Here is a 72,089-nt window from a genome sequence, read left to right as displayed (position 1 = left end):
TGAGTCGACAAATACGTATTTAGTTTTCTTCTATAAATCATCCTCAGTATTTTGTTAGAAATATCTAACATAAAACGAAAAGTATCTTCAACTATTCTATCCTATTTGTGAAAATGTAACCAGATATGAATCAGTTCACTATAACTTTGTCAAAGATGGAAAGTCGTGTCGTGGTCCGTGGATTCCAAGGGCCCTTTTGAAGTCCGAAGCAAGTGAATAACTTTTGTTTTATCCAGAGTAGATTACACCCAGTTTTTTTTATACACGGTTGGTTTTTACTCGATTACGACCTTTAGCGTCAATAAAACTATGAGTTAACCCCATGAAAAAATTCAGAAAAAAATAAAGAAAATTCAGGTGAAATTAGGTTTTAAACGAAATTTGAAACGCAAGATTTGGGAGCACACGCTCCACGATGTATTGCTTTCAAAGCGGCACAAATGCTGGGGTATTGCCTTATTGGCAATGGTATATAAACGGGAATGAGGCGATTTATCACAGACTACTGCTTCTCTTATTATAACTTTATTTATCGCAAAACAGTTATTTAACTTTGAAAAGTGAAATCGAAATTCCATACATAATATAAAACCAATTTAATAAAAATTCCGCGGAAAAAAATTAAATTTCGTTTCGTTTCGAAAAATTTCGAATTATATGTATCCTGATTTCGTATCGTTTCGAAGACTCGAAAGTAAATCTATATTTCGTTTCGTTTCGTTTCGAATCATTATAGACATTTTAAATTTCGTTTCGTTTCGTTTCGTTAGGAAAAAGTGTGTTATCGCATACCCTTACAATTATCAGCAAAAAGTTTAGAAATCGGTTAACCAACCAATCAGCAGTCTCAATGGAAAACTATCGCATCGGTGGTGATTGCTGATTGCTGATCACTCAAACTCAACGATGGCAGCAATAGCGTGGGTGTACCAATTGTCGACATATATAAAAGACAGGAACACCGGCTTCTACCTGAGGTCGTACAGAATGAACACTTAACACCTAGACAACGGTCAGGACATATAACACCCAGTGGACCGGTAGAGAATTCTTCGATCACGAAAAGTTTCCTCCTTACCGGGGCGGGAATCAAGAAGAACTATTTTTTTTAAATAAGTAAAAGGCATGTGGGTGAACTTTATATATCAAGCGAAAGGTTTTGCTTCCTGCTCCTTAGAACTGCTGTGAAAATTTGTTATCATCATCAAAATTGATTAATCCATAATAAGCACGCGAGTAGCAGTTGTGGCACTATTCCTAATTTTGGTTCCTTATTTGGAAAATCCCATCGTTTTCTTATGGGATTGGTCAAATAGGGACCACTAGTGCGACAACTGGTGCAAAGGACGTCAAGAATTAAGCAAAATCAATTTTTACAATTATGCTTTGCTTGTGTTGGAGGATAACAAATGTTTATCGTATCATATGAATATGCTTTATCGATATGAGCTTGGTTTGCGGTGATTTGATTGGCTATTTGGCATATAAAGCACTAATGTGACAACTGGTGGTGGCTATAGCATCTGGTACATCTAGCCTAGCTCTTTGGTCAGCAGCAGTGGCGAGTGGCCGTCGCCATCATCTGTCACAACGATGACGCTAGTAGCAGAGATTCCAGCAGAAAGTTAACTATTGAATGGCCGTCACTAGAGTTGTCCTACACAGTTGGCAACAAATTTGCTCTTTTATTTTTCATTATTTTCAACAAATAAATAAAATTGAGTTTTCTAGTCGGAAGCCACGCGGAAAAGCTGCTTTCTGGTATCCGATACAGTAAGTCTTTTAGCCCCGCCCCTTCGTTAACGCATAACATGATAATAATATTTGCTGCCATAATGATTAATTAAGGGGCGGGGATATTGGGCGTATGTACCTTATTGAATACAAGAAAGATGCTTTCTGCAAGAGCAATTTTCTTTGGGGAGCTAGTTAATGAGTGCTATCAGATTGGACAAATCGACGTTGGAATCTTTGTTTACAAAATTACATACGTCCTTTTGAATAAGTACCCGAGATTTGTAGGGTGGTTCAAAAAACGACCCAGCACCACCACGCTTCGACGTCCCATGCTCCGAGTGTCCTCCCAAAACCTATTTGAACCTATTTGAAGAAGACCAATGATCATGCTAAAGATTCGCAACCTCGCTTAAAATCGACTCCCAACTATTGGAACGACCATTCTATCTGGATTGTATATGGAGCTGAAGCTCTTGAATATTTCATCCAGTCATATGGTCTCCCCCCTCGCCATCGCCCAACGGAGTGCCAGAATCAGAATAATGTTAAATTCAACCTCGTTATATCAACTGTCATACAAACCTGAAACAACCTGTACACAGTAAGCCTCTAATCAAACCAGCCCAAACCATCCGATGCATCGGATAACACCCAAATTATAAATCATAATCGACTGAGCGTGGCGGAGCAAAATTATTTTTTGAACCACCCTAGTTATTAGTTTGCTGCTGCCGGTGCCGTTGTTTACATTCGCTCCGCGATCAGTTTTTAATCGTTTTTTTTCGGGCAAAAATAGCAGTTTATATTAAGTTTTCGGTTTAAACAAGTGACTGATTTCGAAAATTGATGTTTAATTTGCATTCCATCAACATTTCGGGGTGTTCATGTGCGGAGAAGTGAGTAAAAACTTGATTTTTTCAGTGCCCTTTCAGAAGAAGTGAAGTGCAGTGAGAAACTCACCAAATCGCGAACGGCTAATAAATTGGCACGAAACTGCTGATTTATGATATTATTCGAGCCGAAATACATAGGACTCTTAGGATAAACATGTTCATTATCACGGGAAGTAAATAAATAAGCTGTGAACAGGTTAGTAATTTGAATATTAAACTTTTATTCGATGCTGTTCGAAGCATCCGAATGTTGGTGGGAGAGGAGTGCGGGAGGTGTGGGGTTGACCCATGGAAGGTCCGGTCCCATCTTGACTGCCATCGTGGTATTCTTCCAACTATGTCCTTAAATATAGAAAATATTTATAAAAAAGTTACAACTTGCCCCGGTGTACCTTAGTTTTGTTGTAGCGTATTTTTTAGTATAGATCCTCTAGACAAATGACCTCTATGTGGTAAGTTATTTTTTTGATTGACAACCTTATTTATTCTGCAGGGCGGTTTGTATGTTTTGACCTTCCTAAAGATTTTTTTATTGGCCATGCAAAATTTGAACAGCTTTTCATAACAATGACCAAAATCTTTCGTTTTTTCACAGCAACAAACCATAAATATGCTTTTTGATCTAAACTGATGAAAATGTCAACATTACATCAAAGTTTTTGGATATTTGGATTTGAAGTTATTGCCTCAATATGGGGACACTTGATCCCCCGTTAGTGAACCATACAAAAATTTGGCGAAAAAATTCAAAAAAATATAAATCTGTTCTTAGTATAATATTTTTTTGTAGATTTGACAGATTTGATGAAGGGTTGGCAAGAAAAAATATTTATTGCGTAGATCTCATAGAACGGGGATCAAGTCTCCCCAAATTTTAAAATTGCATGTGCTCTCGAATTCAATAACAAAAATCGTTCATGTATACAGCAATTCGATAATTCTGCGTATTTTGAAGGGAAAATATTTGAAAAATCTGAGGGCGCCTTTCTAATTTTATCAAAGCAAGTTTTTGGAGAGGGATCAATTTCCCCCGAATATTTCAAAAGTCGATTTTTGACAGCACTCCAAAAAATTGATTGTGTATCAATAACAACAATAATTTAAGAACTGTCATACGTCAGTAAAGTTAAATGCTATATTTCTCAGAGAGTCTGTGTGGAAATCGCGTATGTTTATTTATTTTTGGTTGTGATACATCGGAAATCAGAAAAGGGGATCAAGTCTACCCAGTCTCCCCTAAGGAAGTCAATTTTATAACAGAAATTCATTTTTTAATAGTTTTACAAGCAAACTCTTAGGACAAGTTGGATTTAACATCACACAGTCAACTCTCTACATCTCGATATCTCCCCCTATGTCGATGGTTTTCGCGGTCCCTTCAATCAACATACATTTGGACTTTCTACAACTTGATCAACCTCCCTATCTCGATCTTGATCACATCTCTTTATCTCAATGTGTTCTAGTCATATTTTGTTCAGGATTCTCTCTCCTTCAGTTGATATATTGATATTTTAGGCTACTAAACCATTTTTGACAATGACAAACACAACAAAACCAAGAGATTCCCCTTTTTTTCTGTCGTTTTTCATAGCAACGAACTTTTTTTTGATCTTGTACCCATTTCAATTTTCCTTCCAACCATCGATCTCTCCTTATCTCGACAATATCGAGATATGGAGCGGCGACTGTATTTATAGCACGACGCATCTCATGAAATGATCGAAAATGCACAATTACAAAAAAATCTTACTAAAACTTCTCTACCTCTACTGTTGGTACTATACCTCCACCAGGAGTATGTTTTTTGCCTTATTATTGCGATTTTTATGTACTAACTAGCAGACCCGACGAACTTCATTTCGCTAAAAATTGATTGATTCTCTGATAAGTTCTCGAGTTATGCAGAAAATTCTATTTCATTTGTATGGTAGCCCCCCGGTTCAGAAGGGGAAGGGGTTTCAAACCACCAGATTTGGTTCCATTTGCTTGATTAATTCTCGAGTTATGAAGAAAATGGTGTGTCATTTGTATGGGAGCCTCCGCTTTAAAAGGGGAAAAGGTCTCGAGCCATCTTAAAAACCTTCCCCGGCCCCAAAAAGTTCTGCATACAAATTTTCACGCCAATATCGGTTCAGCAGTTTCCGAGTCTTTAAGGGTCAGACAGATTAAAATTCATGTTTACGTATATAGAAGAAGATAAGTTCATCACATAGATACGATTCCATGAAAAATTGTTGGAGCTTTTACTTGGAGCTTTATAGAGTTGCATCTTGACTAGATGCCTCTGATCTGTCCTGTAACTTTGTACAGGCTTAGATCATCCTAAATCTTCTTGGCTGGCTTGAACGAATCAACGGTAGGTAGATGTTTGATGTGGCCATTATCCTGTGATGTTAATTCCGAGGACGTCCAATTAATACACGTGGATAACAGTTATAAAAGCATTACACAAATGTTTTTGGATGTCCGGTTTTATTATATTCTATTTCTATTTTTATCAACACCATTCACATTTCAACGACCACGCCTCAAGGTAATAAAACATTTTGAGTAGAAACTCATTTTGAGTGACCAACCACGAACAAACGCAAACAAAAGGGTAGATGTACTATATTTCGCCACTGTGTTATAGTTCGCCACCTTGGTAAAACAAATAGTTTTTTTAATGCTTTAGTGCAATAATTTACCTAACTGTATTAAACAATCATACAGTTCTAGTGAACATGCATACTAGGGAGGACCACACTTAAATGAAAAAAAATTTAAATCATTTTTTCGAAACGTATACCCCCTGAAAATAAAGTTGTTTGCTCCCAAAAGCTACTGTGAAAATTTCAGCCAGATTCGTCAAGTCTAAGTGGATCCCCAACGAGCATAAAGTTTATATAGGAAAAATCGACTAAATATATGGGAAAATGCATACATTCCACTTTTTTATCTCTAGGTGGCGCTGTAGTCATTCAGTCTTGCTCATTAGTGACATTTGCTATTTTTACCTTATTGCGAAGAGGCTCCCAAAAACCGCGAGTGATTTTATCAAAAAATGAGAGAAAGGCAAAACGCGGTGAAAAATTTGCATATACAACCATTTGGAACGCCATTATCTCAAAAATTAAGTGTCCCATTTCTAAATGATCTAACCTTTAGAAGGAATATTTCTCGTTCCATAAAATCCCGTTACATATCATGTGCTGCCTTTGAGATAATGGCTTAGGTGAGAATTTCTCAGCACGTTCTCATTTTCAATGCATGCAGGCTTCTTTTCCAGTCGTGTTTCTCCAGTAAGCGGATCGGCCGGTCGTCGAAATTTAGTTTTGCTTTGTGCGGAAAGCAAAACGATCGGCCGGTCACCGTTATTTTGTTCTGCTTTGCGCGGGTGAGTAAATAAATCAGAAAGTGAAAGTTTGTTTCTTTTCCAGTCGTGTTTCTCCAGTAAACGAGTTTGCAGTAGCCATCGAGCAAGTGAGTGCAGTGCGTGTTTCAGTCGTCGAGAAAATAATTCTAGGGTTTCGTTTCATACCCCATTCCCATAATGCATGCCATACATGCATACGACTGCATTATTTAATTGATATTTATGACAGGAACCAACTTTCCCTGAATTTTGTGTGCCGTGCAATACTGAAATGGGGTTCACTTCTGCTTAAAAAATAGCTATTCTTGCTAAACATCGTTTGAAAAATCTTTTATTTGATTTAAATTAACGAGGTGCAGCACTCATTTCAGTCATAGCGATTGCAAAATTTTACTCAATCTCTCAACATTTTAGTCTCATTCTCTCTCGGGACGGTAGAAAATTCTACGTAAACAAAAATATGCACGTTCTACGACAACATGATGCCATATAGTATTACAGTCCCATCCTGATTTTGGCAACACCCGTTTTTGTCTACCCCCGATTTTGGCAACACCCGTTTTTGGCAACATTTTCTTCCCGATTTTGGTAACAACCTCGAAAATATGTTTTTATTACCTTTCAGAGCTAAAACCTTTTTATTAATATGTAATATGATAAACAAAACCAAAAGTAAATGTCATTTAAGGTTTATATGCGTATTATGGGCTCTATACGAATAATGGGCACTTTCACTGAAATAATGAACCACCACCGTATTACCGCTCATTGCAAATAATTTCTATTGGAACTTTTCTACTCTTTTTATTCACTTTTTCCATGCCCTTATTCACACTATCCTAATCTAACCAGCCCACCGTAGAATGTCGTATTTTTGGCATTCGCACTGATTTTGTCATCGACAAGCTGACTCACACCGTTGTACATAGTACAACACCTATTAAACGAAGCCCGCTGTTTACATCACAATGCAACCGATACTGCATGAGTGATCCAGGACCAAGTACACTGACCCCACAATCATGGGTCACACACTAATATGGGTCATTTCCATTTGATCAACATGCAAAATTGAGTGACTAATAGTTGTTACAAAGTGACCCATATATGGGATCAGTGTAAGCCCCAGTAGGTTTAATTGCTTATTAGTGTCTTACCGACATTTCTCACCAACACAAACGCACGGTTCGTGATTGCAAACAATCCCATTTGATTTTGCCGTGACAGCAGCTCGTGGTTGCAAACAAACTAAGTAAAAGTGTGAGTGAAATGTGCGTGTGAGTACACGCTCGCAGAAAGGCTAATGATTAGCAAATTCAATTTTCTAAACACGCTATACAGCCATCAGGTCGTTTTGCTCATTATGCGCCTCTTTTCTGATATCAGCCGAGAACTATCGTTTTTTAAATTTTTTCCTTCTTTCTGTTGCATTCCCGTATAGATAATAAGAAAAATTTTATTTCAAAGAGTCTTATTATATTTAAAATTGACGCAAATTTATCTAGCGATTATTATCAGAACAATGTTGGCTTTTCCAGTTTCCTGATATGCCAATTGCATAACGAGCTTTTTTATTTCAGCTTGTTTTCCAACAGTTCAACAGTAATGGTAAGAGTTTGGTAACATATAACCGTAAGGCTCTCGCAGGCATTGAAAAAAATCAGATCATGAGAAAAAATCAGGTTAATCTTAGCCAACTTGATGCTTTGCCGCGGGGCAAGTTATGAGCTTCCTAAAATCTTTGAAATTGAATGTTCGATGATTCACCGTTTAATGATCTTCAACGCTCACCAATGGAAGCCTTTTGAGTAACGCGAATCACTTGGTAACACAACAATGAACGTCGTTACGGTGCGCTGATAGAAGAAGCCATTCAAGCATTCTAGAAATGAAGACTTCTATGAGTCTGGAACTCTAGCACACTGAATGGGAGGCGTTGATACTTTCTCTTTTTCACACGTCCAATGCCGTTTCCATCCCAAGAAACATTTTGGGTTTTACAGGGGTCATGAAAACCAATATTTGCTTTACAAAGCTTCTATAAAACTATTATAAAACTTGTATGTTACTGGGGCATGAGCGCGTTGGTCCTCCACAAGCATTGTCCACATCTCGTGTCCAAGGAGGACTACCGCCACCGGTTTAATGAGGGAGTCTGTTTAGTACGGCGGCGAACTCTATTCGATCGGAGTGTTTTTTGGAGTCCAAAGTATGTACGCTTTCCTGTCACGTTGCGTCTCCGAATTTGTCTGCTGGTATCGTTATCGGAGGTCAAGTGAGCCCAAGTACACAAATTCTTCAACCACCTTGATTTTGTCGCCATTGATACAAGTTCGTGGTAAATGGCCGTTGTCTTCTCTTAAGCCTACTTCGTCTTCAACGTGTTAATGACTAGTCAGATCTGCTTCCCTTGCTTGCTTCCCTATTCAGTCTGATGTAGGATTCATCCATCTTTTCAATGTTAAAATAATGAAGGTAGTGCATGGAGAACTGGAGTGCGATGACCTGCAGCGAGCACCAGTTTGTCCGTAGGTTGACTGTTGTCGAGTGTCAGAGGTGGCATGCCGCAAATAGTCTTCCAGATTCCACTTGGCCACACTGTCACTCGTAGTGCGAGGTGCACATTGTGCTCATGGATCAATCATTGCCGTCTGAAATATTCCTGGGTTGAGTGCTAGGAGACCGACTAGTGCAAAGGGATTTGGTTTTAGTGAGTCGAGTAACTACACCCATACTCACACTACATTGGATACGTTTGACCAATGCACAGAATGGATATTTCCGTTACCATTTTCTAAAACATCAAAATCCATTATATAAGAATTCGAAATTTGTAGCACATTAAGTCATCTTGTATCCGTAAAAAAAAGTATTTTTGGTTGACTAAAATTTATATGAGATGTCAGATTGAAGTCAGCACTTCAATGGACTACAATAGAAACGTTTTTTTATCACCACAAATTGTTGTAAGGACGTGGCCGAGGCTATTGTTAATTTCAAATATTATTTATTATTAAATGTGTATTGTGAAATTGGCTAATTAGTTACATTATCGTTTGATTACCATTATAGAGTTTGATTCAATTTTGTTTGAACTATAATCTCCGAGTTATGAATAATATCGCAAAAATGTCAATTATGATGCACGTGCATCACTTAAACACACTCTACATACTTTGTAGTATATATTCTAAGTATTTAGCTTCAAACATGCAAACCAAAAATAATTGAAATTTTGTATGAAATTTTTTTCCCGTTTTTGGCAACATCCCCATTTTGGCAACATTAAAATCCGGTCGTGTTGCCAAAATCGGGAAGGCACTGTATTCATAATCATTTTAAATTGGTTGAAAAGATATATTCACTCATCCAAATTCTTTCCAAACACTTATATATATACAGCTAACAATATATTTAAAAAAGCTTACATTTCTTGTATTAAAACCTTGCAGAATATGCCATGATTCTATACAATAATGGTTAGATTTGTTTTTTGGGTACAGAAATGCCCACGACTCTACAAGTTCTTTGCATATTTTGCAAATACATAGTTAAAAATTACTTGAAATAAAATCTCAAAAATGGTTAGGGGCTATAATCTACATTCCGTTGAATATTGACCGTTATTCAAAACACTGTGAAATTGAAATATTTCTCTAAATGAGAAATAATGTATATTTTGATTTCCTTAGTAGAAAAGGGGTGCACACCAATGGAATTTTGCCAAGGGCGCAGATAATCCACGATACCATTTTTTATTGCTCATAAATATTTGAATCTATATTAGCTAAAGTTGGGAACGAAAATACAATTCTTCACGGACATGAATGGGTAATACTTTCTAAAAGGATAGCAAATACCAAGGTGTGCAAATACATAACTCAGAATTTATTTCCATTTGTCGTTTCGCATTAGGTATGTGTCCATCCATCCCGATACGAGTTGGAAAACGACCGACGTAAATGCTCTATTATTCTGATTAGGGTTTAGCATTTGTTCCACTCTGCTTTGCGGCATTATTGGACGAGCGTGCTCGTGCACTGCAAAGGCACCCGGCCAGACAGTTCAACTCCGAGTTAGGTACCTACCCAACCACTACCGCCTATACCTACTTCACAGTGCTTCGCCCATTCGCTGCACTGAGACGTCCCCTGGCCGGATACTCGTTCGTCCGCACCATCGAACCCTTCTGGGATTCCTAAGCGCAATTTTCGAAGCTATAAAATGTCTAATCTACGAAATTATAAATAAATAAAGCTGCATGGATGCCAGCCAGCCAGCCAACAAAACGCCAACAATGATGGGAGTTGGCTGGCCGGGAAACGTCGACGCTGAATTGCTGTTTGGATAGCAAATAATAAACATCGTAAAAAGAAGCAGTTATTGGAGGAAAATTCGAAAAATACCGACTCGAATCGAACGCCCCGGGTATTGCGGCGGTGTATGCGAGATATGCGATAAAAACCGGGCTCATATAAAATACTGTCGCTTCAGAGTAGCTAATACGGCAGCAGTGCACTAGTAAAGCACGTAGTGGAATGTGTATCCTAGGGTGCCAATAAATGTAGCAATTGTTATCGGATCACGGGTCAACTGTTTATACTTAGTAATACATTGCGTGGCAGTTGATGTTCGAAGTTTTCTAAAATGTTTCAAATACAAAATAGTTTGCATAAACATAAAATTTATATTCGATGCATATAAAACATAATAATTATATTCTATGGCTTTTAAATTGTGCACTGATTGAGTAAACTCACAATGCTTTTTTTGCCAAAACAAACACTCTGCCGACACCCTAGTGTATCCTTCCGATAACAACAACGACGAAAAAGGATTTCTTCGAACTCGTTCGCAATTTATTTTATTTTATTTTAGGAGATCACCCATTGGGCTATAAAAAGACCCATTCGGATGCAAAAATAGCAAATCGCTTTCGAAATTGCCCCCATTTGGGTTTCTCGTTGAGAAGGAATGGCTCCAGAAATATCGGAATTGTTCTTTATTTAGGGGTTACATCTGTGGGTACCATCTTGGCAACGAGTTGGTTTTGTGGCTGTTTGCGCCACTTGATTGAGATAGAATGACTGTCATCATCATCTCCGCTGTCGCCGCCGCACTGTGGTCGGATATCATGAAATCATGGCATTAATAAATAACTCCTTAGGGTTGCCTTATAGAAGTTTGGTATCTTCCACAAAGTTGTTGCATGATAAGTAGGCCTTCAAATGGTGATAAAATATAGTTCGAACTCTACCGTTAGGGCGGCGCTTCAGCTAACTTTTTATATGAGCATGACAGGACAGGATGATGGTGTCTTCAGCAAAAATCAAGAATTCAGTATTTTGAGAACCTCTTGAGAAGGAACTATCTTTGGAAAGGCTTTTGATTCTGAGATACAATGCATTTTATGTAAAATTGTGAGTTTATATCCAAAATTTGATTATTTTTAGTTTAATTTTGTATCTATGTGAAATATTTATTTCCACATAATTTTTCTGCATCTCCGAGAGTTATATATAGTAGTGTCTGAGCCGATTGGACCATGAAATAACTTGCAGAACGCTTTAATTTTTGAAAAATATTCAAAAATATTGCGAAAAATCGATTTATTTTCCTACTCCCTCCACTTCCCGCTTAGATTTTATCTCGGATAGAATCTTTGGGTTATAAAGAATGTAACGGACGCGAATTCGGTTGCAGAAATTTGCCGTAAATCTTCCACAGTGCCTTAATATTTATTTAGTTCAGCATGTGTTTGACGGAAACCTTGTCACTAATTCATATTATAATGAGCACATAAACTTGCTGGGCTTCGTTTTGGCTATTTTGCAATATTATTTTAAAATATATTAGTCTGGAATTTAGCTTAGAAATCACAAAATGACGCTACAGATTTGGTTCCCTTGAAGTTAAAGTTAGTACACTCTGGACGGATTTCGAAACAAGAAGGTTTGATTTTATCTATATTCTCTGACTAGATCATATCAAAACGTAAACTAATTAACGCTGTCTGTAAATCTATGTCTAATTCGAGGAGTGTGCCAATCATAAAAAATATAAAATGTGTATTTGATAAGATTCGTCAGAAATACCATCGGGTGTCAGTATATTTTCATCTTCAAGATCTAAATCGTTGAAATTGGGCTCTCATCACCGGAAATTATGAAACAGCTCCTAGTTCTGAAAAAAGATAAGTACATTCTTCGATGATTAATGTACAAAACATTTTGTATTTATATTATGTTCTGTATAAACAGTTCGTATGCCAACGTTAAATAAATTTTAAAATATTTACAACTATTATTTAAGAAAAATATAGCACCAGCAGAAAATTTCTATTGCATGGTACTATAAATGGTAGTAATGGTAGGACTGCATCCAAGAAATTTGTGGCGTATGTTAAATTGAGCGCAAAATCATTCAGTTGAACAAATAAAAGTAGGTCGTTTGAGAGTTACGGCAAGTTTCTGCAACCAAATTCCCCTCCATTACATTCTTTACAACCCAAAGATTATATCCGAGATAAAATCTTGGTGGAATGTGGTGGAGTAGGAAAATAAACCGATTTTCTATACATTTTAAATATTTTACAATAATTAAGAAATTTTTAGGTTGTTTGTCGGATAAATCAGGTCAGACCCTACCATATATTACTCTCTGGGATACAAAAAGTTTATGCGAAAATAAATATTGTACATAGATACAAAATTAAACAAAAAAAAAATCAAATTTTGGGAATAAAAGCACATTTTTATCAAAAAGGCATTGTATCTCAGAATCAAAAGCCTTTTCAAAGATGGTTCCTTCGCAAGAGTTGCTCATAATACTAAATGCTCAAACTTTGCAGAAGACACCATCATCCTGTCATGCTCATATAAAAAGTTAGCTAAAGCGCCCCCCTAGCGGTAGAGTTCCGAACTAAATTTTTAACACCATATGAAGGCCTACTTATCAAGCAACAACTTTGTGGAAGACACCAAACTTCTATGAGGCAACCCTAAGGAGTTATTTATTAATGCCATGATTTCATGATATCCGACCACAGTGCGCCGTCCTTCGCTGTACGGTTGACCCCGCGTCAATCACATGTCACAGTCCGGTTAACCAACTAAACCGACCATACCGCCGTCGGTAGCCGCAGCTAAATGACAGCCTCTCAAACTCAAACGAAAAAAAACTTACAACCTTCTTCTGTGAGCGGTAATTAAAATTTAATAACTCATAATCATTTGCGCTCGCTATAGGGTTCCCGTTTCATTCCAGCAGCAGCAGCCGCGCGCAACCGATTTCGGCCTCTATCAAGTCAAGCGCCAGCCGTTCGGCCTCCATTTAAATCATTCATTATTTCATTCCTTCCATCCGCTCTCGGACATCTTTCCACACGCAGCGCGCGCACTTACTAACTAAGATGATGATGTAGTAGGGGAAGGGGACCAAAATGCCTCCCGAAGGCATACCACAAATCGGTATTTGCAAAATGTAATGCCAGTAATGAAAAACCCAGATCAATCCACCTAGCGTTGGTGGTGCCTTTCTCGCGCAATAAAAAAATAAGAAAAACACATAAAAGAGGTCGAAATAGCGCTTTAGGGGGATAGATTTTACTTTTTCCATCAATTCATATCCATTTACGGTCATTTGAATGCATTGCTGCAAGCCTTTAAAAAAAATCTCGTTTTTGAATTTTTTTCCCAAGTGGGGACCCTTGGCAAAAGACAATGTTTTTTTTAATAACTTTGGAACGCTTTTGCTCGCAATGCCACTGGAGGCCCCAGAGACAAAGGGAGGCATACCTATTTGTTAACAGATGTAGTAAGTAAAACCAAAAGATATTTTGGTTACCAGATAAAGATTTTCGCTGTCGTCGCTGTCCGGAACATCTTTTGCTGGCGAGGATAGGGAATCTAAATGTCAATGAAGGAAAAATACATACGATTTGACAGTTAGGTACCACACATGTTTCGGACAGCAGAACAAAGGGAACCGAAGCGACAATCTTTATCTGGTAACTAAAATCTCGCTTAACTTTTCAAAAGGTCCTAAGTAACATTTTTTTCATGAATGAATTTGAGTACTGCAATCAAAAGCTGTCATGTTTTTTTTATTGCGTTATTCAAATTAAGTCACGAAAAAAATGTTACTTAGGTCCTTTTGAAAAGTTAAGCGAGAAATATCTTTTGTAAAACCATACTAAGGTATACTATTTAGCAAGTACTTGTTCGGATAGGGCGTATTGCTCCTCTCTCCTCTACGACATGTCTGGCATGGGTATTTTTTCTTGATTTCGTCTCTTTTTTTTCTTTTTCAGTTCCAATATAATCGAAATATTTCAGCACAAAGTTTCTGGCTGGCCACGGGTTATATATTACAGTCAATCGTCTGTTGACTCAACCGAGTAAGTAGGGCACACTTGTTCGCCATTGGCAGTAATTTAGTCTAATTTTACTGTGCGACTCTATATATGAATATTGCTTTTTGCATTGACAATTTCCGTTTCCTCGTTGAAAACTTTGACGGTTGGCTTCAGCGATTGCTTCCCCTGCCTATGCAGATGTTGTTAACTCATACATAAATAATACTGTCAAAACTTGCGCTTGACAATACAAATTTCAGCCAAAAGCCCTGTTAACCCTTTAATAAGGCAGACGAATCTAAACAATAAATTAACAAAAACAACAATAGAACACAATGTTGACATGGTATTAAACTCAAATGTATGTTTGTTAAACATTAAACAGTTCAGAAGCATTGAAAAATTGGTGGCAATATACAGGTTTACCTCGATTATATGGACCCTCGATTATATGGACTTCGATTATATGGACTTTTTACCTCGATTATATGGACATTTTTTTTTCGTTCATTTTTTATTTGTATTTTGGGGTTTTAAAAAGATGTTGAATATTGTAAGTCTTATTTTACATTGATTTTATATTTATTATGGTACATTGGGGTAAATAAAGGTCCGTAAGGCATGTTGTGATGTTATATATGGAGAAGCACTCTGAGTCATATGTTCGATTGACTTGATTGATTTACCATTTTCGCGTTGGAAAATTTCATTGTATATAATGATAAATATACAATTCTTTAATCTGCAACAGCCACGGCCACGTCCTTACAAATAGGTGGTGAACAATAATGCGTATGTTTGGTGATTTGGCCATACGAAAACGTGAAGTGAATTGCCAGACTGATAGTATGCGGAGCAAGTGATAAGATGAGATTGTCATATTTAGCTGTGAGATCTTTGCTTCCAACCTTTTTCTGCTTTTGGTGCATGGAATTAAGTATAGAAGGACGGATGATGCATTAACATTTAGCAAACCGGACCCACTGAGACTGATTTTTTAGGTATATCCACGAAACTGGAAGAGTTTATTTCAATATGATACATAAAGTTCCAAATGGTTTTCAAACCTGGCATTATTTCTTATGGACGAACTTGATAATTATTTGAATGTAAAAAACTGAAAACTCTTCGAGCCGTCTTTATGTTTAAATAAATGTTGTCGAATATTCTGGTATTCACATTTGTTCAGCACAAGGCTTAAGGATTACACCGACGCTCAACGGTAGGAAAAGAAATTGAATATCTTTAGAATGTTCTTGTTAGCAGTTCTTAAATCAATTGCTGCTAAACCGTTCAGCAAAGCGTGATCCTGAAACGCTCATGCAAACTCGTTCATGCTGTGTAATGTGAGCGATGTGTTTTTCGTTAGTGTTGTACAAAATACAACAGCGCACGGTGGTGAAATTTTGAATGCAATCTCAAGTTTTGTCCGGGATTTTTATGAGGGCCCGCCACTGTGCGTCGTTTTGAATTTTAAAACCCGTTGCAAAATACAGCGAACATAGTCCAAAATAGCCATAACAATTTATCCTTTAATATTCCACTTAGCAGGTGTAGGTGCACTGTGCAATTGACCTTTCCCGTCAACAATTTTTATTCGCTCAATCGATTCTTCAATTTTTGACGTAGGACTTACGTCTCTCTTTACTATACCGGGTGTCATTCCAAAATATTCAAATCGACCGCGTTACGCTGTGTTGAAAGATTTGAAACATTAAGGCCCAAATTACCGTAATCCCGTCATTGACAAGAAAACAGCCACGTGCTTGTACCACCCCCCGGAAAAAATCCGCCCACTGAGGAGAAAATGCATTCCCCAGCTGAATCGGAGAAGCACTCTTGTTTTAAAACTACATCAGCATATAGTGGTGATTTCAATACATCCGTGGGATGCTTCATTTGGATGAATTTCGTAATATTATTTGAAGAACTGCCTTTTGCAGAAAATATTGCAAAGTTGAAAAAATATTTTTCCAGGAGGGGAAACCGTCGATTTACTCTCACGCTCTCTTATACTTTGCAGATACTCGAAAATCATCGTTCAGTGTTGCGTGTAAACATCAAGCAGTAATCTATGAAAATGATGCTTTTCATGCTATATATTGACACTAAATATTAGATGTGAGCTAGAACTGTAAGAACGCAAGCATACATAAGCAACGCAGGTTATTTATTTTTTCATAATTCAAGTGTTGATAATGTAATGTAATGCTAAAATAATAATGTAATGCTAAAACGGCATCACTTTTCATGTACACAGAGAGAAGACCGATCATATGGTCATGTAAACAATCCATTGAATCTGGACGAACATTTGAGAAGGTAGTCAACTGCATCATAATTTTACATTCATGTAAAATGCATGTAGGAAATTGTGTAATTAGGAGAAGGATGCACAACAAATCAATCTCAGATGCATGTTTGAGGTTGTTTATGCGTATCACTATAATCTGTGCGCTGTACAGGTATTGAAAAGGACGCTAATATTTTGTGGAAATATATAGAGTTTGATACCTTTTGAAATGTTTGTGTACTTTGTACAAAATCAGATCTGAGCGAATGAGTAGGCTCTCCGCAAAAAAAAGAGGCGAACAGCAAGAAAAAGAAGTCGATTTGATGTATGACATTTGAACCTTAATAGCTTTTATCCTAGTGAACAGATTTCTGCAGTTAACCCCTCAATCGACAGCTTTCAAGTATGCCTTTCATATTAATGCTTGATAATATCCGAAAACTTGTTTCAATAGGCCTAAAACTGTTTTCAAAGCAAAACATTGACTTCACGAAAACCTATAAATATGGGTACCGCATCATTCTTGCATCATTCCATTACCACGTTCTGATTGGTGCAGACGTCAACGAATGAGCTCACGCTAGGTCTGCTAAGAAGGCATAAAATAGCGCAGCGCGAGTTTTTCCTCTCAATCTGACCGAAACAGGCAAAGCAATAACAGCATAGCATCGTCGGAATTTGTGAACGGTTGCATCTTCGTCTCAGCCACGTATTCGCAAAACTAAAGCCTTTTTAAGCGTAAGGCAGAATCGTCAGCATTCTCAGGTCAGCATCATCGGCATTTTCAGCCCGGCATTGTCGAGAAGCCAACAGTAAGCGTGGCACGGCGGTGTGTGACGATAGAGTGTCGACGACAACACTACTGATCAAGTTTTCTCGGCCGATGGCAGCAGCGGTTAAGCGTTTGGTATTCCTGCAGACATCGATTCATAATGTTTTAAGCAATCATAAACTCCCAGTTGAACCGCTCAAGGGGAAATTTACATCTAACATTGTGAATGGATCTTTTCAGAACCACTAATATACTTACTAAGGGTCTGTCTCATTTGGAGAATTAAACTGAAATTAAACTTAAAAGTGACATTTCAATAATTATCAAATAACCCTGCTCACAAAGCAAGATTACTTTTGACAGATATCGAATCATTTTGCATCGATGTCTTATTGGAATTGCTGGATAGCACCAGCCATTCTTATGACCGGCAGCTTTTCTAATTTTCGAACTGTCACTTTTAAGTTTAATTCTCCAAATGAGACAGACCCTAAAGAACAATCAACTAATTAGAGAGCGTTTGCGTGACAATTTTATTAATATTCGCGTTCATGGCGATGAATTGTTACAAAATTCTGTCTTCCTCGCTCACGACAAAAGAAAATGCGTTTCTTATTCTAAGATTTCAACGAAAAATTTTGAAATTTCTCCATTAGAATTCCAAAAATTGTCACTGTTTTGAGTCTAAATATTTCAATTTAAAATTTGATTTATTCGTTGATGTGAATAGGTAAATAGCCACTAAATTTTGTGTAACTTTCAAACGTTGGTATAAAGCTTTTGAATATTCTTGGTTAACGTGATTTTGAGTTTCAGCAAGTATACTCTATTACCACTATTACCACTCTAGCTAATTTGAAGAGTTAACGCAGTAGCCTCACGGTATCACAAAAGACAAGCAACGTAGTGAAGAGACATTGCGAGGGGTGCTTAAACGTATAATTCAAAGTGCAGCATAACAGGTTGAAATGAGTATTGTCAGAGTGCAGCATAAATGAGAATGAGTATTGTCAGCCCGGACAGGGATGATGATATTGCCGTCTCTAGAAATCAAAGAATTATCTTTTTACATACTTTCATCAATGACAAAAAAAATCAACATTAGATGAAAAATCGATTGATAGCTTTCCATTTTGATATTTTTTCTCTAGATCAGCGGTTCTCAACCTTTTTCTTGAGAAGTACCCCTTCGCACTTTTGAATTAATTGAGGTACCCCCTATTTTTTGCTGTAAATGAAAATAAGTGTAACTCATAAGATATATGAAAAATGGAACTGAAAATAAACGGAATATATGACTCTCCATAAAGTTGGCTGAAATTTTCATTACTCCGAGTTCTTGAAGAGAGGTTTCCGAGCCTCTTGAAAGACGACTTTCGAGCCACTTAAAAGAAGGCTTCTGAGGCTTTGGTCCGATTTGCGAATTAAAATCAAATTAAACTTAAAAATGACAGTTCAATAATTTTCAAATAACCCTGCTCGCAGAGCAAGATTACTTTTGACAGACGTTGAATCATTTTTGATAGATGTTTTGTTGGTCTTGCTGGGTAGCACCAGCCATTCTTATCAGCTGGGTTCTTGATTTCATAATTACCGAACTGTCACTTTTAAGTTTAATTTGATTTTAATTCGCGAATCGGACCGAAGCTTAAGCATCTTGAAATTACGCCTCTAAGCCTCTTGAACGTAAGCTTCCAAGCCCCTAGAAAGATAAATTCCAAGCCCCTTGAAGAGAGACTTCCGAGCATATCGAATGGAAGCTTCTGGGCCTCTTGAAAGGAGGCTTCTAGGCCGCTTGAAAGAAGGCTTCCGGGCATCTTGAAAGGAGGCTTTCAGGCCTCTTGAAAGGAGGCTTTCGGGTCTTTTGAAAGGAGGCTTTCGGTCCTCTTAAAAGGAGGCTTAAGGGCCTTCCTTAGCCGTGCGGTAAGACGCGCGGCTACAAAGCAAGACCATGCTGAGGGTGGCTGGGTTCAATTCCCGGTGCCGGTCTAGACGATTTTCGGATTGGAAATTGTTTCGACTTCCCTGGGCATACAAGTATCATCGTGTTAGCCTCATGATATACGAATGCAAAAATGGTAACTTGGCTTAGAAACCTCAAAGTTAATAACTGTGGAAGTGCCGAATGAACACTAAGCTGCAATGCTTCTCTGTCCCAGTGTGGGGATGTAATGCCAATAAGAAGAAGAAGATGGGCCTTTTGAAAGAAGCCTTCTGGAGCTCTTGGAAGGAGTCTTACAGGCCTCTTGAAAGGAGTCTGCCAAGTCTCTTAACAGGAGTCTTCCGGGCCTCTTGAAAGGAGGCTTCCAGGCCTCTTGAAAGGAGGCTTCCGGGCCTCTTGAAAGGAGGCTTCCGGGCCTCTTGAAAAGAGGCTTTCGGGCCTCTTGAAAGGAGGCTTCTGGGCCTCTTGAAAGGAGGCTTCTGGGCCTCTTGAAAGGAGGCTTCTGGGCCTCTTGAAAGGAGGCTTCTGGGCCTCTTGAAAGGAGGCTTCTGGGCCTCTTGAAAGGAGGCTTCTGGGCCTCTTGAAAGGAGGCTTCTGGGCCTCTTGAAAGGAGGCTTCCAGACCTCTTGAAAGGAAACTTCCGGGCCTCTTGAAAGGAGGCTTCCGAGCCTCTTGAAAGGAGGCTTCCGGGCCTCTTGAAAGGAGGCTTCCGGGCCTCTTGAAAGGAGGCTTCCGGGCCTCTTGAAAGGAGGCTTCCGGGCCTCTTGAAAGGAGGCTTCCGGGCCTCTTGAAAGGAGGCTTCCGGGCCTCTTGAAAGGAGGCTTCCGGGCCTCTTGAAAGGAGGCTTCTGGCCTCTTGAAAGGAGGCTTCCGGGCCTCTTGAAAGGAGGCCTGGGCCTCTTGAAAGGAGGCTTCCGGGCCTCTTGAAAGGAGGCTTCCTGGCCTCTTGAAAAGAGGTTACTGGGCCTCTTGAAAGGAGGCTTCCGGGCCTCTTGAAAGGAGGCTTCCGGGCCTCTTGAAAGGAGGCTTCCGGGCCTCTTGAAAGGAGGCTTCCGGGCCTCTTGAAAGGAGGCTTCCGATTCTCTTGAAAAGAGGCTTCCGGGCCTCTTGAAAGGAGGCTTCCGGGCCTCTTGAAAGGAGGCTTCCGGGCCTCGTGAAAGGAGGCTTCCGGGCCTCTTGAAAGGAGGCTTCTGGGCCTCTTGAAAAGAGGCTTTCGGGCCTCTTGAAAGGAGGCTTCTGGGCCTCTTGAAAGGAGGCTTCTGGGCCTCTTGAAAGGAGGCTTCTGGGCCTCTTGAAAGGAGGCTTCTGGGCCTCTTGAAAGGAGGCTTCTGGGCCTCTTGAAAGGAGGCTTCCAGGCCTCTTGAAAGGAAACTTCCGGTCCTCTTGAAAGGAGGCTTCCGGGCCTCTTGAAAGCCTCTTGAAAGGAGGCTTCCGGGCCTCTTGAAAGGAGGCTTCCGGGCCTCTTGAAAGCCTCTTGAAAGGAGGCTTCCGGGCCTCTTGAAAGGAGGCTTCCGGGCCTCTTGAAAGGAGGCCTCCGGGCCTCTTGAAAGGAGGCTTCCGGGCCTCTTGAAAGGAGGCTTCCGGGCCTCTTGAAAGGAGGCTTCCGGGCTTCTTGAAAGGAGGCTTCCAGGCTTCTAGAAAGGAGGCTTCCAGGCTTCTTGAAATGAGGCCTCTAAACCTCTTGAAAGTATGTTTCCGAACCTTTTGAAAGAAGGCTTTCAATCCCGGAGACAAGCTGAAAATCTAAAGACAATAAAAAAGGCTTCAAATCATCTTGAAAGGAGTACTCTGAGGTGCTTAGAAGGTGGCGGTGGCTTTCGAGAAACGTTGAAAGATGCTTCCAATACTCTTGCATTGAAGCAACCGAGCTTTTCAGAAAAAAAAACTGTATGTCTCAAATGGAGGGTTCCGAATGTGTAGACTCCAGATTATAGTTCAGAAGCATATTCTTAACATATGATTCAACATTTTGTTTCAAATAGGTAGATTACATAGAAGATTTTTAAAATTTGTTCATTCGTCGTCCTGTTCTTTTGATCTTTTGTTCGACAACCCTGCATCCACTGTGCTGGGTGTGGAGGGCAGGATTCGATAGTCTCTGAATTACTGATTGCCTGACAAGACAAAATTCTGAAATAAAAAAAATACATATATCAAAACTTCATCAATAAGTTTTGATTCAAATTGTAATAAATCCGCCATTATGAATTTTTGTCCGAGGTACCCCCTGGGCCTGGTGAAGGTACCCCCAGGGGTACATGTACCCCAGGTTGAGAACCGCTGCTCTAGATTGGTAGCGAAACGTGTAATAATGCTTATGAATAATGCTGAGCAAAAGATGTATTTTTACATGCATGGCCAAGCCAAGTCCTACGTCCACTTCCGGTTATGTCACAGACATTACCCACTGTTAGTTTTTGAGGACAACTTTCACAAAGAACCCATACTATTTGACGCTATACTTTTTGACGAATAGTGCTGGTTTCCAAGCTTGACCTAACATTCGCCCGATTTTGAATTAAAATAAGGCCAATTCCAATTTTTCAAACGTGCGGCACTTCTCCGATTTTTTTTTCTAAAATATGAATTCTGTGAAAAAGTTGAACTTAAATAAGTCAAAGAATTGACTGAGACAATAAAACGAGATACATTTTTTGGCGGGAAATGTCAATTGGTTCTTGTAAAAATGATACTGATACGTGGATAGAGCCCCTTATTTACATTAATTTAAATTCTTTTTAAGAATATCAATCAAATGCAACTTAAAGATAAGTGTCAGAAAAGTGAGACTGTTTCTACGCGATTTTTGCATAAACAAATGCATTTTGGCCATATCTTCTGAGCCCATAGTCCAATCCGTCCAATTTCCAATAGGAGACAATAGGACAAAATTTTCCATCGGTTTCAATTTGCTGCGATCAAATAAAAAGAGGACAAGTGTCAGTCCTTCTATATAAAGCCAATTTTTGAATCTAACATATACCTCTCTCGACCACTCAGTGTTTGCTTTGTTGCTGAAACAGGAAGGCACTGTAGTTAGAATTCGTGAATAAGTATATTAGTGTGCTACATTGAGCTGGGCGAAGTCTTCATTACTAATGTAATCTTAGAAACAAGCGGCTGGAAAAAATGTTACGTTCTTATAGAAAATCATAATCTACTGAGTTATCATAAAATGAGCCCAAACATGCGGATTAGACTGTGAGGCAATATATGGATATTTTCTTTCAACTTTCAAGACTTATTTCATCGTGTAACACAAATTTCGAGAAAAAAAATGTGCTTCAATTATATGGAAAATTCGATTATATGGACTTTTTTGCATCGAAAAAGTCCATATAATCGAGGTATGCCTGTAGTTGCCACTGCTGGCCAAGCGGTAAAACATTGGTGGCAATAAAGTTGCCACTGCCCGGGAAGCGGGACAACATTGGTGGCAATATAGTTGCCACTGCCCGGCAAGCAACAACAAAAATATAAAAAGATTTTAAAAAATTTGGTTTTACGTAGAACCAGTCAAATCAAGGTACGTTACATTTTTTGGTGAAGAGTCCTAGTCAGAAAACGCATTATAAGTGAAAAAAAATTTTTTTCGCTGTTTTTCTTCCAAGGGGGGACCCTTGGGAAAAAACACAATTTCGTCAAAAATCCAAAAACCAAATATACAGAAAGGCAAAGCTTTTTTCACGCTAATCACGTAATAATCTAACACAGGAGATTCAAAATAATTAATACCAACGGGAAAAATATATCTTTGTCGTTTTTTAACGAATTATAACTGAAAATCCTTCTTCCACTCGAAACTTACGATCTGTTCGTAAAAAAAACTGTTCTCAAATTGACATTTAAATTTTTTGATGGCTTAAATTCATCTGGGGTGTTACTAGGAAGCAAATAAAGTCACTACATGTGAAATAATAAGTAGAGCTTTTGTTAATAAATAGAAAAACATATTATTTGTTGGTGGCAATATAGTTGCCACTGCCTTATAAAGGGTTAAAAGCCATATTTTTCAGGGGTCTGCAAAGCGGCCGCGTTTTTGATGCCAGCACCAAAATCATCGATTAATTTATTATTAATTCAGTAGAAAACCGAAATGGGTGGGTAAATTCAAAGGTCAAAGGTAATCTAAGAAAATTTAGTAATCTAGAAAATTTCGTTTAGGAATTCCATCAGAAATTCTTTTAGAAATTCCTTTGAGGATTCCTGTAGGAATTCGTTTGAAATTAAAATTAAAATTCGGATATTCCTTCAGGAATTGTTGAAATTGTTTTAGGAATACCTTCGAAAATTACTTTAGAAGAAATCCTTCCGAAATTTCATTAGAAAATTCTTTAGGAATTTTTTTCAGAAATTGATTTAGGATTATTCTACGGCATATGTTTTGGAAAATCCTTCAAAAATTCTTTCAAAAACTCCCCCAATGGATTACGCCAGGAATTCCTTTTGACATTTCTCCAGGAAATTCTCTGGGAAAACCTTTGAAAATTTATCCGGAAATTCCTTGTAAACATCCTCCAAGAAATCTTGCGGAAATCATGTTAGTAAAACCATACGAAATTTCTTCCAAAAGTCCCGCAGGAATTATTCCAGAAATTTAGTTGTAAATTTTTCGAAAATTTATTGAAGAATGAAATAGGAAATACTAATAAAAATTTCCAGAGTTTCTAATGGAAATTTAAAAGGAATGTTCAGATGAAATTTCGGAAAGAATTCTTAAAGAAATTTCCAAATGATTGCTAAAAAATTCGTAAGTGATTTCCGCAAAAAAAAAGAAGGAATATCCGAGGGTCTCAAGGAATATCTAATTAAATTCACGGAGGAATGTCCAAGGGGATTCCTGAATGAAGATTAGAAGGAATTCTGAAGGATTTCCAAGAATTCTATCACCTTCCTAGAGAGATCTCTAAAGGAATTACTGGAAGAATTTCATTAAGAAATTCCTAAAATAATTGCTAGAACAATTTCTAAAAGAACGTTCGAACGAACTCCTAATCCAATTTCCGCAAGAATTTCAAAAGCTGAATTTCCTGGGGGAATTTCAGAAGGTTTCCCTGATACAATTTGCTATTTTATTTCCGTACAATTTCCGTTGGAATTCCGACCAAATTTCCAAAGGAGCTTTCAAAGCAATTCTTTTAAAAAAATCGTTATGAAAATTTCGAAGGAATCTATTGAGAAATTTTCAAGATGCAAGTGTTCTTTAGAGATTAAAAATAAAGATTTTCTTAAAGAAATTTTCGAAGGAATTCTTTAGGGAAAATATGAAGGAATTCCTAGAATTCCTTCTTTGAATTTTCGAAAAAATGTCTTGATACGTACCAATATAATTTCTGTATCTATCGCCAAAGTAATTTCCTGAGAATTTTCTGGAAGAATCCCTGAAATCCCTGAGGGAATTTACAGAGGAATTAAAAAAATCAAGTTCCTTTGAAAATTTCTTTAGGAATGTGTTTGATAATTCCTGAAAGTAATTCCGCGGAAGAAATTTTTGAAAGAATTACTGAAGGAATTTCAGAAGGTGTTTCTAGATTTATGTACTGAGGATTTTTGAAGACTTTGTGGAATTTAGTAATGAATCACTGGAGGAATTCCCGATGGATTACTTAGAGTAATTTACGATGGATTTCCTGGAGGAATTTTTGAAGGTATGCATGAAAGATCTTCTGGATCGAAATGATTCCCGGGGGTATCTTTTTACGAAAAAAAAACATCTGGATTATATTCCAAACGAACTTTTGGATAAATTCAAGAAATTATCTTCTTCTTCTTCTTCTTATTGGCATTACATCCCCACACTGGGACAGAGCCGCCTCGCAGCTTAGTGTTCATTAAGCACTTCCACAGTTATTAACGGCGAGGTTTCTAAGCCAGGTTACCATTTTTGCATTCGTATATCATGAGGCTAGCACGATGATACTTTTATGCCCAGGGAAGTCGAGACAATTTCCAATCCGAAAATTGTCTAGACCGGCACCGGGAATCGAACCCAGCCAGCCTCAGCATGGTCTTGCTTTGTAGCCGCGCGTCTTACCGCCCCAAATTCAGAGCCTCCAAATTCAAGAAATATCACCTGAGTGATTATCCAAGAATTTTTTTGAGAAACTTCCGAAGCAACTCCTGAAGAGTATTCCTAAGAAATTATTGAGAATCTGAGGAAGTATGATGTTGGATCGACTGTAATCCCGATATTTTGGGTTTTTTTTGTATATTAAGTCTTATTTCCAGATTCAAAACAGGGTTTTGTTTTACTACTGTCCGGATTTTCGCAAGAATTTCCGAAGGAATTCCTTCAGATGTCCCTGACGGAATTCTTGTGAAAGTTTCTGAAGTAATTTGCGAATGAATTCCTGTATTAATCTAGAAGTTTATATAAAAATTCCAGTAGGTATTCCATTGGAAGTTTTTTCTTGGATGCCTTCAAAAGTTCTTTGTAAATTTATTCAAGAATACATTTTGAAAATCGTCCTGAAATACATTTGGAAACTCCTGCCGGAATTTCTTCAAAAATTTCTCCAGAAAATCCTTCAGAAATTCTTTCGGGTACTCCTCCAGGAATAATTCATAAAATTCCCGCAGTAGTTCATTTGATTATTCCTCCAAGGATTCTTCCGTAGAACCTCCCGAAAGGCCTTTATATGTTTCTTCAGAAATTCCTTTGGTAAAACAATGTAATATTTCTTTCAAAATTCCTGCAGGAATTATTCCGGAAAATTTGTTGAAAGAATTCTTCCGGAAAATTATTGAAGAATGAAATAGAAATTTCTAAATGAGATTTCGTAGAGGTTTCTAAAGGAAATTCGAAAGGATTCTCTAAGTAATTCCCAAAAAAATTTGAAAAATTAAATTTCCCAAGTAATGCTCAAAGGAAATTCCGAAGGAATTTCAAAATGAATCTCCAAAAATCTAGAATAACCGATGGAATTCCTATAAGAATTTTCTAAAGAATTCGTGGAGATCTGGAGAAATTCCTGAAGGAAATTTCGAAGGTATTCTAAGAATTGCTTCCTAGAGTTTCCGATGGGATTTATTGTGAACGTACCAGCAGAATTCCTAAAATATATTCCGAAGAAATTCCTTAATCGATTTCTGAAGAATATCCTAAAGAAATTTCCAAAGGCATTCCCAAAGAAACATCGGAAGGAATAGAAGAATTTTCGAAGGTATCCCTAAAACAAATTGCGTAGGTATTCTTGAAGGAACATCAGGAAGGATTTTCCAAAAGAATTTATGAAGTGATTCCTAAAAGAGTTTGTAAAAGAATTTCAGAATGACCATCCATTTTTTTTTAAATTCCTTCTTAGAGTTTTAAAAGAATTTCCGAAGGAATCTTCCAATTTTTTTTCGGGAATTCCTTCAGAAAATTCTTTTTCTCTAGGAATTTCTTCGGAAATTCATTTAGAAATTCCTTCGAAAAATACTTTAGGAATAAAATTATCCAATAAAAAAATAGATCGATTAGATTTTTTTGAATTCCTACGGAAAACCCTTCAGAAATTCCTTTAAGAATGTCTATGGAAATGGTTTCAGGAAAACCTTCCGGAACTTTTTAAGAAGAATTCTTTTTATGAGTTCCGTTATGAATTTCTTTGTTAAGGAAATCCGTCAAAGTTTTTAAAGAAATTGCATAAACAATTTTTGAACGCAAACAAATGCTTCCAGTAATTCCTCAGAAAATCCCTTCTGAAACTCTTGTAAGAATTTCTTGGAATTCCTTGAAATTTCACTTAGGAATTCCTTCAGAAATTCCTTTAGGAATCCTTCTGAAATTATTTAAAAGAGCTCCTTAAAAAATTTCATCTGGAGATTCCTTGGAAATGTCTAAGGGTATGCGATAACACATTTTTTTCATGACGAAACGAAACGATATTATAAATGCTATTGTTAGTTCGAAACGAAACGAAACGAAATTCAGATTTACTTCCGATACTTCGAAACGAAATTGAGGTCCATTTGATTCGAAATTTTACGAAACGTAACGAAATTATTTTTTTCCGCGGAATTTTTATTGAATGGTTTTTTTGCATTACATACATAATGCAAAAAAAAAATAAAAAAATACGAATAAAAGAAAATTAATTTTGTTTAATATTTTTAAAGTAAGATATTGTTACCCAAATGTCATAGGGAGTTGCTAGCTTAACCTTAGTAAGATGTTGGGGTCAATATGACCCAAAACGAAACTTCAAAGTAGAATAACTTTTCACCTGATAATCCGATCGTTCTGAAATTTCTTTACTTTCAATATTTTGTGGATATGAAGCATCTGACATGAAAAAAGTATTTTAAGGTGCAACAGGAACGACCCCACAAAAAAAGTCATATTGACCCAGAAATGTAAATGCTTATAAAACAGTCGAATTATAACCGAATTACAAAGTTTATATACCGTTCAAAAGATAAACTCATCAATTTTGTGGCTACGTGGTGATATGCTGGTTCTGGAAACAATGGCTACCGGGAAACGACTTTCACGGGGACCTTGTCGGTCATATAAGGGGAGCATAAAAATCGCTCCATATACATATGCCTTTCGATCGCTAATTCTTCAAAGATTCTCTTAAACCGGTAATGTATGGTCAATGAGAGGGCTTCCGTCAAAAGCGGCCGCTCCTGGTACATGCAAGGTGCCCCCGGGGAACCCGCAGGAGGGGGCATTTCCGTTTTAGCACCAAAATATGCCGTGAGGCGGCTCTTTCGTCATGATTTTCCACAAAATAGATGATAATGCGCTCGAAATCGATAAGTGACCACAATGGCCACTCTTGAATCCTATGAGGTGCCCCCACCCGTAAAAGGGGACATTTCCGTTTAACTCCAGAATATATCGTGCGGCGGCTCATTCGTCATGATTTTCCACAAAATATATGATCAGTTATGCATTAGGGTGGCTCAAATTAGTATGGGAAAAACTTTTTTCAATTTTTTTGATGGGCCGCCCTCTTAATCGGTTCTATTTGATGCCGTGATGCTCTGGACAAAATTTCATTGCTGAATTTGTTGGAAGTTTATATGCAAAAATTTATGCAGAAACATCCAAAAACAGTGAATTGCAGTTGGACGACACAACGTACGATGAAGAACTATGATATTCATTCAGATCATGGAGAATTTAATACAGAATGGTATGCTGAAAACCGCGAGAAGATTAGAGTTTGCCCGGCTAAGTTATTAGCATTTCTGTGAAGTGGGGTTTGAGCAAATTTCGTTTCTTTTACCTTTGAAAAGAAATAAATTCACCCCTACAACACTCCAGTAAAATGCTAATATCTTTGCCTAATAAACTCTAATCTTCTCTCGGCTTTCAGCATAACATTCTGTATTTTATTTTACAGGAACTGAATGAGTATTATGGTTCTTGATCGTAAATTGTGCCGTCCAACTGCAAATCACTGTTTTGGGATGTTTCTGCATACATTTTTCCATATAAACTTCCAACGAGTTTAGCACCGCCCAAACGTTGACCGATTTGGCTGAAATTTTGTCCAGAGCATCAGGGCATCAAATAGAACCGAATAAAAGGGCGGCATATCAAAAAATTTGAAAAAGTGTTTTTTGAGACACCCTATTATGCATGCATGCAGCTATGCATCACGTTTTATACTTGAACACTTTCAACAAAACATTGAAGAAATTTTAAGTGGAAAGCTAAATGTGTTTCTGTTGAAAATACAGAATTGTATTGCGTGGTGAGATTTAGTGAAAGAATTTGTATATGTATAAAAAACTCTATTCAAAGTTTGAATGGCTTTATTGAGCGGCGCAGCCAATTTTTTTATGATATGAAAATTGAAAATATAAAAATTCATTTCGAAATTCCGCGAAATTCCGTTTAATTTCGTTAAAAGCATGATTTTTCCGTCGAAATTTTTGAAATTAAACGGTACGAAACGGAATCAGAAAATCAAGTTTTGCCATACTAAAATTCCGCGAAATTCCGCGGAATTTCGTTTCGAATGCCCTGAAACGAAATTTTTCGAAATACCGCATATGCTTAGATATTTCCATTCAAAACCCACCCGAAACTTCCGTTAGGATCTCCTTTTTCATTCTTTAGCAAATTTCCCGAAAAAAAATCTTCAACAAAATATTCGGGATAATTCCAGCAGGAATTTCATATGATTTTACTAAAAGGAAAAGAAAGTTCGGAAGGAATTTATGGATGAATTTACCAAGGCCTTTCCAGAGGAGTTTCCGAGAGAATCCCAGGAAAATGAAAAAAAAGGTATAATATTCTTGATTGTCACTGGAGGGAATTCCTGAAGTGGAAAGAATTTCTAAAGCATTTTCAGAAGAAAATGGGGGGCCGCCTATCCGAATCAGTATTTTTCCAACTTGTATACAAGTGCGATAGTTTTGTTTTCATGGCTTGTTATGATTCGAAGAGGTTTTTATCTCTTTTATTGTTGTTCGTTATCTATCGAGAGCGATTTCGGCAAACCCATATTTTGTGTGCGTGCTTTTCGTGTAAGGTGAACAAGCTTTCACTTTCGAGGTAGTCGACGGATTCGTCTACTTTGGATACTTGCTAACGGCTGATAATAATGTTAGTCATAAAATATGAAGGCGCATCACTTGTGGGAGCCGGGTCTACTATGGGCTCCAGAAGAAACTGCGGTCAAAAAGATTCACACCCTAACGTCTCATGTACAAAAAGCTTATAAGACCGGTGATTGCGGCGAAGGATGAACCACGAGCTCGCTCAGCTCTACGGCGAACCCAGTATTCAAAAGGTCGCTTAAGCTGGAAGGAAATGATGGGCAGGGCATGTTGCAAGAATGCCGGACAGCAACCTTGCAAAGATGGTGTTCGTTTCCGATCCGACAAGTAAAAGAAGGTATGAAGCGCAGCGAGCGAGGTGGGCTGACCAGGTACAGAATGATTTAGCAATCGTGGGGCGCAATCAAAGATAGAGATTTGTGGCCTCGAACCGTGTATTGTGGCGTCAAATTGTTGATTCAGTGTTATCTGTTTAAATGTTAGCTAAATAAATTAAATGAATAACCCATTAAGCCTTCTAAGATTCAACTTTCCGATTATCACAATTTGATAGCCGTCTCAATGTCACAGATTTTGTCCTGATTTTCCTAGTAAGCATAACGAGTTTTTTTGAGCTCATTGAATAAACCAAAATTCCAGCGAATGCTCTCCAGTACCTACTTCAAATTCACACGACAAACTTTCAACTTATTAAATAAAAAGTTACGAGCCTATCGAGCGGATGATGCAAATTTAACGAGTTCAATTTGTTCGACGATGACGACGAAATTCGATCCGCTCTAATGGTTGATTTTTAATCTCTGAAAACAGGCACGGGAGAACATTAATAAAATTGATCGAGGCTTATCTTCTCAAATATGCCTGAGAGCCTACGTCGAAACTTTACGTGTCCAACACGCGCAGGAAACTGCCTCGAAGCAAACAAGCAATTTCCATTCAAATAGAGGCAAACGGCAAACCCAACTGACGCCCAAGAAGCGAGGAGGTTCACTTTTGGTGAACCCCGGGCTGCGGACGCGAACTGCCGTCAACTGCCATTTCGATGACAATTATGATAATCCGTCTAATGAATCTTGATATCGTGAAAATAAATGCCTCCGGAGTGAGCGAGGGTTCAGCAAAAAAAGAACCGGGAGAACTGAATCGCGCAAAAGGCCGTTTCGACGTCGAAGTTGGTCCGGTCGTGCTGGGAAGTTAAATTGCAACGATTCCTCTATTTGTGGAGTCATTTATTATTATTAAAATATTACGAGGAATTATAGCGCTGCCCGTTGTTGACTGGGGCGGAGTTGGAATGGCGCACCGTTTGGAAGCTCGCCATTCCTCCTGGTAGCTGTGCTGCGCTGCGCTGCGGTTGAATGCATCAAATCAAACAACATACGCGAGCTCTGATTTTGATGAATGATTCTAGCGGGATGACGGATACTGAGCTGCTGCTGCTGCTGCCGTTATATCGCTGGATGACGGCGATGATGATGATTCACAGACCTTTAATACAATTCGGATGGGTGGATGTGGAAATTTATGATACAGCGATTAGATAAGGTGCCATAATATTTTATTTGTTTTATGTTTATGTGCCTAACAACTGTGCGGAATTTTTTAGTGATATGTTTTTAGAAGAGTCTCAAGTGAATCACAAATATTCGAAGATCGCTTTGAAAGAGAATTTAAATAAGGTACACTGGGGGAAGTGGAAAAAGGGGGTAAGTGTAAAAATCGACTCGAAAAATTGGAATTGTACATACTTTACAGTTTTTACAACATCATAACATTATGCAAGAATATACTTTGATGCTCACACTAATACTATGTTGAAATTTGTATAATACATACACTAACACGGTTAACGCTAGAACTGTAATTTTAGGTTTCGCGAAAAGTTGATTTTTGCATTCATAAAATCAATTCTCATTTGCACCAATTGTTCTTTTTTCAAGTGAATTTATATCACAGGTGACCATCATAATACAATTAAACTAAACCCATTCAATTGATAGTGGTTTGTACCAAGAAAGCAAATAATTTAAAGATTTTACACTTACCCCAGGTTTCAAACACTGCGGGGGAAGTGGATAATATTCTAATTACGTAATTTTTTTCTTCCCTCCAGGGTTTATTTCGATAGCTGTGAATCTTAATATGTTCCTTCTTTGTTATCATTGTGATTCCAGTGGTGATTGGACTCATATAAATGTGAAAATGCCTGATAAATCCACCTATCGGTATTGATGCCTTTCACATGTTTTACATATGAAAAAAATGTATAAGAAAGTTAAAAATAGCACTTATAGGTAAATATATTGTATAATTCACATTAATTTTTATTCATAACAAGTTTCGCCGTTGAATGCATTTTTTTTGCGAACAAATTGGTTAAGGACAAATGCTTAAGAATAGCTGATAATTTTGTACGTGCTTTGCGCACACACATACATACAAACACGCACATACAGACATCAGCTCAATTCGTTAAACCAAGTTGATTAGTTTATGACCATGTAAGTCCCATTTTTCCTTTAAAAAGTTCATCTTTGGGGCGAACATATAGACTTTACGTACACTAAGTGATCGAGAAGGCAAAACCAGCCCTCCCCTAGCTATAACGAGAATTTTTTGAGGATCTATTCCGTTAAGGTAATGAAATTATTCCACAAAAGATACTCAGAGCAATTATCGTATTGATTTTAGTTATATGTAACTACTCATCACTATTGAAGGTCAAGGTAACATGGGTTTTCCACTTACCCCATCCCACTAGGGTAAGTGGAAAAACAACTCCTAATTTTAAAATCTATTTCTATAAATTTTAAGCGACCAAAATGGTATGAATTACCGCACAGTTGGTGCAAAATTGACTGTTTTTGATAGCCCATTTTGAATGAACGCATTTAAATCATTTAAACTGGTTTTACACTAATTCAAACATGCACTATCGATTTTTCCTTTTCCACTTCCCCCAGTGTACCTTAAATGCTTTTTTTCTGTTCATTGAAATACTGAATTTTTCTTGAAAAGTTTTTTTCCTCAACAAGCAACAAAGAGCAATTATGATGTCAACAACAAATTACATAGAATTACAAAGCCAAATGTGAATAGGAAAAAACAAGGAAGGAAAATGATTCATTTGTCTATTGGAGCTGATTAGTCTATGGCCAGTGAAAGTACATTCATATGCAACGAAGTACATGGAATTAATATCAATTCAAAGAAAATTACAGAAGATGAACCAAAATGCACCCCTCAAATCAATTCAACATGCCTGTAGATGAAAACTAATAATATCACTGTTTGGGAACTGGTTCTTTTCTCCTTCCGACGTGGACTGTATTTACGTGGTTGGGTGATAATTCCTGGTAGCTGAGGTGGACTCCTATTTTAGGTGGACTTGGACGTCGTTGATATTTATATCCGTGGGTGTTTCGGTGGGATTTACTCCAGGTATTGTCCACAACACAACATCTATTACACTTAACACAATTTATTTATACAATCATTACACGTTACATTTCTCTGCACTACAACTACACTTTATTTGACGTAAAACTACATTTATTTATTCTAACTTAGACATATATTAGGGTCAAATTCCATTTAAAACTTGGATTCAGATTCCGTCTGATCCGGTAGGTTGTTTCCAATTTTGTTAATCCTAATCAATCTGGGGTAGCCTAGTTGTCAATCGTTACCAAAAAAAATCCGTCGTAGATATCGTCACACATTTTCGCCCTTTCCTGCTTCACACGAGGGGTGCGTTGATTGATTTTACCATTCTTAGACATTCCGCCCGCCCTGAAATAACTGGGATTTCTGAAAAAGAAAAGAAAAGAAACCTCTCGTGCACCGGTGGACGGGTCGCCTGTTCCACTATTGGTTGTTGTTGTCATTCTGAGCCGATGATGGAAGGATACACAACTTCTCAATGGGTCTATCCAAAGTTCCTGTTGCTGTCCTTACTGTAGCAACTCTTACCACACCGTCCTGTCCCGGATGTACCTTTACTATTCTTCCCATTTTCCACCTGATTGCTGGCACGTTATCTTCACGAATGACAATTAGTTGGCCTATTGATATTGGGACTGCTGGACGCCAACGCTTCGTTCTGCCTTGTAATTGTGCCAAGTACTCTCGCCGCCATCTTTTCCAGAACTCCTGCAATTTTTTTTGTGTCACCTGAATCTGGGAAAGCCTATTTATTGGAACTGATGAAAAATCCCGGTCTGGTAGTTGATGCAACGAGGCTCCAATCAGGAAATGTCCTGGGGTTAAAGGTTCCAAATCGTTCGGGTCGTCTGACATTGCAGTCAACGGCCTTGAATTTAAACAAGCTTCAACTTGTACTAAAAGTGTGTTCATATCTTCAAATGTCAGCACTTGCTCTCCAAGAACTCTGAGCAAATGGAATTTCGCAGATCTCACTGCTGCCTCCCAAAGACCTCCGAAGTGTGGAGCACTCGGAGGATTGAAGTGCCACTGAATTTCATCCTTGGTGCATTCCCTAGCTACCGCCTCGTGATGTTCTCTGCTTTTTAGTAGCACAAACAATTGCTTCATCTGATTACGGGCACCGACAAAGTTGGTTCCATTATCCGAATAGAGATCAGTAACCCTTCCTCGTCTACCAATGAACCTGCGTAATGCTTGAATGAATCTTTCGGTTGACAGATCCGTTACCAACTCGAGATGCACCGCCTTGGTACACATACAGATAAATACTGCCACATACGCCTTCACAGCAGCTCTACGCGGTGTCAGCCGAACGTATACCGGACCGAAATAATCCACACCGGTGTTGGAGAATGGTCTTGATACAGTTACACGAGCCGCTGGAAGTTCTCCCATGAACTGTTCAACTGTCTTCGGTTTTACTCGGAAACATCGGATACATTGGTGCACTACTTCTCTTGCCACACTGCGGCCGCCTAGTGGCCAATATTGTAATCTAATTGCACCCAGTAGCAGCTGTGGTCCTGCATGAAGTAATTTATGATGATAGTGTTCCAAAAGCCTTTTGGTGAACGGATGCCTTGCTGGTAGGACAATCGGATGCTTGGTACCTTCACGTTCTGATGAATGTTCTAATCGACCTCCAACACGAATAAGTTTGTCCTGTGACAGCCTAGGATGAAACCAGCGTAATGGCGAGCTCCTGGCTACCGTACCACCTGCCGAAAGTACCTTCCACTCCCCATTGAACACGTTTTGTTGCATACGACGAATGACCACATATTCAGCTTCCCGTAGTTCTGATACTTGGAGCACACCGTATCGTCGCTTGGTAGGTTCAACTTTCCTCAAGATATCCATCAATCGTAGCCAGTAAGCAGTACATCTCACCAGATCCGTGAAATTTGAGAATTTCTGTACGTACCAGCTACTGAAGTCTTCCTGTTGATTTGTGCAGTGAGCTGTCGTTCGACGACCTTCTTTGGCCACTTCCTCTGATATTAGCGAGTTGCCTTGATTTGGCCAGGTATCTTTATCAGTCCAGAGCCAAGGCGGACCTTTCCACCAGAGGCTGCACCCTTTAAGTTGGTCCGGTTTAACCCCACGGGAAATTAAGTCAGCAGGGTTCAGATTTCCGGAAACGTGACGCCAGATTCGCTTCTCCGACAATCCTTGAATTTTTGCCACGCGGTTGGCCACAAAGGTTGTCCATGTTGATGGGACAGCTTTTATCCACTGCAAGACACAAGTTGAATCTGTCCAGAAAAACACTTCCACATCCATCTTAATCGCTTCCAGGATCCTTTCTGAAAGCTGCGCTGCCAATAATGCTCCGCATAGTTCCAACCTTGGAATGGATTGGCACTTTAATGGTGCCACCTTGGATTTTGACGTCAGTAACACCACCTTAACATTTCCAGACGAACTCACGCTTCTTGTGTAAGCACAAGCACCGTATGCTTGCACTGATGCATCACAAAATATATGCAGCTCTACATTTGCTGCTTTTGGCTGGATCACACAGCGATCGATAACCAGTTTGTTCAGTTGTGGCAGCTGTGCTTGGAAATTACGCCACTCGGTATCCACAACAGATGGTAATGGCTGGTCCCAATCTAATTTTCTTCCTTTCTCGTCTTCCAAGCACCATAACAGCTGCATAAATACTTTTGCTGATGTGATTACTGGTCCTATCAGACCTAACGGATCGAATAGTGTCGCAATGACTGACAGAACTCTTCGCTTTGACAAAATCTCGGTTCTGCTTGTCTCGGGAATCTTGAAACGGAATTTCAGGACATCTGCTCCTGGATGCCATACTAGCCCTAGAGTTCTTACAGCTGGGTCAGGATCTAGCTCTACTCCTTCTACCTTCACTATCGCTAAGTCTGTCTCTGGTATGCCCCGCAGCACCAATGGGCAGTTTGACGCCCATTTTCTCAAACGGAATCCACCTCTCTGTGTCATTTCGTCCAATTGAATTCGCATCTCTAATGCTTCCTCTGGGTTATCCGCGCCACTTAGAACATCGTCCATATAAACATCTTCCGTTGCCGCTTTGGCCGCCATCGGGTAGCGTGCTTGCTCATCCATCGCTAGTTGCTTCAATGTCCTAGTGGCAAGGAATGGGGCCGGTTTCTACCATACGTCACCGTAGTAAGCTCGTATGTACTAATGAATGATCTCACTAGGATCCGTTCGCCACAGAATACTTTGTAGTGGGGTGTCCTCCTTGCTAATTCGAATTTGTCGAAACATTTTTTCAACATCCGAAACCACCATGATTTGCCTTGTTCTGCTCCGCAGGATAATTGACCGAAGATCATCCTGGATGACCGGTCCCGCCAGCAGCGTATCGTTGAGCGACGTCCCTGTTATCGTTTTACACGACGCATCAAATACTACTCGGACCTTGGTTGTGGTGCTTTCCTCCTTGACTACAGGATGATGAGGTAAGTAACAACGAATCCCTTCATTGCTTCCCAGCTGCTCTTCCACCTTGCGCATGTGACCTAACTCCAGGTAGTCTTCCATAAACTTTCGATATTGAATACGCAGTTCTGGTTCCTTTAGCAGTCTACGTTCCAGACTTTGGAACCGCCGGAAGGCAATATCTCTTGATTCACCCAACCTTTCAAGTGCAGCTTTATCTTTGGGAAGGGACACAGTATATCGCCCATCGCAGTCCCTTCGAACTGATTGTATATACTGATCTTCGCAACGTGTTTCCTCCGCGGAATAATTATTTGGTGCATCCACTTCCTCACATGACCAGAATCGAGTCAGTAACTCCTCTAGACTGACTGCTATATTGCAGGATATGCGGTGGTTACTGTGCAACCCATTTACACATCCGGATACCACCCATCCGAACACCGACTCCGTGAGCGTAGGAAAACCTTCTCCAAGACTAACCTCGTTTCCGTTATTGAAGAAAGTGAAGAAGTGTTGTATTCCTAACACCAGGTCGACAGTCTTAGATGTAAAAAAGGCTGGATCTGCCAATTCTACGCCGGCTGGAACTTCCCATCCAGCCATGTCCACATTGGCTATTGGAAGATTTGCTGTCACCTTCGGTAATAATAGAAATTCCATCTTTCGCGAGAACCCTGTTACTCGCGATTTTAAGGTGGCTGTGACCTTGTGCTTCACTTTCATGTTAGCTTGCCCGATTCCGTAAACCTCGATATCTGACCGCTGTCGTTGGACTTTTAACTGCTGAGAAAAACGGTCAGTCATAAAATTGCATTCTGATCCGGAGTCTAACAATGCTCTAGCTGGAACACGGACTCCATCTTCATCTTCGACAATAACTATGGCCGTTGCAAGAAGTACCGACGACGTACGATTTCCAGAAACATTCGACGACACCTGCGTTGGCGTTCCACGGGGAGATCTTCCTCTTTCTGATTGAGAACTAGTGCCCACTGCAGAAGTTCGAGCGCTCGGTGATCCGTTTTCATATCCATTTGAAGATGGTCGGAAGCAAACCAATGTGTGGTGTTTGCCTTTGCAGTTCCGGCATAAGAATCGAGAAGGGCATTCCAGCGCTCGATGTCCACGTTTGAAGCAGTTGCGGCAAAGTGCTTGGCTTCGTAACAATCTGTCACGATCGGAAACGGACATGTCTTGGAAGGTTGGACACTGGTAAAGAAGATGGTCCTCTCGACATGCAGCACAATTTGCACCTGAACTGTGAACGATACTGTAACTTGAACGAGGATTGGGAGATCTCTTCTTGGCTTGGGAATATTCCACCTTGGAATCGGAGAGCTTGGATGGTAGGGATGCTAAAACCTTAACCCTGCGCTGCAGGAAGTCAGTCAGGTCTTTTATAGTATCGTGCTCCTTGGTGGACGAGAATTCCTCCCAGCTTCTCCGTGTCGCTGGATCCAGGCGAGCGCACAAGATATCCAGAAGCAGCAGATCCTTGTAATCGACGGGCTGAACTAACTGGTCCAATGTTTGAGTAGTTCTCTCGAATCCCTCCAGCAGGGACTGCAAATCGACTGCCGACTCCCTAGTCAGCTTTGGGAGTTTGAAAAGTGCCTGGATTTGGCGCCGCTTCAGCTGCTTGCTATCGTTGTAGCGCTTCATCAATGTATCCCAGGCGATTTGATAGTTTGCTCTTGTAATAACCAACGGATCCACAAGGGCCTTGGCCTCGCCTGCCAAGCACCCCTTAAGGTAGTGAAACTTTTCTACCTCCGGTAATTCCACCTTCCTGTGTATGAGCGATATAAACAGATCACGGAAACTCAGCCAATCATCGATGTTGCCGTCGAAGGTCTGCAACATTATTCGCGGCAGTCGCACATGCTCCCCAATTGGTTGGTGCGACGTGTCCAAGCTTCGGGTCGATTGGTTGAGAACTGCTGGTTCCTCAAACTCCTTGACCTTGTCCAACAGCAAGGACTTCAAGTCATAATACTTGCTGCCGAACGCCGATCGCTGCTTGAAACAGTCGTCCTCTTTTTCGTCGTAGTCATCGTGTATCTCGATTTCCAGAATCATCTCGTTTACCTTCTCCCATAACTCATCTAGTTTCTCCAGACGAACCGTTACCTGACTAGCACTTGTCACTTCACTTAAATTCTCCGCAAACCCACAAATGTCCTGGAACATGTTAAGCAGTGACCGCAGGGTTGTTTTCAGGGTCTTCATTGCTGGAGCCTTCTTGGAAGAGGATGCCGTCGGAGCCATCTTCACAGTTGCACTTTGACAGAGGGTACAAAGAACTTTGGTGTAATATTCTGCAGAATCCTAGCCTCGGCTAGACATACACTGTAGAGCAATTCTTATATTTACCTGAAAAAACAGGATTTTCCACCCTCTCTACAGGTACGTTTTCCGCAGATTTAAATTGGATGTCAAATGTTCTATATTCGATAGGTATCTCAGATCGTCCAAACACAGCGCAAGAAAGAGGATTTAAATATGTAATTTCCGTGGTGTCCAACTTCGGAAAGGCATATACTGTTCAACTAACCTGTGAACACAGTATCTGCAACAAATGATCCAATACAACAGTGTGCCGGAATATCACGGTTCACAAACTGTTCATCCGCAATAGTGAAAGACAATAATCGATTGAATCGTATTGATTGACCCCTCGATTATGCTCCACGAAAATCAGTTGGTTTACCACATCCACGGCAGCGAGAGAATATCATTCATGAAATAATCTGTTTATCCTTGCCCCGGCAAGACATATACGAATTGGTGTATAATACTCAGTAGCACTAACCTGTGGAAACAAGCAGTTCGCCAGCACCAATCGTCTCTCCCAATCGTACCTATATGCGCGTATGTAGTGCCGTCCGTCCGTCGGTTTGTTATATTTGCGCTCTCCACAGTTCAACTTTCATCCAGTAGTGCAGTTGTTCGTCGCGGTTACGATCGTTCGGTCCCGTTGTGTGTTTGACGTGTCGATCGAGGCTCGATGATTTTACGGTGGTGTTGTCGAAATAGAATTGGTGTAGAAAACCGAAAGAAAGTCCAGCCACGGCAGGACATATACAGTTCTTATGCGTATTTACCTGGACAAACCAGGATTGTTTCCTGATTTCCGTTCCTTCCCTTGGTGATTATACCACAAAATGTGTGTTGATGATGGCAGTTGAATAAACAGTTGGGTGTAGATTCGTTTCGGTGGTACAGTGTATTGTTTTGACGCTCGGCTTCCACGGTGATCGCCGTCTCGTAGATCGATAGTGTTGTGATGGAAAGAACAATGATGTAGTGGTCGAAATAGTCCAGCAACGGCAGGACATATACTGTCCGTATGTTTATTTACCTGGGCAAACAGGCAGAAACCCTCGGTGATGACGTCGGAAACAAACTCCAATTGGATGGCGGCTGGTAGGAATTCTAATTGGAAAGGCTTGGCAGTCAGCTGTTGAGCATATTGGTGATTCTTCTTCACAGAAACGGTGAGTGCACTTCTTATGATGGCGATAATTTCAATGGTGAGTTTAGTTCCCTGGCGGTTTGGCACTAAATCCTTCTTTGATCCGGTTCGTTGGGCCAATGTTTGGGAACTGGTCCTTTCTCCTAGCAATGTAGACTATATTTACATGGTTGGGTGATAATTCCTGGTAGCTGAGGTGGACTTGGACGCCGTCGATATTTATTTCCTTGAGTGTTTCGGTGGGATTTACTCCAGGTATTGTCACACAATTTATTTATACAGTCATTACACGTTACATTTCTCTGCACTACAACTACACTTTATTTGACGTAAAACTACATTTATTTATTCTAACTTAGACATATATTTGGGTCAAATTCCATTTAAAAACTTGGATTCAGATTCCGTCTGATCCGGTAGGTTGTTTCCAATTTTTGTTAATCCTAATCAATCTGGGGTAGCCTAGTTGTCAATCGTTACCAAAAAATCCGTCGTAGATCTCGTCACACATTTTCGCCCTTTCCTGCTTCACACGAGGGGTGCGTTGATTGGTTTTACCATTCTTAGACAATCACATTATTCACATTTATATATCACTACTCAATCAAGATGGGGTCCATTCGTATTTTAATTGTGATGAATATGAATCTGGTGCAAAATGCCGTGAGGTGCAAGAAAAATGTCACTATATCTCAGCGAGTTTGAAAAAACTTAGTTGGTCGAACATTTTAGTCTATATTGAATATTTCGATACTTGATAGGAAGTCAAGTTTGGATTATAGATGGACCATTATTCGTTCAACAATGTAAGACCAATGCTATGTATTCGGCCATTTTCGTCAGACAGATATGTATTTAAGGTAATTCTCCCCATGCGTATAACAATTTCCCAGCAGTTCCTTGCTGATGACGGTTACGTTGTCCAACCAGGCAACAATATAACGACGACTTTGACGACGACGGCGAGCGACCATATCAGGGATGACAAACATAATGGCAAAATAATGGCCATGTCATTTGCCTTTATTTGGAACGTGTTGTATTTTTAGCTTTCCGCTTAGGCTTTTCATTGTTGATCCACAATCGACAGTGCAGTGCGTTGTGTTTGATCTGAAGTCGTTTTTAGAATATTATTATTATTAATATTAATATTAGTCTTAATGGATTGTAGAGGATACGAGGGCAATGCGCATAAGCTAAAAACTACGTACTTTTTTGTTAAATATGCACATGTTTCCAAAATGGACAAAATTCTTTGAAACTCCTATCAGAAATTCTTCTGAACTTTCACGAGAAATTGTTCCAATTTGTTTAGCAACTGTGTAAACTCCGGGATTTTAACGAGAAATCCTTCAAAATTGTTTTGAAAAACTGTTATAAATGAAAACACGCTAGGTAAATGAGTCGAATCGAATGGAGCCTTTTTGTTACATCATATATGCTGAAACATTTTTATACTGAGTATGATGCTCATTTAGCTCTTGCAGAATTCAATGCTGAAGATCGCGAAAAGATCAGAGTTTATCCGGCGAAGCTATTTGCATTTCTCGGAAGTGCAGTTTGAGCAAGTTTTATTTACACTATAAAAGTAATAAATTCACTCATAAAAACGGCTTCACCCCTGTACCCCGAATGCCAGTACCCCGAAAGCCATAACCTAGAATGTCTTTTTTTTTTACAAGGGGGAATCGCGTTCGGCACTTTCGCTCTAACTAACCAATCACAAGTTAGTCATGCTTGTCGATTGTTGCTCGGCGCACCAGATTCTCTGCAAGCTGCAGGCAATCTGAGTAGTTGCAGTTCCACTTCTCCACCGCTTGACACATCCTCTGGATAAGATTATCCGAAGTTGTGTCCCGGCCGCAAACGTCTAGCATTGCTCTTCTTTCGACGTCGAAACGAGGACATACGAACAGTATGTGCTCTGCAGTTTCGTCAACACCTGGGCAGTAAGGGCAGACGGGGACCTCCGCGTGCCCAAACCTGTGGTGGTACTGTCGGAAACAGCCATGGCCTGAAAGGAATTGTGTCAGATGGAAGTGAACCTCCCCATGGGGTCTCCCCACCCAGCTTGATATGTTAGGAATCAGCCGGTGGGTCCACCTACCTTTCGAGAAGTTATCCCACTCGCGCTGCCATCTGGCAACCGAAGTCACCCTGGTACGCTCGCGGGCTCCTCTGGTGCCACGTAGGTCAAAACACTCCTCCTTCCCGGATGACCAGCCCGACTGCCATCATACTCGCTATCACGCAGGATGCGTCGTGCGATACCGTGCGATATCACCCTGAGACACATCAAGCGGTAGGTGCTCTCCAGTTTCCGCAGGTAACTGGTTACCCCCAGTGCTTTTGCCTAGGACGGGCCGCCGTACCTAAGAATAGATGCGGCAACGCCTGCCAGTAGCCTACGTCTACTGGCGCACACCTTGGAGCTGTTGGACATCATCCTCGATAATGCCGCCACAGCAGTCGAAGCCTTCTTGCACGCATATTCGACATGGCTACCGAAGGTAAGCTTGTCGTCTATGATGACCCCAAGAATCTTCAGACTCCGCTTTGAAGTGATCGCGACGTCTCCCACGTGTACAACTGCATGTTGTGCCGACTTACGGTTGCTGACGGCTCCACCCCAGTACCCCGAATGCCAGTACCCCGAATCCCATTACCCCGAAGGCCACTACCCCGAATGGGACAGTACCCCGAAAACCATTACCCCGAATGGGACACTACCCCGAAAGGACAGTACCCCTAAAACATTTCGAATCTGTAGATTTCCAGTATCATTTTTCACACTCACAGATATCGATGCATCCAAAACGACAATCTTTGCAAAGAATAAAAAATAGTTACTTAGAGTTACTTTATTACGCATTGAAGATTTAACCAACTGTTTAACCAACAATGTTGATTTTTCATCTAATTATTTTAAATTGTCATTCCAGGAAAACTACTATTCTACGAAATATAGTAAGGGGTGGTGATGTCTCTTTCAATAGGGCGTGTTTGCAGAGGAAACAATGGAATAAGACGAACAGAGGAGATGATGCCTTCTTTGAATGAATGCGTTTGCCCGGTATAAGGCGAACAGAGGAGATGATGCCTTCTTTAAATGAACGCGTTTGCTCTGCACCAGGCACACAGAGGATATAATTCCTTCTTGCGCTGGCCCGGTGTAAGGCGATCAGAGGAGATAATACCTTCTTTAAATTAATTATTTTTCCCTGTACAAGATACACAGAGGAGATTATGATTTTTTAAATGAACACGTTTGCCAGTTACACGGTACAAAGAGGAAATAATGCCTTCTTTATGCATTTGCGTTGTATGAGGCGAACGGAAGAGAGGTTGCCTTCTACAAATCAACGCTTCTTTCCGAATACAAACAGAGCTCTCTCTCACCTACACACAATATATTACTCACTCACTCACTCGGTACTGCAAACGATCGTGATTGCCATAAGACAGAGAGTGCTTTTTTCTATATCTGGCGACCAAATGAAAGAATCGTGGGTTCTTTGATCAATTTTGCACGAAAAGCTCTCATGAAAGGATTGTGCTTTGTTTTAAAATTAAAATTTCTAAATTATTCTTAATAGATATATGTAGATGCTGGGCACGGCAAATGCTGGGTAAAGCGTACCATTGGTACTTCGCGTACCTGAAGGAATAAAATAGACCCCATCTCGCGGTCCTTAGCCTCTTACCCAGCAACTCCTATCCCTACCTCCCCGCGGTGCTGGCCGGGATACGAGCAACCTTAGGGAAGATCGGGTAACCAACCCCGGTGGGAACTATGGTCGTATGCTGACAGGGAAGGGGGGGTTTGCTCCTCTTCGGATGTGCAAATATTATTGAGCGTCTATTCTCCATGTCAGGATCGGCTCACAACAGCGTATGTTCTCCATGTTAGGGGCGGCTGATCATCGTCCGAGTGCCAGCGAGGGACTCTAAGTGAAACTGTGCACCATGGTCCACCGGAAATAAGGAGGAATGGTCCTCCGGAAATATAGGGGGTTTGGTGTCAGGCCCTGCAAGCCAGCCTTTAAAAATCATAAGCAACGAACAATCAACAAGATAGTACGGGCCGGAACCATCGGCGAAGACCACTGCGACGAGAAAGGACTAGCGATTGGAAACTCGGTTCGTGGAACTGCAAATCTCTCAACGTCATCGGGAGCACACGCATACTCGTCGATGTGCTCAAGGACCGTGGATTCGGCATCGTAGCGCTGCAGGAGGTTTGTTGGAAGGGATCAATGGTGCGAACGTTTAGAGGTAATCATACCATCTACCAAAGCTGCGGCAACACACACGAGCTGGGAACAGCTTTCATAGTGATGGGCGATATGCAAAGGCGCGTGATCGGGTGGTGGCCGATCAATGAAAGAATGTGCAGGTTGAGGATCAAAGACCGGTTCTTCAACTTCAGCATAATCAACGTCCATAGCCCACACTCCGGAAGCACTGATGATGATAAGGACGCATTCTACGCGCAGCTGGAACGTGAGTACGACAGCTGCCCAAGCCACGACGTCAAAATCATCATAGGAGATTTGAACGCTCAGGTTGGCCAAGAGGAGGAGTTTAGACCGACTATTGGAAAGTTCAGCGCTCACCGGCTGACGAACGAAAACGGCCTACGACTAATTGATTTCGCCGCCTCCAAGAATATGGCCATTCGTAGCACCTACTTCCAACACAGCCTCCCGTATCGGTACACCTGGAGATCACCACTGCAGACAGAATCACAAATCGACCACGTTCTGATTGATGGACGGCACTTCTCCGACATTATCGACGTCAGGACATATCGTGGCGCTAACATCGACTCGGACCACTATCTGGTGATGGTTAAACTGCGCCCAAAACTATCCGTCATCAACAATGTTCGGTACCGACGACCGCCGCGGTACGACCTAGAGCGACTAAAGCAACCTGATGTCGCCACTGCATACGCGCAGCATCTCGAGGCAGCGTTGCCGGAAGAGGGTGAGCTCGATGGGGCCCCTCTTGAGGACTGCTGGAGTACAGTTAAAGCAGCCATTAACGACGCAGCGGAGAACAACGTCGGGTATATGGGTCGAAGTCGACGGAACGATTGGTTCGACGAAGAGTGCAGACAGATTCTGGAGGAGAAGGACGCAGCGCGGGCGGTCGCGCTGCAGCAAGGTACCCGGCAGAACGTGGAACGTTATAGACGGAAGCGGAGACAGCAGACCCGCCTTTTCAGGAGAAGAAACGCCGCCTGGAAGAAGCGGAGTGCGAGGAGATGGAACAGCTGTGCCGTTCTCAAGAAACACGCAAGTTCTATCAGAAGCTCAACGCATCCCGCAAAGGCTTCGTGCCGCGAGCCGAAATGTGCCGGGATAAGGATGGGAGCATCTTGACGGACGAACGTGTGGTGATCGAAAGGTGGAAGCAGCACTACGAGGAACATCTGAATGGCGCTGAGAGTACAGGCAGTGAAAGTCAAGGCAGCGGAGGAGATGACTACGTCAGTTCAGCGGACGATGGAAGCCAACCAGCCCCCACTTTGAGGGAAGTTAAAGATGCCATTCAACAGCTAAAGACCAATAAAGCAGCTGGTAAGGATGGTATCGGAGCTGAGCTCATCAAGATGGGCCCGGAAAAGCTGGCCACTTGCCTGCACAAGCTGATAGTCAGAATCTGGGAAACCAAACAGCTACCGGAGGAGTGGAAGGAAGGGGTTATATGCCCCATCTACAAGAAAGGCGACAAACTGGAGTGTGAGAACTTTCGAGCGATCACCATCCTTAATGCCGCCTACAAAGTGATATCCCAGATCATCTTCCGTCGTCTGTCACCATTAGTGAACGAGTTCGTGGGAAGTTATCAAGCCGGCTTCGTTGACGGCCGCTCGACAACGGACCAGATCTTTACTGCACGGTAAATCCTTCCAAAACGCCGTGAATACCAGGTCCCAATGCACCATCTGTTCATTGATTTCAAGGCGGCATACGACAGTATAGACCGCGTAGAGCTATGGGAAATTATGGACGAGAACAGCTTCCCTGCGAAGCTTACCAGACTGATCAAAGCAACGGTGGATGGTGTGCAAAACTGTGTGAAGATTTCGGGCGAACACTCCAGTTCGTTCGAATCGCGCCGGGGACTAAGACAAGGTGATGGACTTTCGTGCCTGTTGTTCAACATTGCGCTAGAAGGTGTCATGCGGAGAGCTGGGTGTAACAGCCGGGGTAAGATTTTCAACAGATCCAGTCAATTTATTTGCTTCGCGGATGACATGGACATTGTCGGCCGAACATTTGCAAAGGTGGCAGAACTGTACACCCGCCTGAAACGTGAAGCAACAAAAGTTGGACTGGTGGTGAATGCGTCAAAGACAAAGTACATGCTTGTGGGCGGAACCGAGCGCGACAGGGCCCGCCTGGGAAGCAGTGTTACGATAGACGGGGATACCTTCGAGGTGGTCGAGGAATTCGTTTACCTCGGATCCTTGCTAACGGCTGACAACAACGTTAGTCGTGAAATACGAAGGCGCATCATCTGTGGAAGTCGGGCCTACTACGGGCTCCAGAAGAAACTGCGGTCGAAAAAGATTCGCCACCGCACCAAATGTGTCATGTACAAGACGTTAATAAGACCGGTAGTCCTCTACGGACATGAAACATGGACAATGCTCGAGGAGGACTTGCAAGCACTCGGAGTATTCGAGAGACGGGTGCTTAGGACCATCTTTGGCGGTGTGCAAGAAGACGGTGTGTGGCGGCGAAGAATGAACCATGAGCTCGCCCAACTCTACGGCGAACCCAGTATCCAGAAGGTAGCTAAAGCCGGAAGGGTACGATGGGCAGGACATGTTGCAAGAATGCCGGACAGCAACCCTGCAAAGATGGTGTTCGCTTCCGATCCGGCAGGTACGAGACGGCGTGGAGCGCAGCGAGCGAGATGGGCAGACCAGGTGCAGAACGACTTGGCGAGCGTGGGGCGTATCCGAGGATGGAGAGATGCGGCCTCGAACCGTGCATTGTGGCGTCAAATTGTTGATTCAGTGTTATCTGTTTAGATGTTAACTAAGTAAATGAATGAGATATATGCAGAGAACGATAAATTACTCACTCTCTCTTATTCACTCACTCACTCTTACTCACTCATTCTCTCTTGCTTAGTCTCTCACTCTTACTCATTCGCTTATTTTTACCACTTACTTACTCTTACTCGCTCACTCACTCACTCACTTTTACTCACTCACTCACTTTTACTCATGCACTCATTCTTACTCACTTATTCACTCACTTCCACTTACTCACTCACTCACTCACTTTTACTCACAAGCTCATTCTTACTTACTCACTCACTCGCTCTTACTCATTCATGCACTCTGTTACTCACTCACTCACACAGTTTTACTCACTCTTACTCACTTACTCACTCTTACTCATTCGCTCACTCACTATTTCTCGCTCATAGCTTACCACTCACTCTTACTCACTTTTTCACTCATTCACTCAATATTACTCATTCACTCACTATTACTTATGGCTAACTCACTCTTACTCACTCACTCACTCCTACTCACTCATTCTCTCTTACCCACTCAATCAGACTAATACTCACTCTCTCATTCAATCGTAGAATCTAAGAATTGGATCACGGTGCTTTTACTATAGCGACGAAGAAGCAACTTCAACTTTGTTGCCTTTGTAGCCTTGCTGACGTGGACCGCTGTTAACCGCATTGTGTGCAGTTGGCCTTCTCAATCGTCAAATTTGAAACACATGCAAGTTGGCGGCCATTACCGCTCGCGAAAAATTGGAAACTTAGTACTATACTGCGTTGAAACAGTTCCAGGTGAAGGGCAAACTATTGTTAATTCGTATGAATTCTGAATAAACTTATTAAGCAACATTTTTTTCACCGAAATGAAGTATAAACTTGAAATGAGAACTTATTCGGGGTACTGGCTCATTCGGGGTAGTGTCCCATTCGGGGTAATGGTATTCGGGGTAGTGACTCATTCGGGGTAATGGCCTTCGGGGTAGTGGCCTTCGGGGTAATGGAATTATGGTTAGTGTCATAGAGTCGTTGCTGACGATAACCACCTCCGTCTTATGTTGAGCGAGCTCAAGGCTTCTCGCACTCATCCAGTCCACCACAGTGCTGATCGCATGTTCTGCGGTTACCTCTACTTCGGGGATTGACTCCCCGTAGACCTCTAGGGTTACATCGCCAGCAAAGCCGACTATCTTCACACCAGGAGGGAACTTTAGCTTCAGAACCCCGTCATACATCAGGTTCCATAGTACCGGGCCCAGGATTGACCCTTGCGGGACTCCTGCGGTAATAGGAACACTTTTCTGACCGGCATCGGTCTCGTATAGCAGCACACGGTTCTGGAAGTAGCTTTCCAAGATCCGGTACAGTCCCACCGGCAGGCTAAGCCGGTGTAACGAGAGCGCGATGGCATCCCAGCTTGCGCTGTTGAATGCGTTCTTCACGTCCAGTGTCACCAACGCAGAGTATCGAATTCCTCACCTTTTCCGTTGGATCGCTACCTCTGCAGTCTTGAGGACTGAATTGATAGCGTCCACCGTGGACTTACCCTTCCGAAAACCAAACTGGTTACTAAACAGGCCATCCGTACCCTCTGCGTACGGGGTGAGCCTGTTGAGGATGATCCTCTCGAGCAGTTTACCCGTCGTGTCGATCAGGCAAATTGGTCTGTACGCCGATGGGTCACCCGGAGGCTTCCCGGCCTTCGGCAGCAGTACCAACTTCTGCCTTTTCCATCTCTCAGGGAAACAACACTCATCCAGGCATCTCTGCATAGCTAGCCTGAACATGTTCGGGTTCGCTATGATCGCTGCCTTGAGTGCACAGCTTTGTTCATCGCAAGGGTGTTAGCCACTGCGAGTAACTCTTCGTTCGTCACCGGAGCCACCATTTCGGCCACACTCCCAGCGCCTTGCAGCGCAGGAGGAGGCCAGGGACTTGTGGCTCGGGACGGGAAGAGTCCTTCAATAATCCTCGCCAACCGGTCGGGTGACCGTTCGGGGGGTGAAGAGCCCCCTTTGGTCTTGGCCATCACGATCCTATAGGCGTCACCCCACGGATTCGCATTGTCACCCTCGCACAGGTTGTCGAAGCACGCTCTCTTGCTGCTCTTAATGGCCTTGTTAAGGGCCAGTCTCGCAGCTTGAAACACTTCCCGGCGGACCGCTCTTTCCTTCTCGGTGCGGGCTCGTTGCGTCCTACGTCTAGCCTTGAGGCAGGCTGAGCGTAGGGCTGCAATTTGGGCACTCCACCAGTATATCGGGCGTCTGCCATTTCTTGGCAGGGCTTTCCTCGGCATAGTAGCATCGCACGCGCGTGATAGGACAGCTACCAGCGCATCCCCGCTTAGACTGTCGGTGTTGGCCTCCAGTCCCAGGGCCGCGGTGAAAACTTCGCTGTCGAAGTGATTGGTCTTCCACCCACGGACCTGACAGGGATCACCCGCCCTCAGACGCTGCACACCATAGTTGATCTTGAAGCGAATTGCTAGGTGATCACTATGGGTGTAGCCCTCGTCTACCCTCCAGTCCAGGTCCGAGACCAGACTGGGGCTGACAAACGTTACATCTATCCATGACTCGGCCCCATTCCTACGGAATGTGCTACTGGCTCCGTCATTGACAAGCACTGCGTCGAGTTTTGCAAGTGCCTCGAGTAACGCTTGTCCCCTCTGATTGGTGCAGCGGCTGCCCCATTCCACTGCCCAAGCATTAAAGTCTCCCGCAATAACGAACGGGCTCCGACCTACTAGGTCGGCCGATAGCCTGTCGATCATCTGGTTGAACTGTTCCATTGGTCACCTTGGTGGGGCGTAGCAGCTACAATAGAACACCCCATTGATTTTGGCTATCGCGACACCCTCCGCGGAGGAGTGTACAACCTCTTGAACGGGGTACCTTCCCGTTGTGCAGATTCCTGCCGACCTAGACCCGTCCGCCACGCAGTTGCCATTGTCGGCAGGGACGTTGTACGGGTCGGACAGGAGGGCGACATCGATCCTCGACTCCGAGACCGCCTGCCACAGCAGTTGCTGGGCAGGTGCACAGTGATTCAGATTCAGCTGTGTTACTTGCACGGCTTTTTCCGATTGGCTTCTCCGAAGGGACACGCAGGCCCGCCCATAGCATGGTTCCGGGCCTGCTTCTTACTGGCGCAGATAAGGCACCTAGGTGCTTTGTCGCATTCCTGCGCCTTGTGTCACTCCTCGCCGCTGCGACGACACATCTTGCTTCGATCTGGGCCCTTGCAGTCATAAGACTTGTGCCCGGACTCAAGGCACCGGTAGCACCTGTCCACTGAAGGTGGCTGGAGCACGCTTACTGGGCATACTGACCAGCCGATCTTCAGCTTCCCTTTCTCAATGACCCTTTTGGCGTCAGCCACCGGTAGTCTGAGATAGGTTACCTGCGTACCAATGAATCCCCCTCGTAGACGTACAGAGGACCGCTCAACCTCTATGCCGCACTACTCTTTGACGGCAGATACGACGTCTTCCGCGGTCGTGACCTCGTCCAGCTGCTTACACTGGAGGGTCACTTCCGCACCCAACGACCTGACCTGAGCGCCGTCACCCAAGACCTCCTGGGCAAGCTTTTTGTAAGCCACCCCGCTGGATTGCGCGCCACGCTTCAGTACCAAGATCATTTCACCGTTCTTGGTACGTCTAACGCTGCGCACGTCCTGGCCCAGGGCCGATAGGCTATCGGCCGCTCGCAGCGATTTCAGGACATCGGCGTATTTGTCCTTGTCGGTTTTCACCAACAAGGCCTCGCCTCTGTCTCTCACCTTCTTCGTAGGTCCAGGGGTGTTTGACTTCCGCACCCTACTGACCAGTTGCCAAGGATTCGCATCCCCTTCGGCGGGTACCGATGGCTGGCTAGACCTAGAATGTCACTACCCCGAATGGAACAGTACCCCGAATGGGACACTACCCCGAAATCCATTTCGAATATGTACTTTTCCATCATTACTTTTAACACCTTCAGATACCAATGAATCGTAAAATAACAATCTTTGAAAAGAATTTATTTAGAACTAGCCGAACCTGCTCAGGTTGTTTTTTCGATCTAACTGTCAATCGTTTGGTTGATTTTAGTTTTTTAATTTTCCAACTTTTTGTATACATAAACACAAGACCTCTAGACGATTCGATTAGTGAGAAAATCTTGCAAATCGGTCCACTCGTTCGTGAGTTATATTGCATAAAAGGAAATGCAAACTAATTTTTATATATATAGATAAAAGTATATACCACTTAGCGTTACTTAGAGAAACGCAATAAAGGTTCTGTTCAACCAACATTTTTGATTTTACGACTGATTAACTTAAACTATCATTCTAAGCCATTATGGCCTGGGAAAGTTCTATTCTACGCAGAGCTTAGCATGGATCCCTGGCGAAATCTTTTTTGGGCGCCCCTCTTTAACTAAGGAAAAATTTCGCCAAATCGGCCATATAGTGCTACTTTAATGCCTATTAGCCTTTAATTAATCCATGGGAAAATCCTGATACACAGGGATTTGAGAAAATCCAGTCTGATCGGATAGGCAATGAGAAAACATGTCCAGTCTGCTTTACGATTGAAAGGAGCAAGATTCTAGACAAATCGAACTAGCTATTTGATTTTTTTTCTCAAACATGAGTTTGATAATTGCTATGGCGTTTCAGACCCTTGTTACGTAACTGATAGCATTTCAACCGGGGCCAACGAGCTCACGGTGAGACGGGTATAATCTATGGTCTATCTATGGTCTCTTCTATATATTTGGAATGCAACGTGTGTGGTGAAATGGTGAAAGGGTCATCTGAACAGCCTACCTCGAAGAACCGCCTTCGGCGTAACATGAGCTGGGCCATTTTGTGCAGTGGAGGTACCTACACTCAAGCAAAAGAGCTCTTTTCCTTCCTAAACATGCCGTTCATGTCGCGTGATGCATTCGCCAAAGATGAAATTGCTATGGACAGCGTTCTTCAAGTTGCTTTGGATGAGTCCTTAGACCGGGCCGTCGAAGCAGAAAAAGCAGCTGTATTGGAAGAAATGGCACAAAAAGGAACAACCCCTCCAACTGAAAAGTATGTTAAATCATGCGCAGCTTTAGATGGCTCGTGGGGACAGCGCAGCAACGGCCATCGATACAATTCTGCGTCTGGATGCGCTGCTATTATTGCAACACGTACTAAAAAAGTGTGTTATGTCGGATGTAAAAACAAGCGATGCATTGCTTGCAACATCAATATGACCAGGGTGAAGAACAACCAGCCTATACGAGAACACAAGTGCTACCGAAATTATAAAGGTGCTTCCGGAGGGATGGAGCCGGCCATTATTATCGATGGTTTTGAGGTTCTTAGGCATAAAGGATTGAAATTCACTACAGTAGTAACTGATGGTGATTCCACCACAGTCGCTCGCTTGAAGAACAGTTGCAAATATGGACCCGAAATACGTCATCAGTTGTGCTGCAACCACGTTATGAAGAATTTAGGGAAAAAGTTGCGAGAGGTTCGTATCATATCTATCTATCTATTTTCATATATCTTCTCTTCTTCTTCTTCAATGGCTCTACATTCCAAGTGGAACTTGGCCTAGCCTTTCAACTTAGTATTCTATTAGCATTTCCTCAGTTATTAATTGAAAGCTTTTCTATGCCTGCCATTGCATGAGTATGTATATTGTGTGGCAAGTACAATGGATACACTATGCCCAGGGTGTCGAGAAAGTTTCCAACCCGAAAACATCCTAGACCGGACCGAGAATCGAACTCGCCATCTCCGGATTGGCAATCCTACGCCTTTGCTCGCAAGGCTACTGGAGACCCCTATTTTCATATATATAAAACTCAATGCAAATATACAAGTATGTATGTAAGTTCCAGCATACATTTTCAACCATGTTTGAAACGCACATTCTTTTTCTTAAGGAGAAGACGATAGGGGAGTGGGGGAGGTCGGACGATCTACGGAAAAGAAAGACAGGGGAGGGAGAGGTATTCTTTAGGAAATGAATATTCAAGTTTAACTTTTGAATCCCTGAACCAATTTCGACCAAATTTGGAACATATATTCTGTGTTTTAAGGAGATGTTAATAATAGGGATGCCAGAGTTGATGAAAAAAAGGGAGAGATGTGGGAGGGAGGAGTACTGTTTAGCTATCCAATGACCCAATGACTGATATTTAACAAAATTGGGACAAATATTCCCTATCCGAAATAAACGATTATAGAGAGATTGGGACAGTCATTAGGAAAAATGGGGGGGGGGTAGAGTGCAAGTTTGTGCATAAATATGTGAGGCATACAAATGATAACCATTTCCACGAAATGGAAAATTATTCTTATTCTTTACTCTAAGTATACGATGGTTCATTGTCATACGAGGTTCATTGTTTAAAAGAGGGAAAGTATGGAGGAACAGGTATTCTTTTTAAAACGAACAATTAATTCTAACTTCTGAACACATGGGTCGATTTGAACCAAATTTGTAACAAACATTCTTTATCTTAAGAGACCATTCCAGACGGACTGGAAGAGTCATTGGAAAAGGGGGAGGTTGTGGGGGAGGTGCATTATTTAGAAAACAAACAATTTATTATAATTTCTGAATGCATGGTCGATTTTAATCAAAACTAGAACACATATTTTTATCTTCCGGTGAGTATTTTAGAGAGATGTGAAGGTCGTCAGAAAAAAAGGGGAGGGATATTCTATAGATATCGAACAATTTAGTTTATTTTTAATCCGTTCGTTTATTTGGTAGCCTCAGCCATATGTAACATTTTTCGAAGAGGCAACTCATAAGTGTAATATTGTACTGTTCAAGAATTAATTATTCCGTTTCGTTAAATAATAAACTATTTAATGTTTTTTTTTATATATTTTTTGTGTGTAGATTAAGTGCCCAAAGCAATTTGCGGTGGTTGTGAGCAAATGCATCGATAGAACCACCAGAGGAATTAGGGCCGCTATTAAGTATTGTGCTGAAAATACTGATGGCTTGGATGTAGAAGGTTTGCGACATGACATCCGTAATGCTCCATTCCATGCATTTGGGAGTCATCTCAACTGTCGTGATTATTTTTGCACTATCAAAGAAGGGAGAACGATGACTGTGACAACTTAATTTCAAGTTTGGATCAAGCTGGGATTTGGAATAAAATACTTGTAGTGATAGAGAAGACAGCTGCTAAGGCAGAATTCATTAATGAAAACAGAACAAGTAATTTGTAAGTACTTACATCCTCAAGTTAATAGCAAGCTATCAGCAACACTTTTTTTTTGTTCCTAGGGTTGAAAATTTATACTGTAGGTTAAGTAAGTACAATGTTGGCAAAAGGGTGGACACTATGAGCCGAGGTTCGTATCAACGAAGGGTGTTCATAACAGTGCTACAGCATAACGACGGATATACTTGGCAAGAGCAACATATGCGTGCCTTTACTGGGGATGATCCTGGATTTTTCATGCAGAAAATGATTCAAGAAAACACTATGTCTTCTCTTCGAATGAAAAGGCGAGGAATAAACCTGGTTATTGTCGTCGAAAAGTCACACAATGCATCGAAGTAGAGCATGATTATGGCGAAGAAGCAGTAACCGCTATGGAAGAGTCGGAAGATGTAACTCACGATTGTACCACGATTGAATCCAAATATAAGGTAATATATTTTGTTTGGCCAGAGACTCATACGTAACACTAATGCGTGCTAATACCTAACTTCTTAGCTCAATGCGAGATGTACGGTAATGTGCGCGCGTTGTGTGAGTATGTGCATGTAGGTGTGTGTGAAGTGTGCGTATCTGTGTATGCGTATGTGTGTGTGGTATCACAACTAACAATTTAAGCTGAATAAGCTTGTTTTTGCTGCAAAAGCGAATTTTTTGTTGAATGTGTGTGTGTGTGTGTCTGTGTGTATGTATTTGTGTGTATGTGTGTGTGTGTGTGTTTTTTGTTCTTCTAAGAAATGGAGGGGGAATCTGCTCAACAGACTTTCTGGGTCTTAAACAGACGTCAAGGAAGTGTGGGGTTAGGGACTACCTCCAACAGCAAACGAGGGAGGCAGGACTGTTTTCCCCGACCCGCAAAACCGTTTCCATTGCCGCCAAGCCCATCGTCCCTTCGGTATAACCAGAAAGTAATGCTTCAAAGGGGGGCTAGTGCACAACGCACCCTCGAGGTTAGCTGCGTGTCCTTGCAGCACCGAACATCGTGACTCGCTTTTTTAGAAGAACACCATGGTATCGTGCCAGCGCATTGCCGGCTTTCCAGGTGGCCTTACCACTCTCTATGTTCTGTGTGTGTCTGTGTGTGTGTGTGTGTGTGTGTGTGTGTGTGTGTGTGTGTGTGTGTGTGTGTGTGTGTGTGTGTGTGTGTGTGTGTGTGTGTGCCTTTTTTTTAATATATGTGGATTTCAAATATAAATCTCATTTAAAAATTTATTATTAAGGTAACGGAAGCCACAAGAGAACAATTGAGTTCCAGTACATCGATAACAGACATGGAGGAAATAACTATGGGACGGATCCTTACGAAGTTTGTTCCGGAGATCATAGGCTGTAAGGAGTCTAATAAATGGAAGAAATGCGATATGATTTTACAAGCCACGACGACATGGAATTATCTGAAAAGTAAAAGAGCTATAGTGGGACTTGTACTCCGTTCGTTGAAGGAACAGCATGGTGTAAATATGGGAGAATGCAAAATGTTTGTCGATACATGTCACCAATATCTATGTTGTGTGGCGGACGGTAATATGACATCATGCAACAAAATTCAGAAAACCTTATTTCTTCTATTTTATAGCTATTTCTGAGGATGGCACTACTGTTCTTCTGATAAAGAAACATGACACTAAGGAAACAGTTTTAAAAACGATTCAGAAGTGTTCGAATAAATTTGGATGCAGAATGAAGGATGGAAAACTAGTAATCGGGAAGAATTTGAACATTGAGGTGCAATCTTTACTACATACCGCAAAAATTAAAAAATGTTTAATTTGTTTCGTGAATGGAAGTGATCATATGGATAATATCCAAAGTATGGTTGAATATGATGACGATTTTTTTCAAAAACATGTTGTAGAAAAAATCGCAGAATTTTTCAAACTTTTTCTGAGTAAAAAAGTTGTTGAAAATGCTATAGATATTAAATGCTAATTATTATTGAGTTTTATAAGATTTTTTTAAATATATTATAACCATAAATCAAGTGAACTTATGTATTTCATATTTTTAGAACAATATCCTAGTGAAATATCGGTATATATTCACAATATGTAGCAAACCGTGGGCTGTGATGATAATGAACTAATTCGGGAATTTATACACATAAATTATTTTGTCGACCTCAGCGACATTTTTACCGAGAATCCAGGAATAGCCAAGATCTCGGTAATTTTTTCTACCGAAATTCAGCGAAATTTCATCAATATTTACCGAAACTCGGCAATTTGGTTTTTTGCCGTGGTCTCGGTAAAGTGTACCGAAATCTCGGTAATATTTCTACCGAAATTCGTTGAAATTATTGCCAATATCTCGGCTGTTGGATTCTCGGTAATCGGTAAATTTATAATTTTAAATGTATACGGGGACACCGGTACTGATGATGCATTTTAACTTGTTTTACAAAGCGTTAAAAAATATAGTCTTAAAAAGAAATTGGGTGAGAACGAACCGTTTTATTACTGTTTGTCAGTAGGGACTGCTTTCCAGATTTTGTTTTTTCGCATTTTTGGTTGCGATTGATTTGTTTTCAGAGGTTTATGCCTCTTATTTAACACCGTTCATTCTCAATCGAAAAGTGAGCATGTTCAACTATTGTCAGTGCAATTATCTGCCAAATAAAGATCAGGTTAATCTAAAGTCAACATTGACGAGCTCGGTGACTACCGCTTCTGCCTTGCAAGCAGGAGGTCGAGAGTTCAATCCCAGGCTCGCATTACTAAACAAAAAATATAGCCTGGGCTATATCACTTTCCTTGGTAGATCCTTGATTTATGCGTTCACAAAACATATTTTCCGTGTATTGTGGGCAGATGTATTCTCGATCTCTAGTAGCAATAATTACCACACACTAACATTCCCCTCCACCTCCTACTGTAAGGACTTGGTCGGCGCCGTTATTGATCTAGATTTGTAAACAGCTGAAACGTGTACTTCGATAATAGGAGGTAAATCCCAACCTCTATTCACATGAATCATAGTGTAATTTACACCATCTCTGATCAGTCACGAAGTAGCATCATCATCATCATCATCAATCACGAAGTAGCAACCATAGACATGTAGTCAGTTAAGCTGAGCTAAAATTAATCGAAAGTCAACAATCGACAATTTATCAGTTTCCATAGGTGGATCGATTTATAATCCCAAACAAAAATAATGTTTGACAGATTGACTTGCATTAGTAATAGTGAGAGATTCGGTATTCACACATACATACAAAGATACAACTGCACCAATACCAATGCATTTTCTCCAATGGCCTGTAAAGCGCTTCACCTTAAATCTAGGCAAATGTAGGTAGACCAGAATGAGATTTGTTTGTTTACGATCTCAGGCTACACTTCTGCAATTTTGATAATCAACTTGATCAAATTATAATGAATCCGATTATTTTCGCTGAATAAAATGACGGTAAGTGAGGAGTGGAATATCTTAAAATCTTTTTACAGTGATATGGAAATGCTAATATCATCTTCCAAACTTAGACGTACATGTTCATGATAGAATTAGAGGCGAAAGTATAGAATTGATAGTAATAATAATAAACACGTTTGCCCGATATAAAGCGAACAAAAGAGATAACACCTCTTCGAATAATCGCGTTTGCATCGTATAACGAAACTATACCTGTCCCTTGCTACGGGATGAATAAGCATATTCGACGAACAGAAGAGATCCTCTCATTCTTGTTGCCATGCTCTTCTTGTCACAGTAAGGTTTAATTAATAACATGCTGCTATAGCAATAGTATAAGAGACGATATTAGAGATAATATTAGCTTAATCTTCGTCAGTTTTTTTTACTATCATGCGTACCCCACAAATATCTCAAAAATATGACAAATATGACAAAGCTCCCATTCTTTATTTTCGATTGTTATTGAGTAGGGACACGTCAGGTATTTCCGTCCATCGTTGTAGGAACTGAAACCAACGAACGCAATGTCCCTTTGCAAGAACTCCACTATAGCAGAACGTGTTTCCTGAGCTTAAAAAAAGTGTCTGTTTTATTGGTTTTCGAGACTATGACGAAAATGTCTGCCTTACAACCCTAACCCTATTATGGAATTGATTGCCGAGAATGGAGATCGTTCCAAATTCCCAATCGTTCAAAACACATTTTTAAAAAGTATGTACAACTGACTGTCGCACTTCACTGGTTGTTGGAGCAAGTGTTTTCAACGTGATTCAATTCATTCTCTAAAGCAGACTTTTGATGGCAAATTTGTTTTATCTACGACGTCTGTTCCCTGTGATTCGAAGTAGATGAAAAAAGTAAACTCACTCGAACACGAAGCGAAGGACTCTACAAAGGCTCTCAAAAGTCGTCTCGTAATAGTTTGGAAGAGCCATTAAAACTTAAAATTCCAAACATTCAAATTCTGAAACCGCTCCACCGACCAATCACCGGCCGCCAGTTAAGATCATTACCATTATCTCAAGTGGCACCCGACTCCCGGCTACGAGCCCCGACCGACGACGCCAGCCGCTACCTCAACTGAGTTCTTCAAGTACGTACCACAGTCGCGGTCGTAATCGTCGTCGGTGTCGTTTTCATCGCTGCTCTACTGTGTAGAGAGCAGAGACCACTCGTTCGCATTTACATATTTCCCACACACATTCCCAGTCCCGAACTTGGATCCAAAGTGAACAAATGTGGCGTAATTACTTTTTCAGACATACTTGCACCGCACCGTCGTCATCCCGCCACGTTCGTCCGGGATGTGAAGTGGGAGGTTTGGGAGTGCGGACTGGAATCTCTCTATAGGAGGCCAACAAGAACAGTTGCTTTTTTGTACGACATCGATGTCAGTTTTTGCAGCGACTAGGTATAGGAAACCTTGGAGGAGCGCGCCTTGGAGTAACTGTAGCATTTCCTTGGCAAAAAGAAAAAAAAAAGTTGATATTTTTCAGATGACTTTATTTTCAATTAGAAATCGAAAGATAATCAGTCAAAGATATTTGTATTTCCACTAGAACCTACTTCCAAGACATTCTAGCTCTTAGTTTTGATTATGTGCTCCAAACATCTTCTCCAATGTGTGACGACTTGGAAAAGGGAACACGAAAAGTTCACTTGCGAAAGGGCAGAGACAGTTGGTGTAGGAAAACGACAATTCTAACAGTTGTTTCCGAAAAAGCGAAATTCGATTGCATCCCGTACGATTGCGGAAGGTAATGTGCCACTGAAAGTCCCTGCTCATTTATTACCTACAGAAATTATAGCTTCAATGAATCTAATTATCGCGTCTAACAAACGGCATCTGAAAGGCCTCACCGAATGGCCAGGCAATAAGTAGTCGTGAAAACCCCTCTGCCGGCAGCAAGTGTTTCCATTAAAATTTAAATAATTAGTTCACATTTCGGTCTCGTCATTCGTGCCATGGCTCGGATGTATGGCGCACAGCATGTGGTGCCACCCATGCTTTCGGACAGCGGATTCGATAGTGAAGACACCCAGCAAACTGTCGCCGAGAAGCGATGAAGAGCTGTCAACTTGTATCTGTGATTCAGTTACTTTTAGCATGGAAGCCAAAATAGGGTGGGCAAGTTTTGACTTTCGATGAAAATTTATCCACAATAATTTGGTTAAACTAATAGAGCGTGAGTGCTAGTAATGGACCCCGTGCGTATGTAACAGGACAGTAGAACTTTCGTGTGTTATTAGCGCGGTACAGTTGCTCTGTCTCTTCACGGTCTCGATCTTCCTGCTGGCGCTTTTTGCTCCGGAAAATCGAGTTTTGTCTGTTACGCGCCTGTTTATATCGTGCCTCGTTCGCCCTCGTGCGGTGTTGCAACAATCTCGCCCATGCTGCATTCTTCTCTTCAACTAACTGCTCACATTCGCCGTCATACCAGTCGTTTCTCTGATCCGGGGGCACCGTGCCAAGTGCAGCGGTTGCGGTGCTACCAATGGCGGATCGAATATCTCTCCAACCATCTTCAAGAGACGCTGCGCCTAGCTGCTCTTCCGTTGGGAGTGCCACTTCCAGCTGCTGCACGTATTCTTGGGCTAGTCTACCGTCTTGTAGCCGCCCAATGTTAAGCCGCGGCATCCGACTTCGACGCGTGTTGTACACCGTCGAGAGTTTTGAGCGCAGGCATACTGCAACGAGGTAGTGGTCGGATTCAATATTCGCACTGCTTTAAGTGCGGACGTTCGTGATGTCGGAGAAGAATTTACCGTCGATTAGAACGTGGTCGATTTGGTTTTCCGTTTCTTGCTTAGGTGATCTCTATGTGACCTTCTGGATATTTTTTGCGGGAAAAGAAGGTGCTTTGGACTACCATTCCGCGGGAGGCATCGTTGGCCGTTGCCATTCGATATGGTGTGCAGACTATCCAGTCCAATGACCGGTCTATACATTTTCTTCCCTCCAACCTGTGCGTTCATGTCACCGATGACGATTTTGACGTCTCGCAATGGGCATCCATCGTATATCTGCTCCAGCTGTGCGTAGAACGCTTCTTTCTCGTCGTCGGGTCTCCCTTCGTGTGGGCAGTTCACCTTGATGATGCTATAGTTGAAGAAACGGCTTTTTATCCTCAGCTTGCAAATCCTTGCGTAGATTGGCTGCCACCCAATCACACGTTGGCGCATCTTACCCAGCACTTTGAAGCCGATTCCCAGCTTATTGGTGGTGCCACAGCTTTGGTGGAAGGTAGCCGCTCGAGGCCCGCTTTTCCCGTTGCCCTGTCCAGCAAATCTCATGCAGCGCCAAGACGTCGAAGTTGCGGGGATGTAATTCATCATAGATTATCCTGTCGCAAACTGCGAATCCTAGCGACTTGCAGTTCCATGTTCCAAGCTTCCAACCGTGATCCTTTATTCGTCGCCTAAGTCTTTGTCGATTATATCGAGTCGTATTATCTCTTATATTGTTCGTAATTATTGATTTTCCAGTCGGCTTATTGGGCCTGCACAAACCTCCTGTCTCGTCGGAGGGCCGTCGTGTCAGGTCTGTTTTGTGTCACACCTGACACCAGGACTTGGGCTTGTGAGCTTTGAGCGGCACACGGTCACTTTGGCGGGGCCTACTTGCGGATACATGCAGCTTTCTATAGGAATTTAACAGGGCCCACTGTCAAACCCCACCACATCCTAGGCAAGCCCCACAACTCGCAGATGGCCTGGGGAAGGATCGTCAAGCCCTTGGACATAGTCGCTGCTGCCCACATGTTTGTACGAAAAACTCTGCAAATCAATGGATGCAGATCATGATTATTTTCTATATTGCCGTTTTATTGGTTACCAAATGGCAATATTATTAACCGTTTTGTTTACCGGTTTAAATTAATTTTCTTAGAAAGCCTGGATAGATTTTTTTTTGCTTGTCAATCTCAATTAGGAGAACGGCAGAAACGTCCCGCGCGCTTTTAAGACATCAGGTGAGCTTGCAGCACTCATAGTTACAGGGTAAGAAGACCAATCTGATTCAGTTCAGAGACAATTTGCAAGCAAAGGTTAAAAACTGGCAGCGCAAAGTAAGACTCGGAAATATTTCAACGGAATGGTTCGTCATCTCGTGATTTTTCAGTGAAAAAAAAACTTGAGCCAGTTTTGGTGTGGAATATACGAAGCGTATTCCATGTCAGCGTTCCAAGCTTTGAAGATTCTAATACCGTTTGCTTCTGCTTACTTATGCGAGCGTGGATATTCAACACATCTTCAGATGAAGACCAAAGCGAGAAGCAGATTGAACATTGATTACAATTTGAGATCGGCTCTATCAGACACGCAAACTCGTGTGCCGAAGCTGGTGTCACAAATGCAAGTATAAAAATCACACTGAATGAATTACTGCTGAAGAATGTCATAATAGAATTATAAAAGATATTGAAATCAAATGACTTGAAAGTATAGGCTTGTTCTTGATTTTAGCATGGCACAACCAGGGGGCCGTGGGCCACTTAGCTAATCATAAAAGGGGTCGCGATCCCGATAAGGTTGGGAACCACTACAGCATGTTCTCGACTGATGAAAAACAGAGGCCTGCACTTGATAGTGGATTCGAGCAAGTACATCTGCGACAGAGTATGAACTCCTGATTCCACTGAAATCAAAACGTTGTCGGTCTTCATGTGTGTCCTCTGTTTTCTGGTCCACTCGAAAACTTCATAAGTATGACTAAACGTGACTTATGAACGACCTCTTTCAAAAATTATGATTCAAATCAATACCAAAACGATTTATTTGCAAAAATTTCAATGTCGATTTGATGTATCTGGCTGAATTCCCACGCAAACCAACACCATCTACAGGTAGCATAAGTCGTTAGTATTTATCAAGTTACACTGTGAACATAGAAAGTTTGTAAAGAAATTACGGTTTTTTTATTACTAAATGTAACGTCTCGTAGTTTTCGCAAGACCCCCACATATCAAGCCCAACATTGAAAAATGGCTTGACAGTCAAAATATTCTTCTATGTATGTATATTGCTATATATGTGGATAATGAACGGGTATTACTAAATTTTAGCTGTTACGCCCTTTTCAAGTATTGGTCTAGATATATTTTTTCATTGTGACTATTGACATGAATTCGGCATCTTTATGACATGCATTTTTTATCTTTATGGGTCTATAGCATAAATATTTTTTTTAGGTTTTAAAAAGACAGTGGTTCAGTTATTGACATATTGACACATTAAAGTTTTTTTTTTTTTGGAAAGGCACCATAGAATCTCTATTTTTCCATGGAATACGTCCTATTTTAGTGAACAATCACTATTCAAAATATAAAAAGCACCAAAATCCGATTGTAAGACACCTTGGGATGTAATGGGTTAAAAAATATAAGCAATTTTCCGCGCTGGGGGAGGTGGTATCTGAAACTGATCAAAACCTTTCCACGTGGTATATGGACAGCCCTTATTAGAAATACCAGACTAAGAATAGGACAAGCTACCATCGAAATCCATTTGCTCTACGGTCTCAAGATAACGTGCTTTGCCTCCAGAAGCCTTGTCCCCGTTCACTCACCTGTCTTCAACGGCTGCATCCGTTTAGCCTCCGGCCTGCTTCGATCCACATCCTCTATACTGCCGCTAACCGCAAGTCAGACTTGTCTGGATATGGGGTCCATATACAGATAAGTCTGACTTGCGGTTAGCGGCAGTATAAAGCAGCATGTGTTAATGCCGGATTCATTCCTTTTCGGCACTGGGTTCTTACGGCTATCTGTCGTAAAGCTATCTCCTTTACCGCTGCTACATCTGGTGAGCATAGGATCCCTCTCATCGATGTGGCTGACCAGATCCTCAGTGCCGCGGGTCCACTGTACTGGCACGGAGCAAAAAGCTGGCTGATACCTTCCGCCAGGATCGACTAAGTATACCCCCGTTCAGAAGAGGGGATAACACAGACGAGTTAAGAAGATCCGATCTGGAACTGATCTCAACACTCATGAAATTCGGTACACTGACGGATCCGTCTGCAGGAGAGCAGTTTATGCAGGCACGCATAATATAGTGAAAAAGCTGAATGAAACTTTACCATCAGATGGTTTGGAGCGATCACTACTTTGCTCAAATCAGAAAAAAGTTATCTTTATAAAACATATTTTACTGAAACGGATCCTTGAATTTTTTTTTTGCGGGAATACTATTTCTTAGAGGTGGAGATCAACGAAACTCTGGCGGAACAAGTTGATGTCGATAATTGGAAACAGAAATGCGGAATGAGGACGCAAATTAAGTGTCTCGTATTTGTTGAGGTCGAAATACGTATCTGTCAAAGGTATAATCAAGTGGTGGAATAAATGGAAGTGTACAAGCTCGTCTTATGACAAATACAGACATTCCACTAAAAGCTAAATACAAACCTGCTTATGGATATTCAACCATGTTCTACAGTATTTGACAAATGGCCACAAGCTTTCTGCTGCAGGCAGTCGCTCTTGCAAAAACGAAACCAGGCGTCTAAGTTTCTCGATCAATTTCCGCACTATAAAAAGGAATTTGGATATCAGTTGGTGAGTACCCAAGTAACATTTTAAGTTTTATAACGCTCTTGTAGTCCATAATTTACTCTTCAAGAGTATTATAAAACCAGCATAAAACCAAAATGTTACTAGGGTAGTTTTTTAAATAATTTATTTTTGATAGTTTGAGTATTGTCTTAGTCACCATAACATATTTGCAGAACCCTGAAGCAAAACAGTTCGATCGGAAGACCGAATATATTGGACAGTGTACATCTGTTGTGCTCTAGATCACAGGTTTGGATTGTTTTAATGGCGCTTAGACAACAACCAGACCTTAGATAGTTATGTCAATGAATGGACCCTTATACCTATGGAAGTGAGTGCTAGCAATGGACCCCGTGCGTATGTAACAGGACAGTAGTTCCATACATTCATTATGGACAGGGAAGCAGCAATTTAGCAACTAATTTGCAAATGTAAATAAGGGTCCATTACTAGCACACAAGGAGAGGTCCATTGTAGGAACAAGAAACAAATGGGAATGGAACATGTAAATCAAATGGGGGGACCATAATACGTATATAAACCAACTCATCGTTGCGTATTATGGACCCTGGGGTGGCCATAATAGACATGCTAGCTACATTATTTAAAAATGCTTACTTTATTGATAAAAATTAATGTTTTGGCTAGTTTTATGAACGGTACACGATGCTGGTACCTGTTGCTTGTCATCTGGTGCAGGAAAATACAATTTGTCAAGAGGCTCGCTCTAGCGGAGCGACTGAAGTAAATTTAAGTCGAAAAGGGGTCCACTCACCCCCATAGGTATAAGGGTCCATTCATTGACAATTGACATAACTGGTTTGTTTGTCCAAACGTCATTAAAACAATCCAAACCTGTGGCCTAGAGCACAACACTATCCAATATATTCGAGTTGCTACACTGATCTCCATCGCGGTCTTCCGATCGAACTGTTCTGCTCCAGGGTTCTGCAAATATGTTATGGTGACTAAGACAATACACAAACTATTAAAAAGAAATTATTTTAAAAACTAGTCACCAACTGATATCCAAATTCCTTTTCATAGTGCGGAAATTGATCGAGAAGCTTAAACGCCTGGTTTCGTTTCGCCTTCATCCGTTGTTTAATCCGTGGGTTCCCCAGAAATAGGTTTGTATTTAGCTTTTAGTGGAATGTCCATATTTGTCATAAAATGAGCTTGTACACTTCCATTTATTCCACCACTTGATTACCCGGATAAAAAATATCATTGAAAAACAATAAATTTTATTGCTACAGCACCATTTAGTACATAATAATTACCATTGAATGTAATGGAAATTTTACAATAAAAGTGCATAAAAATTAATGGTTTTGCACGATAAATTGAATGGTAAATGGGACTTTTACAATAAAAAATAGGGGTTGTTATGTATCTTTACAATAAAAAAATCGAAAATTTTCCATACAAAATTCAGAGCAAAACAATTGATTTTACGGTTTTTCAATTGGATGATTTCTATAGACGAAACAATAGAAAACAATGTGTTTCAAATGTTTTTCCTCACTTTTTTTTATTGTTTTACTATACAAATACTATCCGCGAGCGGTAATGGCCGCCAACTTGCCTGCGAGTTAGTCTCTGATTTGACGTTTGTGGATGTCAACTGCACCCACCGTTCCGAACATTCTGACAAATGTGGCATATAAGAAGGTGCTGATGAAGTGAACTCAAGCCTTCTAATATACCACATTGATCAAATTGCTCGGAACAGTGCGGGTGCGGTTGACCTCCACAAACGTCAAACCAGAGACTAACCCGCAGGCAAGCTGGCGGTCATTACCGATCGTGGAAAACTGGATAGGATTTAGAATGAATTACACTCAAGATTACACTCCAGTACTACAATAGAAATACAATACAATTTAATGTTCTACAATAAATCTTTTTAACAGAGGAAAAATCACATTTTTTGTGAGATGCAAAAAAAAATGCTTCCATCTTTACCAAACATCATTACAATTTGTAATTGGAAACAATCACTACATTTCTTAAAAAATAAACTAAACTAGTAAAACTATTTTTTTTTCACCATTTACCTTAAATATTTGAAGATTTCATTTCAAAATAAATTATAATTAACTTATTCTAAATAAATAGAAACTCTTGCATTAGTTCTTCCTGAAGCACACGATTGGCATTTTTCATTCGTAGTGACCCTCTTCGCCCTCCTCGTCACGACGCTTGGTGGCTCTGAAGCAAGAATTCATTTCACTGTACTGTCGGTTTCTGGTGATCCATACTGTGGCGGTTTCTCGTGGTCCAACCAGCTCAACCTAGAATATAACAAAAAAAATTGTTCAGGATTTTCCTATTTGTTCCTAATGAAGAAAACTTACCAGCTAAGTTGAATCCAACACCGGAGCATATATTGCGATTCAGGATGTTGACACTATGCGATGCTGCCGGAAATACACGTCGAACATCATCAAGGAAAATGGTTGTTGCGGATGTCCGAGTTAGAATCAGAAGTTGTCAGCTGACCTGATCTGCCCTTCAAAGGTTTGGCCAGCGGCTTCCAACATTACCGCAACAGAAAACACTTTTACAAACTTGTTTCATGTTTTGGTGCGGAAGAAAACATGTCAAATCGCCAGCATACACACTCAACGGAAACTACGAAATACTCAAATAAAAGAAATTAAAAATTTTAAGTTGATTAAAAAAATCGATAATATAAAAGAATAATAAACATCTCGATAAGCATAAATTGATGTTAACAGAACATGAAAAATAATGAAAAAAAAACATTTTTGTTCAAACAATAGAGTCAATTGAAATTTTACTGTTTTTAACTGTTGTTTATCATGAAAAACATATTCGAAGAATCGTATGTTTTTTATCTATAAAAATAAATTTTATAACAATGGAATAGAATAGTTTTAACATTCTGTACATTTTTGATAAACAATACAAAACAATACAAATATAATGGAATGTATTAGTAACATTTTAATGTATTGTTCTTATAATGTGGCTACAATAAAGATTTTTTTCTATCGTCAAAAATTACAATAAAATTACAATAGATAGCACTGTGTACCATAAAATTTATAATATTTCAATAACTTATACCATACAAGTTACAGTAATTTTTTATCCGGGTATACCTTTGACAGATACGTATTTCGACCTCAACAAATACGAGACACTTTTTTTGCATCCTCATTCCGCCTATTCTGCTTCAAATTATCGACATCAATTTTTTTCGCCAGAATTTCGTTGATCTCCACCTCTGAGAAATAGTATTCCTGCAAATATGTTTTTTTTTGGGATCCGTATCAGTCATATATGTTTTATAAAGATACATGTTTTCTGATTTGAACAAAATAGTGATCGCACCAAGTCATCTGATGGTAAAGTTTCATTCAGCTTTTTGACTATATTATGCGTGCCTGCATAAACTGCTCTCCTGTAGACGGATCCGTCAGTGTACCGGATTACATGAGTGTTGAGATCAGTTCCGGATCGGATCTTCTTAGCTCGTCTGTGTTATCCCCCCCCTTCTGAACTGGGGTATAGTCGATCCTGGCGGAAGGCATCTGCCTTCCAAAGCAAGTTATCTTGAAACCGTAGAGCAAATGGATATCGATGGTAGCTTGTCCTATTCTTAGTATAGTATTGCTAATAGGGGCCATATACTACATAATAAGCAATATCTTCTTAAAACATCAAAAACCGCGTTAATAGTATAGACCCATGAAGATAAATGCATGTCAATAGTCCCAAAAAAAGAATATATTTAGACGGGCGTAACAGATAAAATTAAGTAGTACTCGTTCATTATTCACATATATAGCAGTATACATAGGAGAAGGACGGATGTGTTAATATTTTGACCGTTAAGCCCTTTGTCAATGTTGGGCTTGATATATGGGGGTCTTGGGAAAACTACGAGACGTTACATTTAGTAATATAAGAACCGTAATTTCTTTACAATCTTTCTATGTTCACAGTGCCAGTGTAACTTGGTAAATACTAGAGGAATACAACGAGTTTGCAAAGTTCGGAAATGCAAAACACGAAACCAATAATTCAATACCAAATTTTCAAAACGACTAGTCTGCTTTAGTGAACAAAGATTCAGACGTCGATTTGACGAATTTGATTGCCCTCCCACGCAAACCGAAACTATTACGTAGGTGACAACTTATGTTACCTGTAGATGGTGTTGGTTTGCGTGGAAATTTAGTCAGATTCGTCAAATCGATGTTTAAATCCTTGCAGATAAGTCGTATAGATTTGAAACATATTTTTTGGAAGGGGTCATTCATAAGTCACGTATAGTCATACTTGGGCTTGACGATCCCTCCCCAGGCCATCTGCGAGTTGTGGGGCTTGCCTAGGATGTGGTGGGATTTGACAGTGGGCCCTGTTAAACCTCTATAAAAAGCTGCATGTATCCGCAAGTAGGCCCCACCAAAGCGACCGTGTGCCGCTCAAAGCGCACAAGCCCAAGTCCTGGTGTTAGGTGGGACGCTAAACAGCCCTGACACGACGGCCCTCCGACGAGACAGGAGGTTTGCGCAGGCCCAATAAGCCGCCTGGAAAACCAATCATTACGAACAATATAAGAGATAATGCGACTCGATATAATCGGCAAAGAGCTAGGCGACGAATACAGGATCACGATTGGGAGCTTGGAACAAGGAATTGCAAGTCGCTAGGTTTCGCAGGTTGCGACAGGATGATCTACGATGAATTACATCCCCGTAACTTCGACGTCGTGGCGCTGCAGGAGATTTGCTGGACAGGACAGAAAGTGTGGAAAAGCGGGCATCGAGCGGCTACCTTCTACCAAAGCTGTGGCACCACCAACGAGCTGGGAGCCGGCTTCATAGTTCTGGGAAAGACTGGCCAACGGGTGATTGGGTGGCAGCAGATTAACGCAAGGATGTGCAAGCTGAGGATAAAAGGGCGTTTCTTCAACTATAGCATCATCAACGTGCACTGCCCACACGAAGGGAGACCCGACGACGAGAAAGAAGCGTTCTATGCACAGCTGGAGCAGACATACGATGAATGCCCTCTGCGGGACGTCAAAATCGTCATCGGTGACATGAACGCACAGGTAGGAAGGGAGGAAATGTATAGACCGGTCATCGGACCGGATAGTCTGCACACCGTATCGAATGACAACGGCCAACGATGCATAAACTTCGCAGCCTCCCGCGGAATGGTAGTCCGAAGCACCTACTTTTCCCGCAAAAATATCCACAAGGCCACATGGAGATCACCTAACCAAGAAACGGAAAACCAAATCGACCACGTTCTAATCGACGGTAAATTCTTCTCCGACATCACGAACGCCCGCACTTACCGCAATGCGATTATTGAATCCGACCACGTTTATTTGAAAGACTACATTACTCAATTTGGTACATTACAAATACGAACAATGCTTCTAAATCTAATGCTTCTGAAGATTTTTGATCATTGGCTTCTAAAATGAAATTTACATATACAATAAATGTTTTTAGAGCTTGGTATCTACATCTCCTATTCATATTTTCCAATTCCGGAAATCTCAGGCTGGTGAAAGACATCCTTCTACCTATGGTGGTTTCCAATCGAGACTGAAGATGATTCCATAATGCTCTGGTGTTCCTACAGGTCGCGAATTTGTGCTCTAGATCTTCTTCTGAATTAGGGCAGTGTTGACAGCAAGGTGTTGCAATCCGGTTTTGTCGATGAAGTAGTCGAGCATGTGGAATTTTCCCATTTACTAACAGATAGTACACTGATTGTTCCCTCGAGGTTAGTCCTCTCGTATTCAAGTTCTTCCACACTCTCCTCCATGCGATGTTGGGGTTCTCTTCCATGATTTTCGGCTTTTTCAATTTATCTCGGAAGTGCTCGTGTAAAGTGTAAAGTTTCAGTTGTGCAGGAAGGTATGGTATTACCTTGGCGAGGCTCTTCATGCACGGATATAGCGCCGGAATAAAAGCTATGTTTGGCGGGTTCTCCAGGCATTGCATAAAAGAATTAGCAAAAGGAGTTTGCTCGATTTCTCTCAAAAATCTCGACGAGAGAAGCGATTTGCATTTATGCATTGGAAGGTGCAAGTTTAAGCCCCCCATGTTTTTTGGTAGCGTCAGTTGCTCAATGGGAACTCTGGTTGGGAATCGTTCCCAGATGAAAGTTCCTATATACGAAGTCAAACGTGCCACACTTTGATTTGGGACACTTATCACCGATGACATAAACCAGATTCTCGATGTAATGAATGTATTCAATACAATAACTTTCTGATCGTAAGATTTCTTGACTTGAACATCCACATCAATCGAGATGGTTTTCTAATGATATCGCCCCAGTTGTAGTCGATCATATGTTTTAGTGAGTTGAAGAAAGTTAAACCCAAAATTTTGATTGATTCCTGAGTTCTTGGCCAGCCAGAGTTGCTTACTTCTCGATGTGGTCCCAGGTTAACGGCAAAAGTTTTTCCCATGTTGAGTAAGGATCCGGAGATCCTCCCGAACTCCCGAAATGCTTGTTGAATTTGCGTCAGTTTGCGTTCATCAGTGATCACTATAGATATGTCATCAGCGTATGCTACCACGAGGTCCATTGGATCATTGCAAATAGTGCGAAGCTTTTCTAGGAGCGGATGGAGGTAAAGGACGAATAGGTGCATACTTAGGGGATCGCCTTGTCTTACGGAGCGTTGGATAGGAAAATTAGGAGTGAGATTTCCATTAATGAGCAATCGAGATTTTGAGGTGGACATAATCTTCCCTAAGAGCTGTACGAAGTTGGAGTTTAATTGAATGTTCCGCATCACTACCATCAGATAGTTCTGATTCACTCGATCAAACGCATGATCAAAATCAAACGAGATCAGTTTTCCACACCTTCTTCTGCAATTGAGCTCTGCGATACGATCTTTTATTGCATGTAAACCTTCAAAAATAGTTCTGTTAGAGTTCGAACACTTTTGGCTGGGGTTCAACAAATGGTTTTCAATCATGACTTTTTCCAAGCGCGACTTTAAGATTCTTGACAGAAGTTTGTAGTCAAGATTTAGCAGACTAATAGGTCTATATGCTTTAATCGTTTGATCGCCTGTCTTTTTTTGCATAGAACAATCGTGCCTTCAACAAATTTTTCTGGAATTGTTCCTTGCAAAGCTTCATTGATAATCATGTTGAGTTGAGGATGGATAATATCGAAAGCCTTCATGTAAAACTCTCCATCACATCCCGGCGACTTGCGCGATGCACTTGCCTCGATTTCGAAAAAAAATCTATTGTTGTTATTTTATTCATCATTGCATTATTTGTGCATGAGTTGGGAGGGATGGTACTATTTGAAAGAAAATTATCGCTAGTAGGTAAATTTTCACCCTCAAACAAAGTTTTGAAGTAATCATAAACGTGATTTTTAATCTCAGTTCCATCAATTATTGAGCGATTTTCATGAGAAATTGCGTTTATCAAAGTTTTTCTGCGGTAGCGATCACCTATCTGAAAAGAGGAGACTTTTTCACCACCCACATACCTATCATTCAGACGTTCATATGCTTTTGCAAATTGACTCTGATGATTCAACATTTTTGCTTTGATTCTATTGACTTCTATTATTCCGTTGATATTTTTGTACATGCGATCGTATGCATTTTTCAATTGACAATAT

At 41.0% G+C, this 72,089-nt stretch overlaps 3 protein-coding genes across 4 annotated transcripts; 1 reads left to right on the top strand and 2 right to left on the bottom strand.

The window, feature by feature from the left end:
- Positions 1 to 31,257: 31,257 nt before the first annotated feature.
- On the bottom strand, positions 31,258 to 36,390 carry LOC134202801 (uncharacterized). The gene is made up of 2 exons (XM_062677796.1): positions 34,270 to 36,390; positions 31,258 to 31,338 (listed from the first exon to the last, which is right to left on the bottom strand). The coding sequence occupies exons 1-2, from the start codon at positions 36,388 to 36,390 to the stop codon at positions 31,258 to 31,260; spliced, it is 2,202 nt and encodes a 733-aa protein (XP_062533780.1).
- Positions 36,391 to 36,468: 78 nt separating this feature from the next.
- LOC134202800 (uncharacterized) lies at positions 36,469 to 39,000 on the bottom strand. Its single transcript, XM_062677795.1, has 2 exons — positions 37,057 to 39,000; positions 36,469 to 36,795 (listed from the first exon to the last, which is right to left on the bottom strand). The coding sequence occupies exons 1-2, from the start codon at positions 38,998 to 39,000 to the stop codon at positions 36,469 to 36,471; spliced, it is 2,271 nt and encodes a 756-aa protein (XP_062533779.1).
- A 13,042-nt stretch (positions 39,001 to 52,042) lies between these two features.
- On the top strand, positions 52,043 to 56,441 carry LOC134202799 (uncharacterized). Of its 2 annotated transcripts, XM_062677794.1 has the most exons (4): positions 52,043 to 52,745; positions 54,753 to 54,896; positions 55,686 to 55,986; positions 56,042 to 56,441. In XM_062677794.1, the coding sequence occupies exons 1-4, from the start codon at positions 52,086 to 52,088 to the stop codon at positions 56,392 to 56,394; spliced, it is 1,458 nt and encodes a 485-aa protein (XP_062533778.1). In that variant the 5' UTR covers positions 52,043 to 52,085; the 3' UTR covers positions 56,395 to 56,441. The 2 variants fall into 2 exon arrangements, 1 of the variants encoding a protein (XP_062533778.1); XR_009977345.1 differs by lacking the exons at positions 54,753 to 54,896; positions 55,686 to 55,986; positions 56,042 to 56,441 and adding exons at positions 54,132 to 54,465; positions 54,528 to 54,696.
- Positions 56,442 to 72,089: the final 15,648 nt, after the last annotated feature.

The sequence above is a fragment of the Armigeres subalbatus genome, unplaced genomic scaffold (genome assembly GCF_024139115.2).
Source record: "Armigeres subalbatus isolate Guangzhou_Male unplaced genomic scaffold, GZ_Asu_2 Contig1420, whole genome shotgun sequence".
NCBI classification, from domain to species: domain Eukaryota; kingdom Metazoa; phylum Arthropoda; class Insecta; order Diptera; family Culicidae; genus Armigeres; species Armigeres subalbatus.
The sequence above is the reverse complement of the archived record's forward strand: the minus strand, read 5'-3'. Positions and strand labels throughout refer to the sequence as shown.

Excerpts from the sequence above, each read along its gene's own strand:
- LOC134202801 (XM_062677796.1), bottom strand. The coding sequence starts at position 36,390 with ATGGATGAGCAAGCACGCTACCCGATGGCGGCCAAAGCGGCAACGGAA. Across the intron at positions 31,339-34,269 it reads GAGGTCTTTGGGAGGCAGCA|GTCTGTGAATCATCATCATC; the intron begins GTGAGATCTGCG and ends ATTGTATTAAAG.
- LOC134202799 (XM_062677794.1), top strand. The coding sequence starts at position 52,086 with ATGAGCTGGGCCATTTTGTGCAGTGGAGGTACCTACACTCAAGCAAAA. Across the intron at positions 52,746-54,752 it reads TAGGGAAAAAGTTGCGAGAG|GCGAGGAATAAACCTGGTTA; the intron begins GTTCGTATCATA and ends TCGAATGAAAAG. Across the intron at positions 54,897-55,685 it reads CGATTGAATCCAAATATAAG|GTAACGGAAGCCACAAGAGA; the intron begins GTAATATATTTT and ends TTTATTATTAAG.
- LOC134202800 (XM_062677795.1), bottom strand. The coding sequence starts at position 39,000 with ATGGCTCCGACGGCATCCTCTTCCAAGAAGGCTCCAGCAATGAAGACC. Across the intron at positions 36,796-37,056 it reads GATTCTGGTCATGTGAGGAA|GTGGAAGAGCAGCTGGGAAG; the intron begins GTGGATGCACCA and ends CACATGCGCAAG.